Genomic DNA, 63,498 nt, shown 5'->3' with positions numbered 1-63,498 from the left:
GAGGGATTGGGTTGTTGACTCCTCCAGGAAAAGAGGGAAAGCTCTGGGAAGCACCAGGAGCCCTGGCCCGGGCAGGGGCAGCCAGGAAAGCTCCCTGTTCTGTCCAGGCCATGTCGGTACCAAGGCCCTGGGGGCAGTTTGGGGTCACAGCCCCAGCTTGGGAAAGGCCCACCCATAAATCCGTGGAATCTGCTGGTGATTTTCCCCAGAAAAACAAGAAAATAAAGTGTTTAGTGCTGGGCAGCACTGGGAAAATAAAGAGCCCGGGAAGGGAGAGCTGGGAGTGAGCTCCCACAGGGTGGCTGTTCCTGTTCCCAGGCCTGGCCTCTGCAAGCCCTCTGACCTTCAAATACCCTCCCCAGCACAGTCAAATCCATATAAATATATGGAAATATGGGAACAAAAACCTTTTTCTTTCCAGTGCTGCCAGTGCCAAGTGCTGGGGGAGCCAATAAAGAGCTGCTGCTCCAGGGAGCCGTGGCAGGTAAAAACACAAACAGCCCCAATCCTTCCCCAAAACTGCAGCCAACCCCCAAATTAAAAACAAAATAATAAAAATAAAATGAAAAGCGAGCCTCAAAGCTGAGGTTTGTGAAAGAGGAGGGAGATGTGGTTCCGTGGTTTTAGCTCCTGCCTGGTGCTGGATCCCAGCCTGGCCCACGGGGAAGGAGCACTGGGAATCCTCCCCGGGGGAGAGGAGCAGGGATGGGGACCCTTGGGGACACTGCTGTCCCCTCCACAGCCCGCTGTGCTCAGGGAACAGAGGGACACTGCAGCTTTTGTCTCCTTTCTCTGCCAGGGTCGGGATGAAATGCTCCAGACCCTGTTTCTTATTCGGGCTCAGATATTTATTAATTCTTATCAGTGTTACAGTCTCACACACTGTGAGTGCTACAGCCCTTCGAGCTAAAAAACTGAAAATGGAGCCCCCTCTGTCTCTCCAAGGTGTTTTAATGACAAACTATCCAATTAAGAAATTACACCTAAATTATTTTTACTTTTAACCCAATAACCAAACACTCGTGGCCAGCAATGAGGACTTTTCTACCCAATTACAAAAAAACACCCAGACCCGTGGAAAAGAAGGTGATAAAGAAGGACTCTGCCCTAAATCTTCCATCTTGCTTTATGTATATTATTATATTCTAAACCCTTAAACTCTGAGTTTTCCCCCTGTGATCTCACACACTTCTATCCAAACTCCACCCCCACAATCCCAGCACTGTCACTCAATTTTGGGAGCCTCTTCCACAGCCCCAGGTCAGTGCAGTGTTCGTTTGGGGTCAGTGCCTGTGAGCACAGAAATTCTGGAATTCTCAGCTTTGAGGGTTCCAGCAGGACACGGAGCAGTCCCGGCCTGGGACAGCCCCAGGACCACGGGAAGGATCCACTGCCAGTCCTGAGCCCCCCAAATCCCCAGCACAGAGGGGAGGGTGGGATCAGCTCCCAGCAAAAAGGGCCAGGGACAGCCCCAGGTTGTGCCAGGGAGGGTCAGGGTGGATGTTAAGGAAAATTCCTTCCCTGCAGGAGTGCTCAGGCACTGGGAGAGGCTGCCCAGGGCAGGGGGGAGCTCCCACCCCTCAGAAAGGAGCAGAGGTGGCTCCTCTCCATCAGCTCTGCTTGACAGGGGGTGTTTGGCCAGGCTGGGCTTGAAGGTCCTGGAGTTCTCTCCCAACCTTTTTACGGAGCCACAGAGAGAGGGAGAGGCATCCCCAGCAGGGCCTGGAGCTCCCTGCTGCTCCCAGGATCCCAGGCAGGCTCCAGGAGGCTCCCAGGAGGACAAAGGCAGGGCTGGGCACTGGCACGGCGTCACCTGTTTGCTCAGGGCCGCGGGCACGGCGGGCACGGCAGGGCACAGAGGGTTAAATGCCATGGCCAAGGTCACACGGGACACCTGGCACACAGCTCGGAGCTTCCAGACCCTGCCCCATCAGCCAGGGGAGGGAAACAGCCTCAAACCCCACGGCAAATACCGGAGCAGCCCCCCAAAATCACCACCAAACCAGAGCAGGGGAGGGGGTCAGGGAAAATGCTGAACCCCAAAAGCCAAACCTGCTCCTCAGCAGGACAGGGACACAGAAAATCCCAATTCCCGCCACGCCAGTGCCTGGATGTGCTGAGCGTTTGCACCTTAAGCCACTTAAAATGAACCTTAAAGTTAAAAAGTGCATTGTGTGCTCTGCCGGGGAGAGAAATCCATTCCCAAGGTGACTCAGCCCCTCCTCCGAGGGAAAGGCCCCGGCACCCCGAGGGGCCCGGCGCTCCCGGGAGGAGCAGGGCAGTGATTTAGCGTCCCTGCCTTTCTCTCCCCGCGCTCCTGCCTCCCGCACAAGGCTCCATTGAGAGGCTGCAGAACAAACGCTCCCTTATGCGGCTCCCGGAGCTCGCTGTGGTTACTCATTAACCGCGGGCACGGCCGGGAGGAACCGACTTCACAGACCCTTTAAAAAAAAAAAATCAAAAAAATAAATAAAACAAACCGGCAATGAAAATAAACACATCAGGTGTCCTGGAAAAGGACGTGGAAAAAACAGGTGGAGCGGCTGCGGGGCTGGGATGGGCGGAGGGAGCAAGGGCACGGAGGGAAAGGGACAAAAGGGGACGATTGTTAAAGGGAGGGGACAGAGAGGGGCTGTGCCCCGCACAGAGGGGTTCCTGTGGGGCTGAGGGGAGGGAGCCGCTCCCGGAGCGTTTTCCATGAGAATGAGGCCGGGGGCGTTTCCAGGTGAGCAGGGGATGGAGCTGCTCCCTGCATTCCCGCCCCGCATCCCGGGGATCGGGAGCTCCTCCAGCCCCGGCGGGATTCAGGCGCTGCCCTGGCCATGGATCAGAGCATCCATCGCCTGCTGCTCCCATGGAAAACACATTCCCTGTGTGCCTCACCTCCCCGGACTGGGATCTGGGGGAGGAACCTCCAGAGGAGGAATTACAGAACAGGCTGGAAAACCCCCTCAGATCATCCAAGCACTGCCAGGGCCACCACTGACCCTGTCCCCAAGTGCCACATCCGCGTGGTTTCAAATCCCTGCAGGGATGGGCTCCCTCCGCCTGTGCCAGGGCTGCACAGCCCATCCTGGGAAGTTTCTCCCAATATCCAGCCTCAGCCTTCCCCGGTGCAACCTGAGGGTGTTTCCTGCTCTCCCATCGTTTGTTACCTGGGACAGGAGCCCCCCCCCGGCTGGATTTGGGCAGCTCCTGGGCTCACCTGTGGGGAAAGGTGGGGCCCAGCCTGGCCCCAAAGACCCCCAAGGTGGGGACACGTCCCTGCCCAGCCCTGGGCCCGCAGGAGAGGGAATTCCTGACACCTCCCTGAGATCCTGAGGGAGAAAAACAATCAGAGCCGGAATAAAACCTCAATATTTCCAGGACCAAGGGAAGCTGGAGGCAGCTCCCTCCCTCCCAAGCCAGTCTGATCCCTTGGGAAGGCTGAGCTGGAACAGAGACCGGGCAGGGCTGGAGAATAAAGCAGAGATTTATTGAAAGGCCTTGAGGATCCACCTTGGGCAGGACAAGAGCCTGGCCAGGGCTGCACCCAAGGGGGACCCAAAATGGTCCCAAATGGACAAACGCTGCCCAGGGCTCACCCTTGGATCAGTTTTGCTCCGTTTGCACTTTGGGGTTGAATTGTCCAATTGCAGCTGCAGGCTGGGAGGTCCCATCCTTCTTGTTGCTCCCTGCAGCCCCCCTTGTTTGTGCTCTTGGGGCTGAAAGTTGTCCTGGGTGTGCAGCAGGAGAAGGATTTGTTTTGTGTCCGTGCTGTGTGCAGAGAGCTGAGTGAGCCTGAGTGTGAGCTCAGAGCTGCACCCTGGGCACCACAGGGGTTGGAATAAATGAAAATAAAACCGAAGGCACCAGGCCGGTGCTGCAGGGAACAGGTACCCGGTGCCGCAGTTTCTGTGGGATGTGGAACATCTGGAGCTCGGCGGGCACAAGGCCGCCTTTGTGCAGCCGGGGGAGGCGGCGCCAGAAAGCGGCGCTGGTTCGGGAGAGCTTCGGGGAGAGGGGGAGGGAGAGGGGAAAGAGCGCAGGGAGGGCAGCCCCAGCCGAGGAGGAATCTCCTGGGACAGCTCCAGCCCGGCTGTGCTCGCCCTGCGTTCCCTCCCGCATCCCCTTCCCGGCGGGAATCGCTCCCGCAGCCCGGCCGTGCCCGCGCTGGGTGCAGCAGCGCTCTGCAGCTGCTCCTGCCTCGATTAAATAATAAAATCAAACCATTCGGATATTCAGTGTGACTCTGGAAGGGGCACCAGGGCTGGCAGCATTCCAGGGCGGTTCCCTCTGGGGTTATCCCGATCTGAGGGATAATTAAAAGGCTCCAGGGGTTGGTATCCCTAAGGAATGCCCCAGGCAGATCTGCCGGGCACAGGAAGCTCGGGAAAAGCGGAGCTGAGGATTCCCGTGCCCGGGAGGCTCCCGCAGATCCAAAGGGAGCCCGGTGCTCCTCCCGCCTGAGCACAGATCCCGCTGCGAGCGGAGCCGGGCGAATTCCCATCCCTCCCTGGAGGAAAGGCGGGCAGGTCCTGCTTCCGTCCCTGCGGAGCTGCGGATGGCCCTGGCAGCTGTTCGGGCTCCGGCCACCTGCTCCGAGGGAAAAACATGGAAACATTCCCGGTGAAAATTCCTCTGGAGCCCGGCGGAGCAGCCGGAGCGGCGGCAGAGGGCACGGGCTGGAATCCACTGGGGAGGACTGGGAGCTCTCCCCACACCAGCCCCGGGGACAGGGACCTCATCCCAGTTCATCCCAGTTCATCCCAGCTCATCCCAGCTCATCCCAGTTCACCCCAGCTCATCCCAGTTCATCCCAGCTCATCCCAGGCTCTGCTCCGTGAATCCAAAAAGGGCTGGGGCTGCTGCCGACTGCGCCAGGGGAGGAAAATTCCCCCAAATTCCCCCAAATTCCCCCAAATTCCCCCAGATCCCTTTGTCTCTTCCACCCACCGGAGCTGCAGAGCAATTACCGAGCCCCGGGGGTTTCACACCCAATCACCGGGGCCTCCTCCTGCTCAGGTTTAATTTGTTTAATGACTCGGGAGGCCCCGGGGGTTCCTCGGTGTCAGCGTTCGTCTCCCGCTCTCCGGAGGATTTTCTCTCCACCCAAAACTGGAGGGATTTGGTGGAATCCTCACCAAGACAAGATTTAGGAAATCTCCCCCAAATTCCCGGGGCTCTCTGATATCCAGGGCCACCCCAGCAATGCTGGATCCGGGGAAAGGACCTGCAGATCCTCCTGGATTTTTGTCCATCCACCAGCAGAGGTGAGCTGTGATAAATTACAGCCTGGAAGAGGAAAGGAAAGAGCCAAACACGCTGTGAGATGTGATTTGTGTTTGAAATCCAACCTCGCTCCTGCCCCTGCTGCCAGCCTGGCCTGAAACACCCGGGTGGGAGAAACTGGGATGCTCCAGCTGGAGTTCAAACCTTGGGAGAGAAAGGGGAACAAAGAAGGTTGGGAATGCTGATGGACTGTCCTGCACAGAGCTGGGGGAGCAGCGCTGGGGATTGGGAATGGCAGGAGATGGAGGGGGGCTCCAATGGGATTGGGAATGGCAGGAGATGGGGGGGGGCTCCAATGGGATTGGGAATGGCAGGAGATGGGGGGCTTCCAACAGGATTTGGGTCCTGGAGGAGATGGGGAGGTTCCAATGGGATTGGGGTCCTGGGGGAGATGGGGGGGCCCAGTGGAAGCTGATATCCCAGAGGAGTTGGGATCCTGGAGGAGCTGGGAGTTCCAGTGGAACTGGGATCCTGGAAGAAAAAGGGGGTCCCTGTGGGAACTGGGGGGTCCCCGTGGGGGCTGGGGGTCCCCGTGGGGGCTGGGGGTCCCTGTGGGGGTGGGGGGTCCCTGTGGGTCCCCGTGGGAGCTGGGGGGGTCCCCGTGGGGGCTGGGGGTCCCCGGGACGCCGCGGGCTGTGGGACATCCCCCCCCCAGCCGTTGGCAGCACCTCCCTCCATTGTTTCCCAACCTGCGTTTTCCCCATGACCTCACTTTCCCTTGGCTCCCGCTGGCGATTTTATGGCAGGGAAATGATCCCGCAGCCAAAGGAAAGCACAGCCAGGGCTCTCCTCCCCAATAAAGGGTTTACTGAAAAGTTACTAGGGAAGAGGAGAAATCCCCAGCTAAAATTTGGTATTTTTGCTTGCGAGCAGCTCCCGGGACATTTCAAACCCCTCCTAAGGCTGAGCCTTCCCATGAAAGGATGGAAAGAGAGGGACAAACCTTCCCTGTGCTCACCTGGAGCCAGGGCTGATCCAGGGTTTGTCCCCGTTCTCCAGAGGCAGGGACACAGGATGGGCTCCATGGCCTTGCCCTGGGATGGGGAGGGGGCACAGCAATCCCCCGGCTGCACCCTGACCCCCAGGACCCCAAACCCCTGGGATAACTCCCCCTTTTTCCTCCCCAGCCCTTTCCAGCGGGGTTTGTTGCTGCTGCAGGCACAGCAGAGGGATGGAGGGAGAGTTCCCCTGTTCCTGTAGGGACACCAGAGGCACCAGCCAGAGGAGGGAACAATTCCCCCTCAGGAACCAGCCCTGGACACAAAATCTTTCCAGTATCACCAGCATTTTGTGAGATTATATTAAAATAAACCAGCCCCGTGCCCGGTACTGCCCCCGGTGCCACCGGCCCCGTACCCGGGCACTGCCCCCGGTGCCCCCAGCCCCATACCCGGGCACTGCCCCCGGTGCCCCCAGCCCCGTGCTGGGCACTGCCCCCGGTGCCCCCAGCCCCGTGCCCGGCACTGCCCCCGGTGCCCCCGGCCCCGTGCCCGGCACTGTCCCCGGTGTCCCCAGCCCCGTGCCCGGCACTGCCCCCGGTGCCACCGGCCCCGTGCCCGGCACTGTCCCCGGTGCGCCCCGGGGCATCGCGCCCCGCACGCCCCACAATGGGATCCCCACAATGGGATCATTGTTCGGGGCTGCGCTCCCCGCCCTGCCCCAAACCGCAGCCGCCCGCGCCTCCCCGGGCCCGGCACGGCACGGGAGAGGGGAGAGAGGGAGGGAAAGGGAGAGCCCGGCGGTTCTGGCATCCCCAGAGCCATTCCTGCGCCCTGAGTCACCGCCCTGCTGCGGGGAGCGCCGGGGAGGCGGCTGGGGGAGCCACGGGGTCATCCGGACCCACAGGATCATCACAGGGATCATCCAGCCCCACAGGGATCATCCAGACCCACAGGGATCATCCAGAGCAATTCCCTGCAATTCCCCAACAATCCCACCCTGTTCATCCCTGTCCAAACCCTCCTGGAGCTCTGGGAGCCTCGGCAATGTCTGAATTACTGAAAAATGAGTAGAGAGGGAGAAATCCCCAGCTAAAATTTGGTATTTTTGCTCGCGAGCAGCTCACGGGACATTTCAAACCCCTCCTAAGGCTGAGCCTTCCCATGAAAGGATGGAAAGAGAGGGACAAACCTTCCCTGTGCTCACCTGGAGCCAGGGCTGATCCAGGGTTTGTCCCTGTTCTCCAGAGGCAGGGACACAGGATGGGCTCCATGGCCCTGCCCTGGGATGGGGAGGGGGCACAGCAATCCCCGGCTGCACCCTGACCCCCAGGACCCCAAACCCCTGGGATAACTCCCCCCTTTTCCTCCCCAGTTTGCTCCCTGAGGATTCCCAGCCCCCCCCAGCCAAGGAGCAGAGCCCATCTCCGTGTTCCCGGCCTTGGCTGGGTGTTTATATTCCCTCTGTCCCAAATTCCACATTTCCATGGACATTTCTTGTCCACAGGGGTAATTTCAGGCCTGGCCCCGTGCCAGCTTTCCCCTCACACCCAGGAATGGGGAGATAATTTCATTCCCCTGCAGGGGACAAACAGAAAAGAGGGATTTTCCTCTGGGATTTCCGCATCCCTCCCTCCCTGCTCCTTCCCTGGGGCTCCATCCTCCTCTGGCCTGGCTGCATCCAAGCGGGATTAAATGCTTCATGTGGCATTATCTCCCAGAAATCTGATTACAAGGCTGCCTTTAACTCTCTAATGGATTTATTTTTGTACCAGCTGGCACCACACGCCGGGAATGACACCAGGAACCCTCCCTGACAGGCTGGAGGATCCGGCTGTGTTTGTGGCTCTCCAGGTGGGACATGAATTCATCCTGAGGGATCCTTTCATTCCTTCATCCCGGAATGCTCCGGTGCTGCCCCGGCTCCTCCTGCAGGGGAGGGTGAGCAGGGTGACCCTGCCTCGGCTCTTCAGGGAGCTCAGGGTCACTGGAAGCTGCAATCCAGCAGTCCCTTGGGAAGGCCGGACAGCTCCATGGGAATTGCATCCAGGCAGGGACAGCGTGGAGCCCACGAGGGGCTGGAAAACTCAAATCCTCCTTTCCTGGGGGTTTTCCCATACAGAACCCCAGGATTCTGGACACAGCACATGGGAGCAGCGCCTCTCTGAGAGAGGAACAAACGACACTTCCCTCTTGCAGAGATCCCAAGAAAATTGATCTTTATTTGCCTGGATTATCTCCATCCACCCAAAGCAGCTCCCTCAGCATTTCCGAGGAGCTGCAGGATGTGGAGGACCTGCGATCCCACAGCTCAGCACAGTCCCAGTGCCTTCCGCCCGCCCTCCCGAAACAGGGTGGGATTCCAGACTCCCTGAGGAGTTACTGCACCTCAGTGCCCCAGGGCCGGACCCCAGAGCAGCCCCCACACGGGGCAGGGAATTCCCAACCTCCGGCAGAGCCGAGGGGAGCAGAATCCCGGTGCCTTTCCTTGGAGAAAGCAGCCCAGCACCATTCCAGCTTCCCAGAGGAAACCCCAACCGGGATCTGGGAGGACCCGCCCGTGTTTGTGCTTGGAAACCCTCGCCAGGGACCCGGAGGGGAGGGGGAGATACAAAATCAGAGGAAATCAACACCAAACCAGATCCCGAAATTCTATGTACAGCTGCAGTCCCGGGCCGGCGCTCCCGACCCCGTCACTCACGGGGCTCTGAGGTCTTGTCCTGGGCGTGCAGCCCTGCCCTAGCCCAGCCCCACGTCCAGGGACATCATCACCACGAAGCCCAGGATGGAGGTGCAGGACGCCAGCTTCCCATTGCCGCTGGGGAGAGAGGGGAGAGCGGAGCGTTGGCACAGGGAGCGCTGCCCGTGTCCCACCCCGAGGGGACGGGACGGTCCCCAGCCCCCTGTCCCTGCCCCGGGATGGGGAGGGGGCACAGCGATCCCCTGGCTGCACCCTGATCCCCCAGGATCCCAAACCCCATGGGGTAATTCTCCCTTTTCCTCTCCAGTTTGCTCCCTGGAGCATTCCCAGCCCATCTCTGTGCTCCAGGCTTTGGCTGGGTGTTTATATTCCCTCTTTTCCATGGACATTTCCTGTTCCCAGGTACTGTCATAAGTTGGCTGAGACTCCATTATCTTCATGCAGGAAAAGCCAATTATTTATTAGCACAACTCATTTTGTCGTTTTTACAGACCTCGTGGGCAACCTTAATTGGTTGATAGCTTTCCTGCAAATTGGTTAATCAAAAGTATTCTATTGTCCATCAAATCTCTCTATTCTTGGATTGGTTTTGGTTTTTTTTTCCAAATTCTCATGGGACAGATCCCTCACTATTGCAGGTGCATTTGTTTTCAACCAAGAGTTAAAACCTTGGTTTTTAACCAGCAGTTTTCACACCAAGATTGGAGATGAAGGAAACCAAGATTGGAAATAAAGGAAACCAAGATTGGAGATGAAGGAAACCAAGACTGGAGATGAAGGAAACCAAGATTCCGCACGGGAATTTGCCAATTACCCAGAATTAGCAGCGCCAGGCTGACTTTCGCAGTTCAGCAGAGCCTGCTTTGATGGGGCCTTTATTTCGTGATTCTCTCCCCTGTCAGGACCCCAGGGGTGCTCGGGGGGCACCCTTGGGTGCGGGTCTCACCTGGTGTGTGCCTCGGGGACGATGTCGTCCATCACCACGTAGACCATGGCGCCGGCGGCGAAGGCCAGCGCGTACGGCAGCAGCGGCTCTGCCAGCGCCACGGCCACGGCGCCCGCCACGCCCGCCAGCGGCTCCACCATCCCGCTCAGCTGCCCGTACCTGGGGACGGCCACAAAACCCCTGTGGCACGGCTGGCACGGCTGGCACGGCCATCCCACAGGGACAGCGGGGCTCACGGCGCCGGCCGGGCTCCCCAAAACTGGGAACAGCCCCGGGAGAATCTGTCTGGGCACCCCAAAAAAAACCAGGAACAGCCCCAGGAAAATCCATCCAGTGTCCCAAAACCAGGAACAACCCCAGGACAGTCCATCCGGGCACCCCCAAAAAAACCAGGAACAGCCCCAGGAAAATCCATCCAGTGTCCCCAAAACTGGGAACAAACCCAGGACAATCTGTCTGGCCACCCCAAAACCAGGAACAGCCCCAGGAGAATCCATCTGGGAACCCCAAAAACCAGGAACAGCCCCAGGACAATCCATCTAGGATGTGGTGACCTGTGGGGCTCAGGGATGCATCCCTGGGATCTGGTGGGTTTTTGGGATCAGGGGTTCAGTCCCTGGGATGTGGTGATTTTTGGGATCAGGGGTTCATCCCTGGGATATGGTGATTTTTGGGATCAGGGGTGCATCCCTGGGATTGAGGGCTCAGGTCTGAGCATGGAGGGTGTGGGAGGAGCAGGGCAGTGCTGGAAGCTGCAGCGCTCCCAGCACCAGCTCCCTGCACTCCCAGATCCACAGCAAGCCCATCCCAGCTCCACCATGGAGCAAGGCACGGACACGGCAGGGAATGAGGGGGCAGGGGGTGTCCCTGGGGCAGGGGGTGCTGTTGGGGGTCCTGTCCCTCGGGGCAGGGGGTGTGCTGGGGGTCCTGTCCCTGGGGCAGGGGGTGTGCTGGGGGTCCTGTCCCGGGGGCAGGGGGTGTGCTGGGGGTCCTGTCCCGGGGGCAGGGGGTGCTGGGGGTCCTGTCCCTGGGGCAGCTCACCAGAAGGCTTTTCCACGGGGAGAAGCCCGCGCCGCGCAGGGGCAGGCTGACAGCCAGGCCCTCCGGGAAGTTCTGGATCACAATCCCAATGGCTAAGTTCCTAAAAGAGTAAATTTATAAATAAAACAAATCCATTTATTTATGTCGAGGGGCAAAGCTCAGCCCAAGGTCCTTTCCCAAGGATCCCAGAGCCTCTCCCAAGCTCAGCTCCTCCTCTGCCCACAGCTCCCTTCTCTCACCCCCTCGTTTCCTATGAGTAAAATAAGCCCGGTGAGAAAAACCTCTGCGGGTTGTTTAAACTTCTCCCAGGGTTTACAGAGCAGGGGAGGGGAAGGGGGAGAGGCTCCGGGTTTCCCTGAGCAGGACAGGCCATTACAATCACAAACATTATTCCAGGCAAAGAGAGGGAGGACGGAGGGGGAAAACCATCCCTGCTGAAAACACTGCAGCCGCTGTCTGGGCTGGGCTGTTTTCCCTCCTTCCCTCGCTGGGCACAAAGCAGCTATTGCTGCCCCTGGCCACACAAATCAGCGGGAGGGAGCTGTGAATGGAGGGGTCTGTGCAGGAAGGGTGGGACCCCCCCCATCCCGATCCCACCGGGAATAGCGACCCCCAGGGTGAGCCCCGAGGAGCAGGAGGAAGGGATGGAACTGGGGGGAGAGCCAGGAGAAACCAGCAGGGGTTTGTGCCTGCTGTCCTCCTTCTCTCCTTCCCACAGAGCCCCCAGGACAATCCATCCGGGCTTCCCAAAAACAGGAACAGTCCCAGGACAATCCATCCAGGCTTCCTAAAACCAGAAACAAACCCAAAAAAATCCATCCAGGCTTTCCAAAACCAGAACCAACCCCAGGACAATCCATCCGGGCTTCCCAAAAACAGGGACAACCACAGAAAAATCCATCCATCCTTCCCAAAACCAGGAACCAGCCCCAGCCCAGGCAGGGTTTTATCCCTTTTCCCAGGAAATGAGGCTGTTCCCATGGTGTGGAGCCAGGAGAGCCCTTCCCAGGGCACCAATCCCGGCGGGATGAGGATCCCCGTGCCAGCCTGGGGCCAGGGACACCTGAGCCTTCCCGTCTGCCTGGCCGGGGTCACCACGGCAGGGACAGCTCGGGGACACCCTGTTCTGTGCAGCATCCCGGGAGAAAGGAAGGGATCACCTCCAGGGAAAAGGAACGGGGAAAGAAAGAAAAAGGGAAAAGGGGAAAAAAGGGGGGAAAGAAAGAAAGAAAGGGGATTCACCTCCAGGGAAAAAAAAGGGAGAAAAGAAGGAAAGGGAGAAAAGAAAGAGGGAAAAGAAGGAAAGAGGGGAGGAAGGGAGGAAGGGAGGAAGGGAGGGAGGGAGGGAGGGAGGGAGGGAGGGAGGAAGGAAGGAAGGAAGGAAGGAAGGAAGGAAGGAAGGAAGGAAGGAAGGAAGGAAGGAAGGAAGGAAGGAAGGAAGGAAGGAAGGAAGGAAGGAAGGAAGGAAGGAAGGAAGGAAGGAAGGAAGGAAGGAAGGAAGGAAGGAAGGAAGGAAGGAAGGAAGGAAGGAAGGAAGGAAGGAAGGAAGGAAGGAAGGAAGGAAGGAAGGAAGGAAGGAAGGAAGGAAGGAAGGAAGGAAGGAAGGAAGGAAGGAAGGAAGGAAGGAAGGAAGGAAGGAAGGAAGGAAGGAAGGAAGGAAGGAAGGAAGGAAGGAAGGAAGGAAGGAAGGAAGGAAGGAAGGAAGGAAGGAAGGAAGGAAGGAAGGAAGGAAGGAAGGAAGGGATTCACCTCCAGTGCCCCGAATAACCCATCCTAGGGGATTCTCCCATCCCAAGGGCCATTCCCCGCTCACACCTCCCCGCGGCTCGGCAATCAAAGGCGCATTGTGTCCCCGGGGAACAAAGGCGCCTTTTGACGGAAATAGGTGGGGATTCTTGGAAGGCTTCCCCCGACTGCAAGGGAATACATTGTAAAACACGGGCAGGAGACACGGGAAACATCAGGAACCACAGACACGGATGTGTTAGCTGTGCCTCAACTTCCCCGTCCGTGAAACAGGGGTGATGACAGCCACGGGACAGACATGGGACAAGAACGGGACAGACATGGGACAGCCACGTCCTCCGGAACCATCCCAATCCAGGCACAGAACCCCTGATGCCTCCAGTTTTATTTTCATTTATTGCAGCCCCTGTGGTGCCCAGGGTGCAGCTCTGAGCTCACACTCAGGCTCACTCAGCTCTCTGCACACAGCACGGACACAAAACAAATCCTTCTCCTGCTGCACACCCAGGACAACTTTCAGCCCCAAGAGCACAAACAAGGGGGGCTGCAGGGAGCAACAAGAAGGATGGGACCTCCCAGCCTGCAGCTGCAATTGGACAATTCAACCCCAAAGTGCAAACGGAGCAAAACTGATCCAAGGGTGAGCCCTGGGGAGCGTTTGTCCATTTGGGGACCATTTTGGGTCCCCCTTGGGTGCAGCCCTGGCCAGGCTCTTGTCCTGCCCAAGGTGGATCCTCAAGGCCTTTCAATAAATCTCTGCTTTATTCTGCAGCTCTGCCCAGTCTCTGTTCCAGCTCAGCCCTCCCAAGCCATCACCCCTAGGACAATTGTCACCCCTAGGACAATTGTCACCCCCAGCCGAGCCCTGCCCTGGCTCATCCCCCCGTGCAGCACAGCCCGGTTTTCAGGAGGAGAAGGTAAATCCATGAGCTCCCCCAGGAACACCCCAGGCCAGACCTCCCACCCCCCTCTCCTGCCAGCGCTCCGGCACCACGCTGGGAGACTCCAAGTTCACTTGCGAAGCAAAAAAAAAAAAAATTGGCATCTCCGCATATTTGCAAGGTCAAGGCACAGAAAGCCTTCTATAAGCCCAAAGCCTTGTTTTCAAGGGCCCATTCTTTGAGGCAGCGATTATGAAAGCAGGCTACATATTCTTAACAAGCCCCTTTTCACTCGGGCTTTCAGTTCCCCCGCGGAGGAGAATGTGCATGTGTATTCTTGCATGGCAGCCCGGCCATACTGTCGGGATCGTTATCGGCGCCGCCGTGAAAGGCGCGATTGTTCGGGGCTGCCGCGATTACATCACGGCCGCCCCCGGGGCCGCCCGCCGAGGTGTTTGATCAGGGCTGCAGGTGGGAAGGAGCTCACGGGGCCCTTTCCCCGGACCTGCCCTACCTGTCAAACCCTGCCCCGCGCTGCTGCTGCTCCCCTCCGCTCCTCCCGCGCCGCAGGGACCGGCCCCGGTCACCCAGGGTCCCCCAGGTGTCCTCCAGGTATCCCCCAGGGTCCCCCAGGGTACACCAGGTATCCCCCAGGTGTCTCCCGGGGTCACCCAGGTGTCCCCCAGGGTCCTCCAGAGTCCCCCGGCGTCCCCCAGGTGTCCCCCAGGTGTCACTCAGGTGCCCCCAGGTGTCCCCCGGGGTCCTCCAGGGTCCCCCGGGGTCCCCCAGGTGTCACTCAGGTGCCCCCAGGTGTCACTCAGGTGCCCCCAGGTGTCCCCCAGGCCACCCCTGATGCCCCAAGTTTCACCTTTCCTATTTTCCACATTCTGCACTGCATTGGTGTATAACTCCGAACTTCATCTAGAGTGTTAGCAATTTCTCCTCACCATTTAGACAAAACAAGAACTTATAAAAGTGTCAAAACTCGTGGCCCATGTTGGGCCCCCTTGGGTGCAGCCCTGGCCAGGCTCTTGTCCTGCCCAAGGTGGATCCTCAAGGCCTTTCAATAAATCTCTGCTTTATTCTGCAGCTCTGCCCCATCTCTGTTCCAGCCCTGCCCTCCCAAGGGATCAGGTTAAAGGGACGGGCAGGCAGAGGAGCAGCTCCTTTGAGCTGCCTGCAAACCTGGAACTGAACAATTTCCTGAGGGCTGGAGCTCTAAAATGGCCCATTTTGGCCCCGGGTCCTGTCCCAGTGTCTCCATTCCTGATGCTTCCCTTCTCCAAGGGGTTGTTTTTAAACCAAAGGGAGAAGAGCAGGGCCCTGGAGCTGCCCAGACAACCCCGGCTCCAAAGCGGTTTTTGTTTGGCACCACCTGGGTGAGGAAATCGCTGCTCAGGGCTTTGCCTTGCCCTGCTTCTCTCCCTTTTATCTGAAGGTGCTCGGGAAGCAAAGGGAGCATTTTGGAGAGAAAAGCAGGGCAGGAGAAGCCTTCATGATGAGGTCCTGGAGATCTCCATCCCTCCATCCCTCCATCCTCCATCCCTCCATCCCTCCATCCCTCCCATCCCTCTATCCCTCCATCCTCCATCCTCCATCCCTCCATCCCTCCATCCTCCATCCTCCATCCCTCCATCCTCCATCCTCCATCCTCCATCCCTCCATCCTCCATCCTCCATCCTCCATCCTCCATCCTCCATCCCTCCACCCCTCCATCCTCCATCCTCCATCCCTCCTGCTGGGGGTCATTCCTGGGGGAAATGCAGCAGCTCAGGAGCCTCAGCCCTGCTTTGGGGCTCTCCAAACCCCCCAGACCCTTTCCTGCTCCAGAGCTGAGCTGACAGCACCCTCGGGGCCACCCCCGGGGCCACCCCCACCCTCCATCCCCACCCTTCCCAAGGAAAACCTCCCCAGCTCCCTAATAAACACCTCCCTCCAGGGCAGGCTAATTAAGCGCTGTTTAACGAGCACCTTCCCCCTGTTTGGTACCCGGGGGCAGTGCCGGGCTTTGCTCTGGGATCCCGGGAAAGGTGGAATTCCCCCTGCCTCAGCTCGGGGTGTTCCCGAGGTCTGACAGGGCTTGGGATCCAGCCCCGCCTCTGGATCCTTCCCCTCTCTGAGCTCCCCCGGATCCTTTCCCCAGCCAGAGGGAAATTCCCACCGTGTCTTCTGCAGCCTCCCAGCCCACAATGATTCCCATTCATCCCCACAAAACGCAGGATAAAATGTTTTGCCTGGTTTCAATCTCCCTACATTAATCAAACTTTCTTTTTATTCCTTTTTTTTTCTTTTTTTTCTTTTCCCCCCCCTCCACCAGCCTGAGAGACACGGCGTGGGAGGCACAGGCTGTCCCATGGAATAATATTTTCCAAGCCCTCCTCAAAGCCTGCCTGTCGGCCTCTGTGCTGTGTTTCCCCCGAGCTGGACAGGAAACAATCCGTGGGCACAGCAGCTCCAAACAAGGCCGGCATTCCCAGCAGGGAAGGATGAATGGGAACCATTGTGCCCTGCTGGAGGAAACATCCCCAGCATCACCCGGGGACGGAGGATATTTCTGTTTCCATCACCTCCCACCGCTCCTGCTCCTGCCCCAAGAGGAGAATTCCCGGAGGGAATCGAGGATGGGGATGGGATGGGCCATGGGGGGACCAGGCAGGCTGAGCTGGGCACCCCCAGGTCAAACCCTGCTCCAGGGAAGTGCAATTCCCCTTCCCTGCATCCTCAGGATCACACCTGGAGCAAGCCCTGCCTGCAGCAAAGCCCTGCAGTGAGGCTGAGGGAGAAGGGTTGGGAATTTTTGTAATTTTGGGGATTTTTTCAGTGAGTAAGGGAAGCCAAGGCTGGGTTCATTCTGCTGCTCCCTGCACAGGTTTTTGCACATTGGTAAAGCAGAAGGGGCTGGGATGATCTCTTGAACCGAGCAGAAGGAATTGCATTTCGCCCACTTCCCTGCTCCAAGTCTAACAGCCTGGGCCTGAACTGGCTCAGAGTTCTCAGAGTGTGGGTTCAGTCTTGATTTGGAACACTTCAGGAGGCAGAAAAATCTAGAAATCAATTTATGGCAAATTTGTCCTTGACAGGAAAAAAAATTCCTCAGGAAGCAGCAGAGCCCCGTAAGAAAACGGATTTGGCTTTTGTGTGCTCGCCTGCAGCTCGGGGATGAGCTCCTGCAGACAGCAAACAGCCCTGGGGGATTTGGGAGGTGCAGATTTGGGATTTGGGAGGTGCAGGTTCGGGATTTGGGAGGCTCCTGCGTCCCAGTTATCCCTCAGGATCCCACTCTGCTCCCACACCGGGGATGGGATGGGAAGGGGACAATCAGCTCCTTGTGCTGATCAAAGGAAGAGGTTCTGGTGGGAAAGGGGCAGGAAAAGAGAGACCAGGAATCCCAATCCCCTTCCACTCCTGGGATTCCAGCCACGAGCTCCTGCCAGGATCCCCTCCCTGCCAGCCCTGGACAGCACCTTGGAGCTCCAGAGCATCCCAGCCCGTGGGATGAGGGCTCAGGATCACCCCAGGGATCCCTGGAGGTGCCTCCATCCTCAAACAGGCACGGGAGGGACGTGGAGAAAGGGAGACCCGGGAGTGGGGCAGCAGCAGGGACCTGGCCTGGTCCCTCTGCTGCTCCATCCAGCCTTGGGAAAGGCAAAGGGGAGCGGGGTGAGACAGCCCTGCCTGTCCCCTGGCTGTCCCCTGCCATCCTCTGCCATCCCCTGCCTGTCCCCTGCCTGTCCCCTGCCTATCCCCTGCCTGTCCCCTCCTGTCCCCGCACACATCCCGCCCGTGCTGCTCCCAGCCCCATCTGGTTCCTGTTAAAGCAGCCACCCAAGGAGGGGAGGGAGAGGAGGGAGGGGAGGGAGGGGCAGGGGGAGGCAGAGCAGCTTTTAAAGCCGTGGCTGCCCTTCCCTTTACCTTCCTGCCTGGAAGGAGGCCAGGAGCAGCTCCTGCCTTCCCCATTCCCAGCGGGAGGGAACCTTCCCCTGCCCTGGCACAGCCCTGGCACAGCCCTGGCACAGCCCTGGCACAGCCCTGGCACTGTCCTGGCACTGTCCTGGCCCAGCCCTGGCACAGCCCTGGCACAGCCCTGGCACAGCCCTGGCACTGTCCTGGCCCTGCCCTGGCACAGCCCTGGCACTGTCCTGGCACAGCCCTGGCACAGCCCTGGCACAGCCCTGGCACAGCCCTGGCACAGCCCCTCCGCGGGTTCTCCCCTCGGAGGGAGATCCCGGCCGTGCCAGGGGCGCTGCTCCAGCCCCGGCTCCCGCAGGATCCCGGAGGAGCCGCAGGAACAGATCCTGCACACCCGGGGGCAGCAAAGAAACGCAGGAGAACGGGAAGGGCCGGGAGGAGCCGGGATCCTGGGCAGGAGGGAGAATCCCGGGATCCTGGATGAGCCGGGATCCCTGGGTAAAATGGGGAATCCCGGGATCGGGGATGAGCTGGGATGATGGGCAGGAGGGAGAATCCCAGGATCTGGGATGAGCTGGGATCCTGGGTAGGATGGAGAATCCCTGGATTCTGGGTAGGACGGATAATCCCAGGATCCTGCAGCACACAGCAAAGGCAGGATCCTCCCGGAGCCCCGGGATTCTGGGATGGCTGAGCTGATCCAGCCCATCCCAGGTGTGTTAAAAGCTGAATTTCCTCCTTCCTCATAATCCAGGATTTCAGCACATCCCGGGATGGGCCCTCACTGGGAGCAGAGGCTCAGCCTGGTGTGGGGGGTTCAGTCACACCCAGGAGGAAGGGAAGGGGGAACGGAGGAGGGAAACTGAGTCACGGGGCTGCTCCATGAAAACGCTGTTCCAAAGGAATGGATGTGAGGGGGATCCTGACTCCAGGGACCAATTTTCCCTTTGGATGTGTCCAAATCCAGCACTACCTCTCACATTAAATGTAATTCCAGCTCTTTTTCAAAGCTGCAGAGCACCAGGGAACCACCTCAAACCCTCCTGGAGTTTCCCACACGAATTCCCAGCCCGAGCTGCCGGAGACAGACGCAGCAGTGGCTCCGTCCCCTCTGCAGTGCCTGGATTTGCATCGGGATTCTCCTGCTCCAGATGCCGCCTTTCATCTCCCGTGATTAACGCCCTTGGAAATCCAGAGAAAGCACCAGCTGCCTCTGCCTCCTCAGCTCCCCCGGAGCAGCTGAGGGGGGAAAAATCTCCTTTTGTTCCAGCATCTCCAGAGCCTGCGCTGGCTTCACGAGGAGCCTTTTCTTTCCAAAGGTTAGGGAAACACCGTGGGTAAAGCTGGAGTATCCTGCTTTTCTCCCTGGGATCTGCTGTGATCCAAGGGGCTGGGCCAGCCAGGGAATTGGGAATGGGAGGTTTGGGATGTGGGCACAGCTTGTGCCTGGCCAGAGAAGGGGCTGGACAGCCTGGAGGGGTCCAAAATCAGCCTGGAGGGGTCCAAAATCAGCCTGGATGGATGCAAAACCAGCCCTGGGAGCCCACAGATCCTTCAGCAGGAATTGTGGAATGGTTTGGGGTGGAAGGGACCCCAAAGATCAGCCCTGCCACGGGCAGGGGCACCTTGCACTGCCCCGTGCTGCTCCTGGGACACTCCAGGGATGCCTCCCCACCCTGCAGGGAGGAATTCCTCCCCAAACCCAGCCTGATCCCGTTCTCCTGTGGAGCAAGAGGAGCAAATCCAAGGAAAAGCAAAGCCCAGGCAGGAGGTGCCCGCAGCTCCTCCAGAGCCTGGGCAGCTCCTCCAGCCCCGCTCCAGCCCCAGCAATTCCTCCCACTGCTCCTGCCCAGCTCCGGCTCTGCTGGGCTGGGAGGAAGGAGGGGAACAAACACCCCAAATCCCTGTGGCACCTCCTGAGAGCCAGCAGGGACACTCAGCTCCCTCCTCTCGAGCTCCAGTGATCCCAGAGAGGAAAAACCACGGAGCCACCAACACCAGAAACCTTTTCTCACATCTGGCGAGCGCGGAGCGAGGGAAACGCAGCAGCACCGGGAATTCCTTCCGCTCCCTTTGCCACCCTCGAGATCCCAACCCACAGATCTCCAGCCCCTGGCACAGGGCAAGGTGGGGCAGCTGAGCCCCCAAGGCAAGGAAAGACACAAAAAGCAGGGCTGGGTCTTACCTGGCACTTTGGAACGTGGCAGACGCCGATTTTCCGATGGCCCCGAATCCAACTCCCACTGCCAGGCCCTCTGGAAGAGCAGGGAAAAGCCGTGAGGAGCAGCCCTGAGCCCAGCCCAGCAGGATCCTGCTCCTTTCCATCCCGGAGAACCGAAGCCAGCACTGCCCGGGGTATTCCCGTTATCCCCCAGAGCAGCTGGGCAAGGAGAGAAGGTTCTGGATTGAGGAGTGCAGAGAAGGAGAAGCTCCCAGTCCCCCCCAGCTGGGATGGGAGTGCACCAAGGAGCCAAGGAGAGCACCAGAGCGGCTCCCAAATCCCTGCTCAGGAATCCCTCAGGGGATTCCACAGGGACCAAACCCCACGGAGCCCCCAAAGCTGGGCCAAACCTGGATCAGGCCCCAGCAGTGCCCCCTGCCCTCCTCTGCACCTCAAACCCAGCACAACGCCCGCATGGACGGGCCCCAAAGCCCGAGGAAACACAAGAAATCTCCTGCCTTGCAGGTGATTGTACATCACAGCTAATCCCGTAATTTTAAATCCAGTTAATCCCATAAACCCCAAGGAAAACAGCTGAAAAATTTTACCAGGAAGAAAACCCCACCCTGAGTTTCAGAAAGCACCAAAGCCTCGCTATTTTTTCCCCTTGGTTTAAAATCCCCATTTTTGGGGTGTTTTTGCAGCCTGGGGGCCCCAGCAAGAACCAAAACTGGAGGGATTTCAGTCCTCCAAGGAGGGACCAGGTGAGCGTCCCAACAGGTGGGAAATGCTCCGGGGAAGGGCCCCATGTGTGCGCCTGTGGCCCCGTGAGTTCCCAGTTGCCTTGGAAACAGCAGGAAAAGCAGGGAAAAATCCCAACATTCCCATCCCCGAGCCCAGAACAGGAACACTTGGCAGCTCCTCAGAGCCTGGAGCCAAGGACAGGGGGAGAGCAGAGCAGAACCAGCCCTAAAACAGGGCTGGGGGCAAGGAGAGCCCAAATCCACCCCAAAACCCCCAGTGGGTTCTGACCCAGGGGCTGTGGCACCCCTGGCACGTGCCAGACCTGGGGGTGTCACACGTCCCTGCCAAGTGTCCCCAAATCCCCGAGGCAGGACACGGAGCAGCAGCCAGGGCAGGGCTGGGCCCTGCAGGTGCCCCAGGGATGCTCTGGGGGCTCAGAGAAACTGAGGCACGAGTCTGGAAAAAGGAATTTCCTGCCTGGGCTGCACAGACTCGCTGCTCTTCCCAAAGATCCCTGTGGGAGCCTGGCTCGCCCAGGGAGCACTGTGCAAAGGGGGAAAAATACTTTAAAAATTATTATTCTTTTTAATAATTCCTGTTCAGAATCATTTCTGTGAGGCACAAAGAAAGCCGTGGCAGAGGGGCAGGGCCATGGCGAGTCCCTGCAGGGAGAGGGGAATCCCAAACCCCGGAGCAGATCCCAAATCCCGGGGATGTGGGGAGGGAGAGGAGCAGATGGTGCGTGGGGAAGGGCTGAGCTGGAGGGAGAAGCTGCAGCGAGGGGAGGAAGGCTCAGGGGAGGAGGAGGAGGAGGAGGAGGAGGAGGAGGAGGAGGGACACGGGGGCTTGGGCAGGTCCTGGACAGGACACAGATCCCAAATCAGGGAAGGATGAGCCCGGAGCAGGCACGGGAAACCAGGCAGGGACGTGTGGGGTCAGGGTGGCACAGCAGGAACAGCCCAGCACCTCGGGGTGCCTGGAAAACCTCGGCTCCTGTGGGGCAGGGATGGCGTGGGGCAGGGAATGTGGGATGGGGCAGGGAATGTGGGATGGGGCAGGGAATGTGGGGTGGGGCAGGGAATGTGGGATGGGGCAGGGAATGTGGGATGAGGCAGGAATGTGGGATGGAGCAGGGAATGTGGGATGGAGCAAGTATGGGATGGAGCAGGGAATGAGGGATGGAGCAGGGAATATGGGATGGGACAGGGGATGTGGGATGGGGCAGGGAATGTGGGATGAGGCAGGAATGTGGGATAGAGCAGGGAATGTGGGATGGAGCAAGTATGGGATGGAGCAGGGAATGAGGGATGGAGCAGGGAATATGGGGTGGGGCAGGGGATGTGGGGTTGGGCAGGGATTGTAGGATAAAGCAGGCATGGGGTGGGGCAGGGACTGTGGGATGGAGCAGGGAATGTGGGATAGAGCAAGTATGGGATGGAGCAGGTATGGGATGGATCAGGGAATGTGGAGTGGGGCAGGGATTGTAGGATAAAGCAGGCATGGGATGGAGCAGGGGCTGTGGGATGGAGCAGGGAATGTGGGATGGAGCAGGGGCTGTGGGATGGAGCAGGGGCTGTGGGATGGAGCAGGGGCTGTGGGATGGAGCAGGGAATGTGGGATGGAGCAGGGGCTGTGGGGTGGGGCAGGGGCTGTGGGGTAGGCAGGGGTTATGGGCTGCTCTCAACCCACTGCTGTGATTCCTTCTCCATTATTTAATTTCAAAGCTGCCCCTGCTGCAGGCTCAGACGGCAGCTGGAAAACCAAACAGCCCATGGGAATTTCTGGGTCTTGGCGCTGTCCTGAGCAGAGGAGTGGTAAAATCCTGGAATGGTTTGGGTTGGAAGGAGCCCAAAGCCCCTCCAGTGCCACCCCTGCCATGGCAGGGACACCTCCCACTGCCCCAGGGTGGCCTTGGGCACTGCCAGAGATCCAGGGACAGCCACAGCTCCTCTGGGAATTCCATTCCAGGGCCTGCCCACCCTCCCAGGCAGGAATTCCCTCCCCATATCCCAGTCCGGAGCCAGTGAAGAGCTCCCCACAGGCCCTGCAGGACAGCAGCCCCTCAGGCTGGGAGGGACAGGGAGGAATCCACACCCCACTCTCCATCAGACAGGGCATTCCCAGGGATTGCAGCCCAAATCCCAGGGATTGCAGCCTCCGGAGCTGCAGAGGCTCCACTCATCCCCTTTATCTGGAAAAGGCACCCAGCAGAACAAAGAGAAAGAAATGAGCAATCCCTGCCAGGGAAACGTTTCCATTTAACCCAGACAAAGGGATTTGTTCCTCCTGGGCTTCCTTGGCTTTACAATCCAGGGCACTTCATCCCGAGGAGGCATTACCAGGGATCAGCCTAATCCTGGCTCCCCCTGGGATCAGCTCATTTCCCAAGGAAAGGAAAAAAGGCTTCAGCCCCTGAGTGTGGAAGGGATGACGGAGCCAGAGGTGAACGTGGGATCACCCTGGCACACCTGGATGCTCCCCTGTGCTGCCAGCTCCAAACCAGCCCCGACAACACAGACCTGGACCACAATAACCCATAAAATAATGATCCATAAAATACACCTTCTCTTTTTGCCTTTAATCCATAAAATACACCTTCTCTGTTTGCCTTTAATCCATAAAATACACCTTCTCTGTCTGCCTAAGAAACATCCTTACAGGAATTTTTCCTCTAAAATGCCCTCGCAGGAATCTTGCCTAAAAAATATCCTTGCAGGAAATTTTTTTGCAGGAAACTCCTCTGGGGATGCAGCAGGGCAGGGAAGGAGGAGGAGGAAGAGGAGGATCCGTGGAAATGGGAAAATGAGAAGCAACTCATAAATCCAACAAAAACCTCAGGGAGGGAGGGAAGGCAGGAATGAAAGGAAAAGCAGGAATTGTAAAAAAAAAACTGAATAACTAAATAACTAAATAACTAAATAACTAACTAACTAACTAACTAACTAACTAACTAACTAACTAAATAAATAAATAAATAAATAATTAAATAAATAAATAAATAAATAAATAAATAAATAAATAAATAAATAAGAAATCCCAGCTGTGCCTGAGGGGTGTTCAGGGCAGGTGAGGGGAGCAGGGCTCAGCAGAGGTCAGTGCCTGCAGAACTTGGGGACAAATAGCAGGAATTGTGGATTTAACAGCACAAAATGCCCTTTTTTTTGTGAGGAAAGGGGAGTTTAGGATGCTGAGAACCCCTCTGCACGAGCAGGAGCAGCACGGACACACGGAGCCCATCCCAAAACATTCATCCCTGAACAAAGCACCAGCACTTCCCAAACCCCGCGGGTCCTGCACAGCCCCAGACCCGCAGGGCAGAGCTGGGAGTGTCACTGTCCCCTCCCGGGGACATCCTGGGCTGATCCCCTGGCTCAGCACACGCAGAGCCTTCCTCCAGGAAGCTTTTCCAGCTGCCAAGGTCTCATCCATTATTCATCCCGCTCTTGGAAGAGCTGTTAAGTTCCTAGTGGGAAATTAATCTCGCCGTAATGAGGTTTGGATTTCTCCAAGAGTTCAAGCAGAGCTCTGCTGCTGCCACTCTCTCCCTGCAGGGCCAGGCCCCTCCAGGAAACGTCGTTTTGTCATTATTGCTCAAGGATGAGCTGATTCCAGGGGTTTTCCAGTTTGTAGCACCTCAGGGTTTGTGGGAATTCGGGTGGAATTTGGGAGGCAGCAGGAAATGCTGCTGGTTCCTAATGCTGGTGTAACCCCCCAGGAGCCAGCCCACCCTCAGCCCACCCTCTCCTCTTTCCTCCTCCTCCTCCCTCAAAAGCAGAGCCTCATCTCAATCCTCAGTCCAATTCCATGGAGCTGCAGCAGCTGGGCAGGAGCTGACAACTCAACCTCCCCCTGGTGTTAGAGAATTCCCCCTGATTTCAGAGAATTCCCCCTGATTTGAGAGAATTCCCCCTGATTTCAGAGAATTCCCCCTGATTTGAGAGAATTCCCCCTGATTTCAGAGAATTCCCTCTGATTTCAGAGAATTCCCCCTGATTTGAAAGCATTTCACCTGATTTGAAAGAATTCCCCCTGGTGTTAAAGAATTCCCCCTGATTTGAAAGAATTCCCCCCGATTTGAGAGAATTCCCCCTGATTTGAAAGAATTCCCCCTGGTGTTAAAGAATTCCCCCTGATTTAAGAGAATTAAAGACACTCTCCAACCTCCCAGGACTCCCCCGTGCTGGAAATGCTTCTCTGGAAGCAGAAATCTCTTTCCCCAATTACCAAAGCAGAGCTGAGCTAAAAGCAGGACTGACCCTGCTGGAGCTGGGCTCTCCTGACCCCACAGCACCTGAATCCATCAGAGATATTTAAAGTTTCATCCCCAGCACGTAAAAGCTTCCTCAGGCCACTGCTCAGGCAGGTTTGATGTGCCAGAGCTGAGATCTGATGGGCACAAGGCAGGAGAGCAGCTCCCACAGGCACATTTCAGTGGAATATTTCACTCCAGCTGGTGAAAATCCTGGATTTAATTGGCTTTTGTCACCTCTGTGGCTGCTGCTGCTGACAAAACACCGATGTGTTATCAGTGCCTGTCACTGGCAGCCTCCAAATGAGTTTGTGACAGATGAGGTGGTGGCAGGGGGACATCAGGGACCCCTCCTGTCACCCCCAGTGTGAGGCTGGCAGGAAAACTTCCCACCCTGGAAAACGTGGAATTGAGGGGAGCAGGGGGAGTCCTGAGGGAGCTGAGCTGGCCACGGAGCCAAAACCAGCCTGAGAGCAGCAGCGTGGCTGGGGATGGCACCTGAGCCCTGGGGATGTCACCTGAGCCCTGGGGATGGCACCTGAGCCCTGGGAATGGCACCTGGGTCCTTCACTGAGAGCAGACACGCTGTGAAAAACTCCTGCCTGCTCCCACGTGCATCTCTCCATCCCTCTGGAGATCTGGAATCCCATTCCGAGCGAGCCCCAGGGCCAGCACTCGGCTCCACTGCCCTGAAATTCCACGGAATTGCTGCCCCACGTGCTCCCTGCACCCACCAACGCCTTCCCTGAGCTGCACCCTGGCATGCAGCGCTGCAGGGAAACCTTTTCCTCCTCCTTTTCCTCCTTCTCCTCCTTTTCCTCCTTCTCCTCCTTTTCCTCCTTCTCCTCCTTTTCCTCCTTCTTCTCCTTTTCCTCCTTCTCCTCCTTCTCCTCCTAAAAACAGCCCCTCCAGTAGGAATGGAGGGTGCTCCAAGTGCCCAGGAGCAGCCAGGGGCAGGGGGAACGTTGGAATTCCAGGAAGAGGCATCTCCCAGACGAGGCACAGATTGATGGGTGCAGCCAAACTCACGCTCTGCTGAGCCCCAGTGGGTTCCCAAATCCTCATTAAAGTCAACAATTGGAAAACAGCCTCAATTTCAAGAGCCCCACGAAGAAAACCCCATCATCCCAAACGAATGTTCCCGGCCTTTTAATGGATCTGGGAGAATATTCATACAAATAATCAGCGCTGCTGGTAATTGAGATGCAATCTGGCACTCATTGCCCTTCCCTCGGGAGCCCAGAGCAGGGAGCGCCTGTCCCGGGGGGACAAATCCAATCAATTCGTGCTAATGACAAAGCAGCCAGCCTGGAAATCACCTCCCTTCCCAGGAACTGCAATCTGCCAGCACAGCACGGGAGCCGTGCACAGCCCCCTCCCCTCGCCCTGAACCCACACCAGGAGCAGCCCTGGGCACGGGGCTCAGCCCTGCCCGACCCTCGTGGGGCTGGCTTGAGGTTTAAAAAGCTGCAGAGTGCAGAATTCCACCTGGGAAGAGCATGGAGTCAGCCACAAGGGCTTGAGAGAGCTCACCTGGGGGTGTCAGACCCCATGGAACAAGTACAAACACCCCTGGGTGCTGGGGGAGCTCACCTGGGAGGTGTCAGACCCCATGGAACAGGTACAAACCCACCTGGGGAGCTCAGCTGGTGATGTCAGACCACATGGGTGAGGTACAAACCCACCTGGGGGTGTCAGACCCATGGATCAGGTACAAACCCTCTTAGGGAGCTCACCTGGGGGTGTCAGACCCCATGGATCAGGTACAAACCCATCTGGGGGTGTCAGACCCCATGGATCAGGTACAAACCCCCCTGGGGGTGTCAGACCCCATGGATCAGGTACAAATCCCCTTAGGGAGCTCACCGGGGGGTGTCAGACCACATGGGTGAGGTACAAACCCACCTGGGGGTGTCAGACCCCGTGGAACAGGTACAAACCCACCTGGGGGTGTCAGACCCCATGGAACAGGTACAAACCCCCCTGGGGGTGTCAGACCCCACAGATCAGGTACAAACCCCCCTGGGGGTGTCAGACCGCATGGAACAGGTACAAACCCACCTGGGGGTGTCAGACCCCGTGGAACAGGTACAAACCCACCTGGGGGTGTCAGACCCCATGGATCAGGTACAAATCCCCTTAGGGAGCTCACCAGGGGGTGTCAGACCCCGTGGAACAGGTACAAACACCCCTGGGTGCTGGGGGAACTCACCTGGGAGGTTCAAACCCCATGGAACAGGTACAAACCCCCCTGGGGGTGTCAGACCCCATGGATCAGGTACAAACCCTCTTAGGGAGCTCACCTGGGGGTGTCAGACCCCGTGGAACAGGTACAAACCCCCCTGGGTGCTGGGGGAGCTCACCTGGGAGGTTCAGCAGCCGTGGGGGAGCCCCTGGAATGAGGCAGCAGCGCCTCCCCTGAGCTGGGAGCAGGGCAGAGCCCTCCAGAGCATCCCTGGAGCTTCCCGGGATCCCTGGCCAGGGCCCCACCCTGGCAGCCTCCCCTCCCCTCCCCTCCCCTCCCCTCCCTCCCCTCCCCTCCCCTCTCCTCCCCTCCCTGGCAGCACAAAGGGAAAGGCTGCTCAGCTCACACCTCGCTAATTGTTATTTGTGGTACACCAGTAACATTTTAATTAATCCGAACTCTTCAGCATAACAGCCACCCAAGGTACAAAGCTAAACCAGAATAAACAGGGCCTGATTAAATGCATAATTAATGTTCTGCTAAACCCGGCACGTATGAATATTAATTAGCAGGAAGAGCCTGCAGTTTGGCATCTCCTGTCATTATCAATTTCTCCTTTCCATTGGCATTCCCGGCGTTGGAACAATCACCCAGCCCTTCCTCCAGGAGCACGGGGTGGCTGTGGGAGGCCGGCCTGGGGCTCCCATCCTCTCCCTGCAGCACCTGGAGCTGAACTACGGCACCCAAATCGTCCCCCTCGGATTAATTAATCCCCTCGAATTAACTGAGAGAAGAGGGACGAGGAGCGAGCAATGTTTTGCTGCTGCTGACAAACCAGAGCAGGTCAGTGCCCAGAACAGCTCTGCTGGTGATGCAAGAGGAGCAGCAAATCATTAACGGCCAGCTTCTTATCAGGATAACCCAGCCAGGGGGGCACCAGGAGCACCCAAAGGTGCCCACAGCCAGCTGGGAGGGGGCAGTTCCCACCCCAGGAGCACCCAAAGGTGCCCACGGCCAGCTGGGAGGGGGCTGTTCCCAGCCCAGGAGCACCCAAGGGTGCTCACAGCCAGCTGGGAGGGGGCAGTTCCTGCTCCAGGAGCACCCAAAGGTGCCCACGGCCAGCTGGGAGGAGGCAGTTCCCGCTCCAGGAGCACCCAAGGGTGCCCACAGCCAGCTGGGAGGAGGCAGTTCTCGCCCCTGGAGCACCCAAGGGTGCTCACAGCCAGCTGGGAGGAGGCAGTTCTCGCCCCTGGAGCACCCAAAGGTGCCCACGGCCAGCTGGGAGGAGGCAGTTCTCGCCCCTGGAGCACCCAAGGGTGCTGGCAGCCAGCTGGGAGGAGGCAGTTCCCAGCCCAGGAGCGGGGCTGGCAGGGGCCGGGCTGCAGCTGCCGCGGGCCCCCCGAGCCCCCTCCCCACGGCGGGGCTGGGCCAGGGCCTGACGCGGGAGGGGATCGTGCCCAGAGGCACCACGGGACAGAGACAGGGACGGGGACAGGGACAGCGACAGGACAGGGACAGGGACAGGGACAGGGACAGGGACAGGGACAGGGACAGGGACGGGGACAGGGACAGCGACAGGACAGGGACAGGGACAGGGACAGGGACAGGGACAGGGACGGGGACGGGGACAGGGACAGCGACAGGACAGGGACAGGGACAGGGACAGGGACAGGGACGGGGACAGGGACGGCGACAGGGACAGGGCCAGCGACAGGGACAGGGACAGGGACAGCGACAGCGACAGGGACAGGGACGGAGACGGGGATGGGGACGGGGACACGGGGACACGGACGGGGACGGGGAGGGGGACAGGGACGGGGACAGGGACAGGAGCAGGGACAGGGGCGGGGACGGAGACAGGGGCAGGGACAGGGACAGGGACAGGGACAGGGACAGGGACAGGGACAGGGACAGGGACAGGGACAGGAGCAGGGACAGCGACAGCGACAGCGACAGCGACAGGAGCGGGACCCGAGCGATGCGCCCGGGGGCTCACCTGGGATGTTGTGGATGGTGATGGCCAGGATCAGCAGCGCGATCCTCCTCCAGCTGCTGCTCCCGGCGCCGCCGGGCCCGGCCCGGGGCGCGGGCGGGCTCTCGGGCACCGGCGGCCCCGCTCCCCGCCGCCGCTGGTAGGGCTGGAAGGGCTCCCCGTTCTCAGCCTTGTCTGGGGACACAGAGCACCGGGGTCAGCCAAGGAGGGGACAGGGAACAACACCCAGGTCAGCTTCATTCCTCTCCAAGCCCCAAACACCCTCCCTATTCCCTGCAGCTGGAATTCTGCGCTCTGGCTGTCCCAGGAAAAGCAGGAGAGTTGAAACGCTCGGGCTGAGCCTTGTCTGGGCACGGGGAAGGGGAGAAGGAACAATTTCCCAAAGAGAACAGCCCAGCCCAGCTCTGTCACTGCACTGCCACCTCCTCGGGTGCTCACTTCTGTCAGATACCTCCTTAATGGTTATTTTATATTTCATATTTCGGTTTTAATTAGTCTGCTTGGTTCAACTGGGGGGGGAATGATGAAAATTTGCCTTTTCTGGGGAGATCTGAAGCCCCTCCAAGGGCTGCGGTGACAAAGGATGGGGGGGACGCCACAGGGGTGAGGAAAACAGGGAAAAACGCGTGGAAATGGAAGAGAATTGGCACAGCTTTTCCAGGGAAAGTGCTGAGGAGGGGCAGCTCGAACACAGAATCACCTCTCCTATAAACGATCCCTGGATTAGCCAGGGATAAAGGCAGCAGCACCAAAGGCAGGGAGACAATCCCAGCATCGTTTTCAGAGCGGTGTCACACACAGAGCCCGCTCAAGGGGCCGGCTCTGCTGCCAATCCCCGCTGGAAAAGAGGATAAAAAGGAGAGGATAATTACAGAGCAGCGATGGCACCGCTGCCAGCTCGGGCCAGCCTCACACCCGGAGCATTCCCAGCTGGAAACGCGGGGCTGGGGGAACAAAACAGCCCTGAGGGATAAGCACGGGCTTGGCTGGCGATCAGGAAAGCCTCAATGGCAAATTGGAGTGGAGATAAGAGCAGAACAAGGGCCGGGCTGTGAAGAAGAGCTGACACCACAGCCAGGCTGCTCCCACAGCCGTGCCAAGACAATTAGGTGGCAAACAACTCTCCGTGCCACGGACATTATTTTAAATCTTGTTCACAAAAAGTCCTTTAGATATTCCACTCGATTTATCATTATTGAATTTCTTAGTAAAGCTGCGGGGCAAGGATTCTGCCAAAAGTTTAATTACATATGTGCAGCCTGCTGCATTTTTCATATCCTCTGCAGCCAGCGCTGGAGAAAAGATAAATGGCTTTGAGCGTGGCTTAAACTGCTGCTGGAGTGAAAAAACCAACTGGCTCCTTATCAGCATGTGAAATGGCTTTTTATTTTTGATTATTTCTTAATGAAAACTGTTTGCATTAGCCGTGAGCTCAGCTTTGGTGCACAAACAGCGCCAGGCTCTGTTGACTCTGGGCTCCAAAGCCCCGCTCCGCTCCCAAATCCAACCCCGTGCAGCTCTCTGGTTTTGCAGAGCCCTTCTGCTCCTCCCCACTTAGGCCTGGCTTTAAGCCCTGCAGTTCAGAGTGCTCCGGGCTGCCCAAACTCCCCCTGGCACAGCTCTGGAGCCCTGCAGCCCCTCTGAGGGGTTTAGGACCCGGGTTAGTCCCGGCTTAGCTGTAAAAGCCCTGCAGACAGCCCGGGGGCAGGAGGGGCTGGCACCCTCTGGCACAGGCTCCTTCTCCAGGCACCATCCCAACACCTCCGCTCTCCCTGCTGGAAGAAACTCACCCAGGACAATCTGGAGCTTCCCTGGGAGCTGGAAGGAAAAGCATTCCCAGCTCCAACCCCTCCTCTGCAGCCTTCCCCCGTCCATTTCCCCATCCCACCCTCACCAGGAAGGGCTCTGGAGAGATCTCCAGGCTCGGGGGCTCTGGGAATTCCTCCCTCAGCTGCACTTCCAAGGCTGAGCCTCCTCCCCTGCTCCCATCTCCGAGGTGTGGGAGAAGGGGAGGCAGTGCCAAGCACGGATGCATCACAGGCTTATTAAAATCCGTAATTAACTGCTGCTCCCTGGCTGTTTGGGGGAATTATTTGGTGTTGAGGATACAGGAAAGGCAGAAGAGGCTCACACGTTCTCCTGTTGTGCAATTCCAATTCCAGCAGAGCGGCTGCTCCGAGCTCAGGGAACACCGGGAGGGAGCAGCAGAGCAGCACAAACCTGCCCCAAATTCCCTCCCGAGCCCCAAAAACCCTCCTGATTCCCTGCAGCTGGAATTCGGGGTTCCTGCTGCCCCAGGAAAAGCAGGAGAGCTGAACAGCTCGGACTGCCTGGGCAGGGGGAAGGGGAGAAGGAACAATTTCCCAAAGAGAACGCCAACGCCTCGGCTTCCCCTGGTTTGAAACCTTTTCCCAAGGATTACTGGCAGCCTTGTCTCCCCTCAGCTTTCCCTGGATTCAGAGGCTTTCCCAAGGAATTCTGGCAGCTCTGGGGGCTGAAGCCATCGGTGCCACTGCCCTCCAAGTGCCCCTCCATGGCCAAAGCCGTTCCCTGCTGCCATCCCCTCCTCCAGCCTTCCCCACATCCTTGTTTTCCTCATCCTCTTCCCACTGCAGGAGGAATTCCAGGAGCGCAGCAGGGCCTGGATGCCGAGGAGCAGATGGGTGTTAGGGAGCATCTGCTGCCACCCGGGAAACGCTGCTCTTATCTCCCACCTCCAGAAGAGGGTTTAATTACTGCCAGTAATTAAGCACGGCACGTCCTGGGGGATGGCTGCATCCCAGGGGCTCCCAGGCAGGTGAAATCCTGGGATCCTGACCTGTGGCAGGTCTGACAGCACAGAAGGAAACTGCCAGGGAAAAGCTGGGAATGAGCCCCCAAAGCTGGGCAGACCCAGCTCTTGGGAAGTTTATACTCCAGCAACAAAAAATGCTGGAAAAGAGGCTCCCTGGAGCTGCCCAACTATGGTCAAAATCAGGATTTCTTTTTAAAAATAGCTTTTATTTACTGCTAGGAAGGCTCAGGGTGCTTGAGCAGAGAGCACAGGCTTCCCATGCTCCAGAGCCCCGGGATGCAGTGGGAATGGGATGCTCTGTGCAGGGAGTGTGAGTGCAGCCCCACCCTGCAGCCCCCACACAGAATAAACTCCTTTTCCAACATTCCTGCAGGTCCAGGAGGCTTCCAGAGGAGGAGAAACAGAGACCCAGGGTCTGTCAGGGGCCTTCACCCAGCACAGGAGCTCCCAGAACAGGCTGCACTCACTCCCTCTGGCTCCCATGGGTTATTCCCGGGGTCTGGCCGGAGCCTCAGCCCCATCCTGCACCCAGCTGGGGTCCCAAACACAGGGAGAACAACACCCAAAGCCCTCCTGAGAGGCACTCGGGGCACAACACCCAAATCCACCTCAAAAAATCACCCAGAGCTCAACACCCAAATCTACCTCAAAAAATCACCCAGAGCCAACACCCAAATCCACCTCAAAAAATCAACCAGGGCTCAACACCCAAATCCACCTCAAAAAATCACCCAGAGCTCAACACCCAAATCCCACCTCAAAAAATCACCCAGAGCTCAACACCCAAATTCCTCCTCAAAAAAAAATCACCCAGAGCTCAACACCCAAATCCACCTCAAAAAATCACCCAGGGCTCAACACCCAAATCCCACCTCAAAAAATCAACCAGAGCTTGATCCCAAAGCCCCTCCACAAACATCAACCAGAGCACGACACCCAAATCCCAGCTCAAAAAAATCACTCAGAGCTCAACAAATCCTATCCCAAACCAGCTCAACACTCAAATCTCACCTCAGCAATTACTCAGAGCATGACACCCAAATCCCACCTCAAACATCACTGAGAGTTTGACCCCAAATTCCTCCTCACACCTGAGCCAGAGCCAAATCCCTCCTGAATGGCACTTGGAGCACAGCACCCAAATCCCACCTCAGAAAAATCACTCAGAGCCAACACCCAAACCCCAACACCCAAATCCCACCCCAAACACCACTCCAGGAACAATCCAGCCCCAAAAGAACCCCAGAATCTTCCAACACCCCCCCAGCCCTGGGTGGGGGGAATGTCCCTGGCAAGGCACAGGAGCTCAGGGTGCCACCAGGGCAGCTCCCAGTGAGGGACCCAAGCCCCGGGGTGACCCAGCACGAGGTGACAGCACGAGGTGACAGCACGAGGTGCTGCTGCTCCCTGGGGTGCTGGCAGCACTCAGCTCTGATCCCCAAACCCTCCCTGCCCTCCCAGCCCCGTGCTCAGGGATCAATTCCAGGCACCACCCTCGGTGTCACTGCGTGCACCAGGTCCTTTCAAGCAATGAATTCCTGCTCCCTTCCAGGAGCTCCTGACAGAGCTCCCAGCAGATGCAGCTGAGTCATTCCATGCTGGAATTTTACACATCCCGGTTAATTTGATCGCTTCGTTCCCGAGGGCTGAGCCAGGCTGGCAGCCCTGGCAGGGAGCAGGGACAGGGAGAGCCTCAGCCCCACGGGGAAGGAAAAGTGGGATTTTATGGGAGCTGGGAAGGAAGCAGGCAGCACCAGGCGGGGCAGGGGGTTGGTGCTGCTCCCCCTGAGCAGCCCCAAAGGGTGGCAGAACCCTCTCCTGCCATTCCCAAATCATTCTGCCAGACCCAAATGGACCCTGCCATTCCCAAATGGATCCTGATATTCCCAAATTATTCTGCCAGTCCCTCAGGACCCTGCCATTCCCAAAGGACCCTGCCATTCCCTCAGGATCTGCCATTCCCAAATGACCCTGCCATTCCCTCAGGATCTGCTATTCCCAAATGGACCCTGCCATTCCCTCAGGATCTGCCATTCCCTCAGGACCCTGCCATTCCCAAATCATCCTGCCATTCCCTCAGGACCCTGCCATTCCCAAATGACCCTGCCATTCCCTCAGGATCTGCCATTCCCAAATAGACCCTGCCATTCCCAAATCATCCTGCCAGTCCCAAATGGATCCTGATATTCCCAAATGAACCCTGCCATTCCCAAATGAACCCTGCCATTCCCTCAGGATCTGCCATTCCCACAGGATCTGCCATTCCCTCAGGATCTGCCATTCCCACAGGATCTGCCATTCCCTCAGGATCTCCCACCACACCAGCCCCCCAGGGACCCCCGCACACACCCCCGCTGTGCCCCTGCCCAGGGGCTCTGGCACTGCCCCCCAGCCCTGATTTAATCCATTTATTGCCCCGCTGCTCCCTGTGCCCTCCCCTCCCTCCTGCCCGTGTCCTCTCGAGCTGAACTTTGGAAATGCAGGGAGCAGGAGCTGGGGCTGGCACAGGAGCAGGCAGCAGGACAAGCACAGCCCCGGGTGCTGGAGCCCAGAGCAGGACCGTGCTTATTCCCACTGGGATTTCACCATTTCCTTACAGCAGCTCCATCCCTGCTCTCCACAATTCCTCTCATCCTTTCCTCCTGGCATTCCCCCTAGCCAAAGTCACCCGCTGCCCCTTTCATTTCAAAAAGGCACAGGGGATTCAGCTGGAAAAACTCTCTTTGCACGTTAATTAAATTCATTTTAAAATGAAAAGAAATTAATAAAAACATTAGGTCCCAGAGGCTGAAATAGAGATGGGAGTGACCAATGGAGTGGTGCCCACAATTATGGAATGGTTTGGATGGGAAGAGACCTCAAAGCTCATCCAGTTCCACAGGGACACATTCCAATACCCCAGGCTGCTCCAAGCCCCGTCCAGCCCAGCCCTGGAAACTCCCAGGGATCCAGGGGCAGCCACAGAAATCTGGGAATTCCATCCCAGGGTCTCCCAGCCAGGAATTCCTTGCCAAGATCCCATCCAGCCCTGCCCTAACTCCTCCCTGCACAGCAGCTTTGTGCAAGCCAGTTCCTAGAAGGAATTCCTGCAGTCCCAGCCTGCGTTTGCTGCTCGGCAGCTCCCAGTGCTCGGGGAAAATCCACATCTGGGGAGACACATCTGGGGAGACACATCTGGAGAGACACATCTGGAGCTGCCATCCTCATCCCCCACCCAGCCCAGGGAAACAGCAGCAGCTCCCCCAGCAGGGCCCAGCACACGCCCGGGGAAAGGGGCCCCTCCCAGAGCTGGGAAAATAAAATAAGGAATCGATTCCTGGGGAAAATAAATAAAGTGCTCCTTTGTCCTCAGCCCTTGGACTCACAAAATCAATCCCAGCTCCCTCTGGAGGGACAAACAGATTGGATTTTTGCCTGTTCTCCAGGAATGACCGAGGCTGCTTCCAGGAGCACGATCCATCATCCAGGCAGGATTGGGAATGGGAATGGGACACCCTGGGGGTACCACAGCCCCTGAAGGAATCCCACACACCCCCTTGAGCCACACGGGATCGCATCCCAGCAGAAAATCGGATTTTTGCACACAAATTGGGTTTCCAAGGGATTGTGGGATGGGAAGAGACCAGGACAGCCTGGAGAGGAGCCGGTGTGGGATCCCAACAAATCCCACTGTGGGATATTAAACATCACATCCCTGAATCCCCCACAGAGGGACTGGATCCCAACAAATCCTTCCCATGGGATATTAAACATCACATCCCTGAATCCCTCACAGAGGGACTGGATCCCAACAAATCCCACTGTGGGATATTAAACATCACATCCCTGAATCCCCCACAGAGGGGCTGCATCCCAACAAATCCTTCCCATGGGATATTAAACATCACATCCCTGAATCCCCCAGAGAGGGACTGGATCCCAACAAATCCCACTGTGGGATATTAAACATCACATCCCTGAATCCCCCACAGAGGGACTGCATCCCAACAAATCCCAGGGGGGAGAGCAGGAGATTCCCCATCTCCCACTCCAGGGGAGCAGGAGGAACCTGCAGCAGGAAAACACCGACAGGGGGAGAAATGTGTTTGAAGAGAGAACAGAGCCTCCCCCATTCCTGCCAGGATCCCGCATTTATTCCGAGAGCAGCTCCCTCCAGCCCTGTTCAATGTTTCATGTTCCTATTTTAGGGATGAAAAGCAGCGAAGCAGAGCCAGGGCTGGCAGTGACGTGGCCAAAGGGAGGATTTGGGAAGGCTCAGGGCCTGGGGTTTTTCCTTCCAGCAGCTCTGATTCCTGGGATGAACAGCTCTGGAATGGGAACTCCTGTCTGTGGCAGGAGGGGCAGGCTGTGGCTCCAGCCCAGCAATCCAGGGTGGCTCCAGCAGCGTTCCCTGCATCCCTGCAGGAAGGACACGGCACCTTCCAGGGCTGGGACAGCTCCTGTCCCCACAGAGGAGACACAAACCATGCCCAGCATCATCCTCATCCCAATCCCAGATCCCAAAATGTGCTCCAGGCACGGCCCTGGAGCTGGGGGAGGGAAGCAAACACCACCCCAAAATCCATCCCCAAAAAATGGGATCTGAACCATCCCTGGAGGTTATGGAGCTGGGGGAGGGCAGCCAACATCACCCCAAAATCCATCCCATAAAAAACCAGGATCTGAACCATCCCTGGGGTTTAGGGCAGAAGGAGCTGGGTTCTTTTTTCTCCTCAGAATCCAAATGGAAGTCCCTGAGGCCGAGGTGGGAATGCAGGGATGACTCAGCTGGGAAGAACACACGGAAAAAAAAATCCTCCTCTTTCCCTTTGCCTCGTGTGCTTCCATAAAGGATCCCTGCAGCCTTCAGCTGCCCTTGCATGGAAATCCCCTTTCCATGGGGCACTCAGTGCAAACCCCCCAGCCCCACTGAATTAAAGAGGAATTTCAGTGCAAACCCCCCAGCACCATTGAATTAAAGAGGAATTTCAGTGCAAACCCCCAGCCCCACTGAATTTAAGAGGAATTTCAGTGCAAACCCCCCAGCCCCACTGAATTAAAGAGGAATTTCAGTGCAAACCCCCAGCCCCACTGAATTAAAGAGGAATTTGAGCACAAATCCACGAGCCCCACTGAATTAAAGAACAATTAGACACTAAACCCACCCCAGTCCCACTGATTTAAAGGGCAATTATGACCTAAACCTGGCTTTTAGCTCAACAATCAATAATTGTATCTGGGAGAGCATCCTGGTGGGAGGGGGGAGGAGCTAAGCCATCGATTTTTAGGGAAAAGCCATATTCCATCATCCTGTGCCATATACCACGTGCAAGGCCATAAAAGAGACACGAACAACGTGCTCAGGACACCGGGAGCTGCCAGGAGAAAAACCTGTGGAAGTGGAAATCAGGTGGGAAGGAAATCACAGCACAGATCACAGCAGGGAGAGGGAACCTGCTCCTGCAAAAAAATAAAAATATTCCAGGTTCAGGGAGGAAAAGGGATCCCAGCTCCTGCAGGAGGAAAAAGGATCCCAGACCCTGGAGGAGGAAAAAGGATCCCAGATCCTGCAGGAGGCGGAAAAGATCCCAGATCCTGCGGGAGGAAAAAGGATCCCAGATCCTGGAGGAGGAGGAAAAGATCCCAGTTCCTGCAGGAGGAAAAGGGATCCCAGCTCCTGCAGGAGGAAAAAGGATCCCAGATCCTGCAGGAGGAAAAAGGATTCCAGATCCTGGAGGAGAAGAAAAAGGATCCCAGCTCCCAAAGAGGGAAAAAAGATCCCAGCTGCAGGGAGGGTGAGCCCTGCCCCAGCAGCTGCCAGCCCCTGGCCCCAGCTCTGGCTCAAGCTGGAGTTAAACTGGTGTGTGAGGCAAAACCAGCTGGGAGACCTCACCCCAAATCCCAGCCAAGACTGGAATTTATCCATTTTCCCAGGGCAGAGGGAAATTCATCCATTTCTGAGCTCCACAAAGAGCCCAGGGCTGCTCAGGAGCCCCTTGTGCAGCCTTGCCAAGACCCCAGGAGCTTTTAGGGAATAAAAGCCCCTGAACCCCTCTGTGCACCCCAAGGCTGAGGAGGTTTGGGGGGCTCAGAGCTGAGGAAGCAGAGCCAGGGTGGTCCCAGCACCCAAACCAGCACCAGGAGGAGTCAAAATCCCAAAGCAGCTCCAGCTTTTTTGGACCTAAACGTGTCCCTGGGGTGACACTGCAGGGAAGGGAACAGGACACCTGGCAGAGCACTCCTGTGCTCTTAAATATTGAAATATTGCTGTTCCTGTCTGCAGGGCGTGGCCAAACCTCTCCACACACCCCCAGCACCTCCGGAGCACCTCAGGGCCCCCCACAGCCGCATTTTGGGGTCACTGCCAGCCCATTTCCCACCCCACAGCTCCTCTGCCTGCTCACAGCTGGGCAGGGCCTTTCCACAGCCTGCACTGCCCTTCACCAGGCTGTGGAGTTGGAATCTGGGGAATAACCCCTTTTTCCTGGCTGCATTTGCTCCCTCGCCCCCAGAGCAGGCTCCCCACACCTCACAGCTCCCCCAAACCCTCCTCAGGGTGACTCCAAATCATCCCCATCCCCACCCAGCTCCAGCAAATAAATGAATTCCTGTGCTGGCTGAACAGAGCCAAAACCAAGCTCCACTCCAGGGGCTGCAGCAAAACCAATTGTTGCTTTGGTTTAATAAACCTTGAAATTCCAGCGTTTCCCCAGAGCAGCTGCACTGGAGTTTCTCCCGAGATCTGCTCGTGCTAATCCCTCTCCCAGCCCCTGCAGAGGGGCTGGGGCAGGATTCCAGCCCTGGTGCTGATTTCAGTCCTCAGCTGCTCCCACGCCAGCCTGGGAAGGCGGAGGGGATGCAGACACATCCCTGGAGAGGTTTTTCCTGAAATCAGGGGGGTCTGTGGAGGGCTGGTGGCACAGCAGCGGTGCCACACCTGCCTGTGCCACTGTCACCCCCTGCAGCACACACTGATGTGTTCACTGACCTCGGCAGCAGCTGGGAAAACATCAATTTTTAATGCGTGTTCCTTCCTACAGAAGTGCTTCACCCTCTGCAGCAGGCTGGAACTTTCCCCCTCGCAGGCAAGCAAGACAAGAAGCTGCACTTCAGCTGTTCTCCAGACACCACAGGTCACATTTCCCTTCAGAACAGATTTTTAAAATGCAAAATATCTCCCATTCACGTCAGCCTGAAATCCTCTGCTCTTCAGGAGCTCTGACATTTTGATCTAGGTAATAAACCGGTTATCCTATGAGGAAAAAGTAAACTAGAAAAGTTACTACTGAATAAGTTCACCTTTGAATTTTGTGTCTGTTTGGAGCATTTTATAGTCTGCTTAAATCAATTAACATCTAGGAGCCACCAGGGCATGGAGAGGAGTCTCTGGGGAATTTATCTCATCCAGCATTAAACTGACTGGAAGTGCAGCCAGGAAATTAAACCTTGATAAAAGCACAGGGAATTTAGGTTCCACTTGGGAAAAGGCTGCTCTGAGTGGCCACAAGCCCCCCAAAAAATCTCCCTGCAGCTCCCAGAGCCTCCCCAGCTCATCAGCCCGAGTTTACCCAGGCTCCTGGGGGAACAAATCCCCCTGGAGGAACAAATCCCCCTGGAGGAACAAATCCCCCTGGAATTAAAGATTGGCTGCAGAGCATTTCCCACCCCCAGAGCCCCTGGGCACAGCACAGCTCACCCAGAGCCAGGTTTTCACTGGAAGGCCACAGGCTGGCATTTCCTGAGGGATCAGGCTGCAAATCCTGAAGGTTTCCACCCAGAATAAACTGCTGGGCCCCCAAGAAGCAGAGGGACAGCAAACACCAGGTGGCTTCTGGCCCTGCAGAGCCAAAATTGCTGATCCCAGGAGCGAGGCAGGGACTGGAACGCTGGGGATACTTCATCAGGCACTTCATCACTCCAGCAGGAATGATGTGCCCCCTTTCCATTTATTTCCTTGGAGCCCTGGGTCCATAAATCCACATTCAGCCCGGACTATAAAAGCCAAGCACAGAGCCCAGGCTGGCAGGGACAGTCAATAACCATTTGAAACGCTCCAGAAAGGGGCAGCAGGATGGTTTTTAATCAATACAGACACTGCCACGGGCATTCATCACCCGGGTGCCTCTGGGGCCTCCCAGGATTGATGTTCAGGGGAAGGAGCACGGTGTGAACGTGGCAGAGCCAGCACAGGCACAGCTGGGGTGGTGCAAAGCTGTGGACAGCCCCTCTTTGGGCAGCAGTTTTGTGTTGTGGAGGTCACAAGGGCTGAGTGAAGCTTCTGGATGCACTCAGGAGGCTTTGGATGAATAACCCTGATCAATCCCCAGGGTTTGGATCCATCATTTCCCCCTCACAGCTCAGGGAAAGGGGAATGAGGAGAAAATGCCCAGCAAGCTGCCCATGCTCCTGGGCAGGTTCTCCCCTCAGCACAGAGCAGGGCAAAGAAAGCTGGGACAGGGCTGCACTTCCTCAAACCAGGTGGTCCATCCAGAAAAAACAGGGAAAAAGGGGAATTTTTTGGCTCTAAGGGCAAGCCCCACTGCTGTGCTGCCTCCAGCATCAGGGCCAAGCTGAAATTCAGCTCCTGCTCTCTTTGTGTTGGCTCCCAGGGGGTTTTGGTCTCCTCTGCCCAGCTCACTTCAGTGCACTGATAAAAAGAGATGCTCCACGAGCAGCTCCTGCTTCCTCTCCTGTGCAGCCCCCTCGGGCAGCCCTGGGGCACGGAAACTTCCTTTGGAGGGGAAAAATACAGGAAAAAAATGGGAAGAATGAGCTTAGGAAGGGGGTGATGCTGCTGAAAGGGGCCCAGCAGGGCTGGCCCTGGGGTGTCCCCAGCCAAATCCACACCTGGGCCTCGGATTTGATGCAGCAGCTGCAATTTCAGGGGAAAAAACCCAATTCCTGCGTGATGAGGTTTCTGTGTGGGGCCCCCAGAGCTGCCAGCTCATTGAAGTAACGAGTTTAACAAAATTTAATTCCTCACAGCGGCTGCTGTGAACACGGGGTCGTTTTTCTGGCTAATAAATCCACGTGTGTCTGCTCCCTGAGCAGCCAGGAGGGGATGCCAGGGCAGCATTCCCTAAATCCCAGCCCAGCAAAAGGAACTGAGGCACTCCAGTCAACGCTGACCCCCCTCAGTAACACCGGGGACCCCCCTCCTGCAGCCACCAGGGCAGCAGGGAAGGGAAATTGGAAATGATCCACTCGATCCATGGGCAGGAACACCATGGACACTCCCAGGGATCCAGGGGCAGCCACAGCTCCTCTGGGAATTCCATCCCAGCCCCTCCCCACCCTCCCAGGGAAGGATTTTGTCCTCCCAGGGATGGATTTTGTCCTCCCAGGGATGGATTTTGTCCTCCCAGGGATGGATTTTGTCCTCCCAGGGATGGATTTCTCCTGAACATCAATCCCAACCCACTCCCTGTCAGCCTGAAGCTGCTCCTCCTCGTCCTGTCACTCCCCACTCCTGTAAATTCTCTCTCCAGGGGACAGACACAGCCCTGGCTCTGGGGTGGGCGATGCCCCTGGTGCTTCCTCAGACACGGATTTGGAGTTCAGCAGCCAGCACAGGAATTCCCACTGCCCTCCTGATGCCTTTTGAGTTTTCCCTGTATTCCAGACCCTGTGCTGCCCCTGCAGCTGCAATTGGACAATTCAACCCCAAAGTGCAAACGGAGCAAAACTGATCCAAGGGTGAGCCCTGGGCAGCGTTTGTCCATTTGGGACCATTTTGGGTCCCCCTTGGGTGCAGCCCTGGCCAGGCTCTTGTCCTGCCCAAGGTGGATCCTCAAGGCCTTTCAATAAATCTCTGCTTTATTCTGCAGCTCTGCCCAGGCTCTGCTCCAGCCCTGCCCTCCCAAGGGATCACCTGGAGCCGTGCCGGGCACTGAGCTGCTCCTGCCTGGGCACCAAAGGGCTCTTTGGGCTCTTTGGGGTTTATCCAGCTTTTCACCCCCCCTGCCATGCCCTGCTCTGCCCCAGCAGCTCCCAGAGCTCTCCCGGCAGCAGGGGATGCTCCAGGGGGAGGAGGAGGCTGCAGGCTCGGGCTGTGGATCACGGCAGGGGCCGGGCTGAGCCCTGGGCTGTTCCACATCCACCTGCCCCGGTCCCAGCTCGGGTTCCCGGGGCTCTGCCGCCTGCAAATCCTTTCTGGGAACTTCCCCAGAGCACTGCGGGGTCAGGGCTGGCCTCAGCCCCGCCGTGACCCTGCCCCTGCCATCCCCTCTGTGCCCAGCCCCGCGCTGCCCACGGGGAGCAGGGCAGGGGGCACAGCCCACCCAGGGCACTCCTGGGACCCCCGAGGGGCTCCTGCAGCCCCGATCAAACCCCCCCGAGCTCCATCCCCACCTGCTGCAAGCACAGAAATAGAAATTGCAGCCCTTGCCTACCCGGAGCCAGCAGAGACAAGGCTGGAGTCTCTCTCCCTCGGAGTAATTAACGCCTGGTGATTATCCCACTCATCAAGCAGAGTCTAGACAGACTTTTCAGAGCAACTCAGGGTGAATCCACCCCTTCTGCACTTCCCAGGGATACACACACCTTACTCCAGGCACCCACGAGGCACAGGCAGCTTCCAGCAACTCCCAAAAATTCCCATTTCTCTTTCTGGAGAGGGGCTGGAGCAGCCCAGCAAACACAAATAATGGGAACCCAAAGGGATTGGGATGGGATGGGATGGGATGGGATGGGATGGGATGGGATGGGATGGGATGGGATGGGATGGGATGGGATGGGATGGGATGGGATGGGATGGGATGGGATGGGATGGGATGGGATGGGATGGGATGGGATGGGATGGGATGGGAGGGAGCCTAAAGCTCACCCCCCTCCACCCCTGCCAAGGGACACCTTCCACCAGCCCAGGCTGCTCCCAAACGCTGCTGATTGAGGGGAAAAAAGGCAAAATGAAGCTTTTTTCTCCCCCAGGGACAGGTGTAACTCCCACCTTCCCAGGTCTGAAGGATCCTCGTGGCTGGTGACAGCCAGCAGGATGGCAGCTCTGACTGTGAGCACACCCCACAGCCTCCCCCAGCCGGGCTGAAAATGCAAAAAAGGCATAAAAAAGCATTTCCAGCCCCACACAGAGCTCAGACACACGGCAGGGCCCTGGGGGGCTGCAGCTTTCCACAATTCCCATCCCAGCTCCTGCTCCTCACCCCCATCCATCCCCAGGCGCTGAGGCAGAACAAGGCAGCTGCTGCTTTGGGATTTTCCTTTGTTTTCACAGCTTTAGCGATTTAAAAAGATGTAAATATGAAGGAAGGGTCAATGATTCAGCAGTGATTAAGCCTGAAATATTCCACTTAGTACCCATTAGACTTTGAAAACACCCATTATGTTCCCAGAGCTTCCCCGGAGCCCCGGCAGGCTCTGCCCAGCTCTGGGAAGGCCCAGGGAATGTTGTGAAAACACCCGGGTTATTTCAGTAGAGAGAAAGGGGAAAAAAAGGAAAAGACAATAAAAGGATGAATGTGTTGTAGGTTCTTAATACCATTTCCCCAGAGAGAGGAGGAAAAAAAAATAACCAACAAAGCCTAATGGAAATTTTCTATTCCCAAAACCATTTGCACTGTTATTGTCTGCAACTAAAAGGAGATGAGAACATAAAAACCTCGGCAGTTCGAGCTGCTGGGAGCTGTGGGGCTGAGCCCTTCTGCTTTCCCCTGAAAAATCAAATTAAACTGCACCTGAGATGGGGATTTCCCCCTGCAGCTGCCCCCGAGGATGCAAAGCTCCCGCGTGGAGCAGGAAAAGATCCCTCCCATCCCTCTGGAAAAGCCCAGGCTGCAGTCTCAGATCCTGAGGATTTGCAGCACTTCGGGAAAGGTGCAATTAAGCCGTGTGGTTAAATAGGAGCTGATTTAAGAGGGGAGCAGTGCTGCAAAAGGAAGGGCCGTTCCTTCAAATCACTCCGCTCCCAGTCGTGCTGGTGGTGCCTTAAACCACAACTCCAACCAAATAACCAGAGGAATAAAATTAATTTAGAAAATTACATTTGCTTTGTCTCCTGCTGGGAGGAGGAAAAGCCAACAGTGCTCAGGGGACGTGTGCCCACCACACACCCCAAACTCACCCCGGGGGCTGGGGAAGCCCAAAGGAGCCCCAAATTCCTCCTTTAAAATCTGTTTAAGGAGGAAAGAGCTGCCAGCAGGACCTTGTGTTCCTCCCTCTGGCAGCTGGGGCTGGATTGAGCCCCGGGATGAGCAGGGCTGGGGAGGGCAGGAGGGGCAGAGGCAGAGCTGGGAATAACCCGAGGGTTTCACTCCTGCAGCACAGCAGAGAGCTCTGATCAATAATTCATGGCCCAGACAGTGCAAGTGGCTTTGAGAGCTGCAGGAGAAACGGGAGGAAGGGGGAGAGGGAAAAAGGGGAAAAAAAGAGGGAAAAAAAGGAGGGGAAAAAAGGGGGGAAAAAAGGGGGGGGAAAAAGGGGGGAAAAAAAGGGGGGAAAAAAGGGGAAAAAAAGGGGGGAAAATGGGGGAAAAAAGGGGGGAAAAAAGGGGAAAAAAGGGGAAAAAGGGGGGGGAAAAGGGGGGGGAAAAGGGGGGGAAAAAGGGGGGGAAAATGGGGGGAAAAAAGGGGGGAAAAAAAGGGAAAAAAAGGGAAAAAGGAAAAAAAAAAGAAAAAGGGAAAAAGGAAAAAAAAAGAAAAAGGGAAAAAGGGAAAGGGAGGGGCCCTGAGCACGGGCAAACCCCTGGAATTCCGGTGGCAGCCCCGGTGCCAGGCAGGGGCTCTGGGGGTGGTCTATGACAGGATGCTTGCCTGGCTGCAGCCCAGCTCTACCTATCCTGATGGCCAGCTCGCTGTGGGTGCTCCCGAGGTCCCAATCCTGCTTCTCCTTCACTCGCTGCTCGCAGCCCGGGGCCAGGACAGGGCCAGGGAACCCCTGCAAGGCAACACAGACACGTCAGCACATCCCAGAGCTGCCCCCAGCCCCGTCCTCAGGCACCTGGGGTTTGGGATTGACGGGGATGTGACATTCGGGCTCCAAAGGGACCTCCCAGCCCAGCCAGTGCCACCCCTGCCATGGCAGGGACACCTCCCACTGCCCCAGGCTGCTCCAGCCCTGTCCAGGGACACTGCCAGGGGTCCAGGGGCAGCCACAGCTGCTCTGGGAATTCTTTTCCAGGGCCTCCCCAGGCAGGAATTCCTTCCCAGTATCCCACCTCAGTCCTGAGGTTTTTGTCCTGTCCCCACAGGACAAAAGCCTGGGGTGGACAGGAAAGAATCCATATCCCACTCCCATCAGAGAGGGCTTTCCCATCCAATCCCATCCTCTGGCAGGATTGGCCATTCCCTATTTCCTGACAAAAAGGAATCCAGGTCGGTGCTTCTGGACGTCCTCAGGTTCCCCAAACCCCCTGGAGCTGCAAAAGCAGGAGGGGCAGTGGGACTGGAGGCACCAGAGCAGGCTGGGAGGAGGGAACACACCCCGTGGCAGTGTTTGTCACCTGGTGTCACCAGCTCTGCACGAGGAGCAGCACCCCGAGCCCCCTCCTCCTGCAGGGCCGGGAATCCACCCCAGGAGCACCCACAGGGAGGGAATGTCCAGGTGGGATCACCTGGAATCACCCCAGGAACGGGGGGAGCTGGTGGGGTGAGGGCAGCAGAAGGAAGCAGCAGCCCCGAGCCAGAGCAGCAACAGGAGCCGCACCAGGGGAGCCACAGGACCCAAAATAAAGGTTAAAGATGAATAACTCAATTGGCTCCTCTGCCCTCATTTGCATAATGAGTCTGAGCAGGGCTATTAATACTAATGACATATCTGCAGTTCAGCCCGGAGCTCTCACCTCTGCTAACCCAGCCTGGGGAGGTGAGGAAAAAAATCCCTGTGGGATGTGGGAGAGGCCAGGACAGCTGCACATCCCACAGGGAGCACCTGCAGCAGCCGGGACAGAGCCAGGCTGGGGGTGCCTTCAGGTTTATTTTCATTTATTCCTGCCCAGGGTGCAGCTCTGAGCTCACACTCAGGCTCACTCAGCTCTCTGCACACAGCACGGACACAAAACAAATCCTTCTCCTGCTGCACACCCAGGACAACTTTCAGCCCCAAGAGCACAAACAAGGGGGGCTGCAGGGAGCAACAAGAAGGATGGGACCTCCCAGCCTGCAGCTGCAATTGGACAATTCAACCCCAAAGTGCAAACGGAGCAAAACTGATCCAAGGGGGAGCCCTGGGCAGCGTTTGTCCATTTGGGACCATTTTGGGTCCCCCTTGGGTGCGGCCCTGGCCAGGCTCTTGTCCTGCCCAAGGTGGATCCTCAAGGCCTTTCAATAAATCTCTGCTTTATTCTCCAGCTCTGCCCAGGCTCTGCTCCAGCCCAGCCCTCCCAAGGGATCAAGGGACAGAGGGGTTTTCCAGCAAAACCTGGGTAATGAGAGATGGGAAAGGAAGAGGGAATTCTGCTTGGATAAGGAATGAAGGGAGTGGGAGCTCAGGGTTGAGCTCACTGCTGCAGGGCGCTCTCCCTAAACAAGGAGGGAGTCGTGGAATCCTATCCCAGAATCCTGGAATGGGTTGGGTGATCCCATTCCATTAAAGCTGATCCCATTCCACCCCTGCCACGGCAGGGACACCCCCACTGTCCCAGGCTGCTCCAAGCCCATCCAGCCTGGCTTTGGGCACTGCCAGGGATGGAACAGCCACAGCTGCTCTGGGAATCCCATCCCACCCTCCCAGGGTGGGATTTCTGCCCAGTCTCCCACCCCTCTGGCAGTGGAAGCCTCTCCCTGTGTCCTGTCCCTCCATCCCTTGCCCAAAGCCTCTTCCCATCCTTCTCATCCTGCTCCTGCTCAAACCAAAGGGATTTTCACCCCAAACACCGTCCCTGCTCCGAGATGGGGACACCCCCAGCTGGGCTGGGCAGGCCAGGGGCCCTCCCTGGCAGCAGGGACAATTTGTGACAGTGCTGGTGACCTTCAGGAAAGCACAGGGCTGATCCCAGCCCGGGCTGCTCTGAGTCATCCCCGGCAGGAGCCCCTTAATTGGAACGTGTCAGCGGGCTAGGAAACATCGCAGGCAGGAGAGGAGAGGCAAGCGGCATTAATTAGTTCATGGCAGTAATTAGCGTCGGCTGAAATAACCACGGGGGCTGATTACTGCGAAGAGCGACAGGCAGGGAGAGATTTGGACAGGAGGAACTTGGAGGAAAATTGTTCTGGGGTGTGGGAGCTGCCCCTGCCTGCTCTGCCCACGGAGGGGAGGCCTGACCCTGCGTGGAAAAGCAAACGAGGAAATAAAAATGTCCTTTATGTAGGAAAAAAGGTGTCCTATACATGGGGAAAAAAGGAATATTCATTTTAATACAAAAAATACCCATTTTAATCCAAAATTAGATTGTAATCCAATACATTTATATGAATTTTTTCCCTGTTTTTGGCCAAAAAACCAAACAACTCCTTCAGCAAACAAACCCCATCCCTACAACATCAGGAGCTTCCTTTTGCCAACCTCCTTCCCACCAGGAATCCTGGAAAAACCTCAACAGACACAACCAGCAAGGTCATTTTCCAGTGGAATAATTGCTCCAGGCAGAGAATTCGAGCCCAGCAAAACCAGTTCGGGATGGAGATCCACTCCCAGTTGTTCACTGGGAGGAGATCTGCCTGTCCCAGCCGCAGCCAGAGCCTGAGGGGTGTTCATTTTCCTGGGGGTATTTTCCTGACACCCTCAGCAGGACGCGGCAGAGCCCCACAATGCGAGATTTTAATTGTTTGCAATAACATCACCCTCGGAGCCGCAGCTGGGATCAACAGGAGCCGTTCTGCACTCGCTCATTAAAGCCCGGGATCACTTCCACCTCCTTCCCCACTCCCTGCCCCTTCCCACGTGGATTTTCACAGGCTTTGTGCCAGGGCCACAGGAAAAGCAAACAAACCCTCAATTAACAGCTCGTTCCTCGCTATCCCCGGCTGAGGCGTTCGCGGAGGGGATGGAAGGGGCAGGGGGCGGGCAGGATGCAGCGGGGCTCACCCACCCATCCATCAGCCCTAAGGCAGAGCCAGGAGCGGGCACAGCAGCTTTAATTCCATTATTTTAACCCGCGGCTTCCTGCGGCTCCCCGGGCATCCCTGCGGACTGCAGGGAGCAGCCCCAGCTCCTTCTCCCGCATCCCGGAGGAGCTGGGTGGGATTTTATTCCCTCTCCACGCCCTGCACATCCCAAAATCCCAAAACCGGCTCCTCTGGCGGGCTGGCAGAGCTGGGGCAGCCTCCTGGAGAGAGAGGATGTGCAGAAGAGGGATTTTGAGGGAATCCAAAGAGATCCAAACTTGCAGAGTTGAAGGCAAAGAAAATAATTTGGTGCCTCGTATTTGGTTGGGCCCGGAACAAATTTGGGGAAAAAAAAAAAAAAAAAAGATGTGCTAAGAGATCTCCTTGGAAATCAAGAGTGCAAAAAGAAAGTGCCTCAAATCAAAAAATAACCCAAGAAAAAGCGTGAAGTTAAATCAGATATCATGTTCATATCTGATTTTGTGTGCCTGCAGCAAGGCAACCTTAGCTGTCCATCGGGCAAAGAGCAACGTTTGGTGGTTTTTGTTGGCACCTTCCCCAATAAATCTGCAGGAGAGGCCCTTCCTCCTTCTCCTGAGTGCAGCTCCTGCCTGTGCTCACCACAGAGAGGGGAAACAAGGACCAGGCAACTCAGCCAGGAGAAGGCAAAGAGCTCCTCATGGAACCACGGAATGCCCTGGGGAAGAGGGACCCTAAAGCTCATCCCAGGGACAGCTCCACGGGACCGGCACCCCCAGCCCTGCCCAGCCTGGCCCTGGACACGTCCAGGATGAATCCCTGTCCTTGGGAGCCTTTCCGAGCCTGCAGATCCCATCAGAGGCCAGGAGGAGACTCAGCCAGCGGGGTTTGAGTGTTATAGACCCACAGCAGACTCACCCAGCCCTGTTCCAGAGCTCCAGCCCCACAACACTCACTCAGTGATATTCCAGAGCTCCAGCCCCCTTGGCTCCCCAGCCTGGGGCCAGCACATCACACTGCCACCACTGCCACCACCCTAGTGACAATCAGAGCGGGATGGAGGGGACAGGAAAACACAGCACGGGGGTTTTCCCACCCTGAGAGTGCCCCAGAGGACACAGCCAGGCCACCCCCAGCCAGTGTCCCCTGTGGGACAGAGGCAGTGACACCCCAGGGTCCCAATGCCAGCAGAGGAGCCTCAACCAGGCTGAGCAGAGAGGAAATTTCCCCCCAAATCTCCCAGCAGCGTTTTCCTGCCCAGCAGCTCCTCAGGCCATTAAAAATAAAAATTAAGACCACTGGATTAAGAGCAAATCTGGTTCACAGCCCTCAGCAGCAGCCACGAGCTGAGGGACCCCTGAGCATCCCACTGAGCACCCCAGGGCAGCTGCTCAGCACCCCTGGGAGCATCCTGCCCCGGGAATGTCCTGCCCCGGGAAATTCCTGCCCCGGGAATGTCCTGCCCTGGGAATGTCCTGCCCCGGGAATTCCCCCCTGGGGACACAGGGGACACCCTCCCTGCCTCAGACACTCTGGCAGGGGCTGAGTCACAGTTTACCCTGCAGCTGCAGAGCTGGGGATGTTTTCCCCTCCATCCCCTCTCCCAGCTGCTCTCCCTGACACTTTAATGGCAGGTTTGCTTTTCACCGTGGGGGAATTAATTGGGGGTTGTGCTTTGAGCGAATTCAAAGGCACATTTGGAGATCAAAGAACAGCTGGGGGAGCACCTGGAGCATCCGGATAAAGCCGAGGCATAGGGAGGGCATGGAGGGGATCCCTTTGTGCTCTTCCTTTGGGGAAACCTCTCCTCTTTTACCATTCTGAGCCAGGCCCGAACAGAAATGAGAATTCAGTCAGCAAAGGCTGAGCAGGAGGAGGGGAAAGCCCAGGGAATATCAGAGCCTTCCCTTCCCAGCAATTCCTGCTCCAGGGGGAAGGAGGCTCAGGATGGGGAAGGGAGGGATGGAGAGAGGAGAGAGCTTGTGGAAAGAGGAATTCAGCCAGGTTTTCTCACTCCCTGCTTTTTTTCCAGGGGAATTTTTCACCCCATCCCATCAAACTGCTCCAGATCCCAAAAAACCTGAGCAGGGGGGGAGGGAATTTAAGCCCGACTCAGAGTCTGGAGCTCTGCAGCTCCAGCTTTGGGGCTTCCCAAATAACGCTTTTATGAAATGCTTGATGCATAATGAGAGAGAATTCTAATTAAGAGCAGCTGACAAATTGCACTGCGGCAGTAAATAAGCCTTTGCTTCCATTAATAAAATGAAATGCTTTGGTAGAAATTAGGATAATTAAGATTTTGTGGGGGTTTTTGGCAAATAATTCCAACCTATAAAGCCACCACTGGATTTCAAGCACTAAACCAGGGCACAGGGGCAGGCAGGGGTGGGATGAGCCAGGTTTTCCATGGAAATAAATAAATTCCACGGATAAACAGAAACCTTTGGGGTTTCTGAGTCCTTCAGAGCATCCCAAGGATGGGCTTGGTGGTCACCAGGGATTTTCATGGCTGAAATCCCACCTGGGACAGGAGACAGGGATCAATCCCTCATGGATCTATAACCTCTGCCTTGGGGTTAATTGATAAATTAATAAAAGCCATGCCCAGCTAACTCTGCTTTACTCAGAGACGGAAGGGAAGGATATTTCCCAATGGAAGGGAAGGATGATTTCCCCAATGGAAGGGAAGGATATTTCCCCACGGAAGGGAAGGATATTTCCCCACGGAAGGGAAGGATATTTCCCCACGGAAGGGAAGGATATTTCCCCACGGAAGGGAAGGATGTTTCCCCACGGAAGGGAAGGATGTTTCCCCACGGAAGGGAAGGATGTTTCCCCACGGAAGGGAAGGATGTTTCCCCACGGAAGGGAAGGATGTTTCCCCACGGAAGGGAAGGATGATTTCCCCAATGGAAGGGAAGGATGTTTCCCCACGGAAGGGAAGGATGTTTCCCCATGGAAGGGAAGGATGATTTCCCCAATGGAAGGGAAGGATGTTTCTCCAATGGAAGGGAAGGATGTTTCTCCAATGGAAGGGAAGGATGTTTCTCCAATGGAAGGGAAGGATGTTTCCCCAATGGAAGGGAAGGATGTTTCCCCACGGAAGGGAAGGATGTTTCCCAATGGAAGGAAGGATGTTTCCCAATGGAAGGAAGGATGTTTCCCTATGGAAGGGAAGGATGTTTCCCCATGGAAGGGAAGGATGTTTCCCAATGGAAGGGAAGGATGTTTCCCTATGGAAGGGAAGGATGTTTCCCCACGGAAGGGAAGGATGTTTCCCCACGGAAGGGAAGGATGTTTCCCAATGGAAGGCTTTGCTACATTCCCCAAAAAACCAAATTTTCTCCTCCTTCACCCTCAGACCCTGATCCCTCCTTCCTCCCAGAGCCTGTGGAAGAGGGCCAGGGCTCCACGAAACCAAACAAACACCAGGGCCGCTGTTTATTTTGCCCTGGGCAAAGGAAATCCAAGCAGAGCAGGAATGCAGGAGCCGGGCTGGCAGCCCCCAGCTCCGTCCTCCCCCTGCAGCAGGGAAAGGCTCCAGCCCCACACTCTAAAACTTAACAAGGCAGAAAATCCACAACCCCTGAGGACGTGGAGGGCTGAAAAGCCTCCACCCAGCCCGGCAATGAGGATGTGCAGCTAATTAACTTCCTAGGAGCCTCGGCTGAACAGGAAAAAGCACATTAAAGTGGGAATGTGAGCCGGGCACATCCCGCAGGAGCCGGCAAATTGCATCAGAGGAATCCTGGATGCAGGATAAATCAGCAGCAGCCAGCACTGCTCCCCACGTTCCCCTGGAATGATGAACCCATCGAATCCAGGCCCCTGCAAGGCAGGAGGGGAGAGGCAGGAGCAGCTCCCCGGCCTTGGAGGTGGGAGCAGGGACAGGAGGATCCCGGGGACTGCCCTGCCTTGTCCCCCCAGGCAGAGAATCCCAAAATTCCAGAACTGAGGTTGGAAAAGCCCTCCGAGATCACCGAGTGCCAGCAGTGCCCAATCCCCACCTCATCCCCAGCCCAGAGCTCCGAGTGGCACCTCCAGCCTTCCCTGGACACCCCCAGGGATGGGGACTGCAACTCCTTCCAATGCCTGATGCCCTTTCCTGGAAGGAATTCCTCCTAAAACGCAGGTATTTACCAGGAACCACCTCCTAGAGCCCCCTCTCCCAAGAAAAGATGCTCCCCATGTTCTAATCCAGCTGTGGTTTAGCCCTGAGAAAAAAAATTTGCAATTTTAAACAATGTGCAGCGACACCTTGATGGTGCTAACTCCCCCTCCTCCTCCTCCTGCAGCCTTATCCATGCACAACTCCCAGGTTTCCCTCCCAAAAAGGGACTTGTGTGGATTTAGAAGGCAGAATTTTCCTCCTGAAGGCAGTTCCTGGGCCAGACACCCTGGCTGGGCAGGAGAGGATCCTCGGGGCTGTTTATGCAGCTCTCAGAGCCTTCCCAAGAGTTCTTGCCCAAAATAGCCCAAAATTCACAGTGCAAAACATCCAGTCCCAAACCCTGTTCCCAAAGAGCCTCCAAGCCACGGTTTGCACATCCAGAAAAGGGCAGGAGCCCTTCCCTTCACACAGAATTCCCCAAGGAATTCTTTTTGGAGGGGGTCAAGGGGATGCAGCTCCCACCAGGAGCATCCTCACCCTGCTCAGGGAAACCTCGGAGCAGAGCCCAAATCCAAACCCTGGAGGGCAGAGAGGGGATGAGGGGTCAGCACTGACACCCATGGAATAAAGACCAACCCCAGGAAAGGCTTTTAAAAGGCACTTTAAGCACTGTTTGTTTAAATCCAAGGAATGCTCTGCCCATCACACCAGGCTTTATTGATTTCCCGTGTACTCAGGAGCAAAGAAAAAACCACCAAACCTGTACTCAGCAGACAAGAACAAAAAAAATCCAATGGAGATGGTATTTCCAGGCTGGAATTACAGCCCTGGCTCCCCATCCTCCCTCCCCAATCACCTTTTACACCCCAGGTATTGGCAGGGCCCTGGTTCGAGCTGAGTAATGGCCCAGCAGCTCCTGCCAGGGATTATTCATTAACTCCTGCAGCTCCTGCAGCCTCTGCCCTGCTCTCCCTGCGCCCAGGGGACACCCCAGCACCCCTTCCCAGTGTCCCTGTCCCTTCCCAGTGTCCCTGTCTCTTCCCAGCGCCCATTCCCAGTGTTCCTGTCCCTTCCCAGTGCCCATTCCCAGCATTCCTGTCCTTTCCCAGTGCCCATTCCCAGTACCAGCATCCATTTCCAGTGTCCCAACCCATTCCCAGTGCACATTCCCAGTGTCCCTGTCCCTTCCCAGTGCCCATTCCCAGTGTCCCTGTCCTTTCCCAGTGCCCATTCCCAGTGTCCCTGTCCCTTCCCAGTGCCCATTCCCAGTGTCCCTGTCCTTTCCCAGTGCCCATTCCCAGTACCAGCAGCCATTCCCAGTGTCCCAGCCCATTCCCAGTCCCCAGCAGGGCAGGGATGGAGCTCTTCCCTGTGCAGACAGATGTTCCTGAGGAAAATGAAGCCTGGAGGGAGAGGAGATGAGGCTGATTAAGCCTCATTATCCCATTTAGTAATGATGGCAGCAGGGTCAGGCAGAGGAATGGGAAGAGCAGGAGCTGAGGTGGGGCTGGGGCAGCCCCTGGGGGTTTGCAGCTCCCACCAGGAGCTGCTGGATCCCCCCAACCAGGAGCTGCTGGATCCCTCCAGGAGCTGCTGGATCCCCCCAACCAGGAGCCGCTGGATCCCCCCGCCAGGAGCTGCTGGATCTCCCCGCCAGGAGCTGCTGGATCTCCCCGCCAGGAGCTGCTGGATCTCTCCAGGAGCTGCTGGATCCCTCCAGGAGCTGCTGGATCCCTCCAGGAGCCGCTGGATCCCTCCAGGAGCCGCTGGATCCCACCACCACCAGGAGTGCTGGATCCCCCCCTCTCCCTGCTCCTGTCCCAGCCCGGCAGGGAATTCCTGCCTGCTCACAGGTCGGAGGCTGTGATGCAGAAGGAGCAGGAGCCAGGGAGCTCCTGGAAGCCACAGGTGCCCAAATCCCCCCATGTGGGCTTGGGAATGATCCAATATCCACCTCAAACTGCACAGGGACAGCTCCTGGGGATTCAGCAGCTCCAGAACAAAGGCAGATAATGAATAAAAATTTTAATGGATTTCCCGCAGAGAATGATAAAATCATTCAGGGTGGAAAAGCCCTCTGAGAGCACCGAGCCCCCCCAGCCCAGGACACTGTCCCCATGTCCCCAAGTGCCACATGCACACAGCTTTAACCCCTGCAGGGGTGGGGACTCCACCCTGGCCAGTTCCTGGTGCTGCTTCTCCCAGTTTTCACCTGCATGTGAAATTCCAGCAGCAAAAGCAGCCAGGGACTGCCTGGAAAGCAGAGCCAGGGCTGGAGGAACCCTCTGGACTCCTGTGGGGCTGCCCCAGGAAGGGCAAGAAGAGCATCACAAACCCATAAAAACACCAAACTCTGAACAAAACCCAGCCAAGTCAGCAGAGCTGCACGACAGGTTTGAAGGATGGGAATAATAACACTTAATTCCAGCATTCTTACGCTTTTCAGCAGCCCCAAAATAGCTCCTGAGCCATCAGGGACCTGCTGCACTGAATTTTTAAGTAAACTTTCCCTCGGAGGCTGTGGGTCTTGGCAGTGAAGACACCGAGCCCCAACCCTTTCCAGGAAAGGCTCACACAGCCCCATCTGCACACCCAAAACCTCCTCAAACACCAGCTGAAAGCCTCGTTCAGAGAAAAAAAAAATCAGGATAAACTGGAGAGAAAAAAAATCAGGTGAAACTGGAGAGAAAAAAAATCAGGTGAAACTGGGGGCTCCATGCCAGATCTGCCCATTTTTCCAGCCCCTGGGATCTGTTTTTGCCAGATCTGCCCATTTTTCCAGCCCCTGGGATCTGTTTTTGCCAGATCTGCCCATTTTTCCAGCCCCTGGGATCTGTTTTTGCCGTGGTCTCACCCCCAGATTTCCTGGCGTGGTTTGGAACCTGCACCAGCATCTCCTCCTGGGCTGGAGGATGAACAAACATTAGAGAGAAAGATGTGAGAGATCAGATCTGCCTTGGTGAGGAATGCACTGCTCTGGATCATTACCCGGGCTGGGAGCTTTAACCCTCCCTGTGCCACAGCAGACACAGGGATGCCCCAGCGGGGCTGAGGCAGGAGAAAAACCCTCCTGGCTGCCGCAGGAGCAGGGCTGGGCTGCTGAGGAGTCGATAAAAGCTTTTAGAGGTTGTTGTTATCCAGCCTGGAGCTGTGCCAGGCTCCAAGGCTCCCTCCTGCTGCATCCTCCGGGCACCCACAGCCCAGAGGAGCCGGGTCCCAGCAGGGTTAACCCTTGCCTGGACAGCAGCAGCTCCCCAGGGACACCTCCCCAGCAAGGGAAATACTCTGGAGCACATTCCCAGCCCAGCCCAGGGATGGCTCAAGCCTCACCAAATTCCATTTTCATTTGCACACACTCAGCTCTGCCCTCTCGGTGCTCCTCACATAACAGAATCTCCGTGCTCTTCCCAAAAATCCCCTCCTGGGCAGCTGCAGGAGCCATTCCTGCTGCTGCAGGCAGGGCACGCAGAGCCCCCCACCCTCTGCCAGCTCCCCTGACCCTTCCCGAGGGATCCAGGGCGAGGAAAAGCAAGTTTGGATCACACAGACCCTGCCCCTGCACACCCCAGCACAGGGACAGCCCCTTCTCCAGGAGGAAAACACACCCGCACTGCTTTGGGATAAAGCCCTTCCCCATCTCCACGGGGTGTAAATGCTCCTTGTCCATGTCCCAGGCAGCAGAACTGCCCAGAATTCCCATGGGATGAGGCAGGAGCTGTCCCCCAGCTCTGCCCCAGCAGCGTTTAAGCTGGGTCTGAGCACAGGTTGGGTATTTTTGTACCTGTACCTGCAAGGCCACCGCCCTCCCTGCCTGTCACTCCATCCCAGCACAGGAATTTCATTTCCCCCAAACTCTTCCCTCTCCACAGGCTCCTGTTTCAACGCTCCCCCCAAATAAACCTCTCCAAGCACCAGGAACAAGCAGGGTTTGTGCCCCAAGGGAAGGATCAGCCCAAGGCAGCGCTGCGGGGACCCCTTGGGATGGGGAGAGCAGCAGGAAAAGGCAGAGCTGAGAGCAAAGAGATTCCAGGAGATCCCAGAGCAGCTCCTGGCCACCCACAAACCCTGCAGAGCCCCCAGGAGCCCCCCAAGGGCAGGAGAGGAGGCAGATCCTCACCCCTGGCACTGGCAGTGACCCCACAGCAGCCAGCAGCTCTCCTCCCAGCTGAGCTGTGATCCCAGCAGAGGCTCCAACAGCCAGGGAGAGGGGAAGGCTGCAGCTCCAGAATCCTCCAGACCTCCCACTCCTTCCTCATAACCACAGACCAACAAAATCCCGCTGAACTAAACATGAAAATTGGACAATCTCCTTGGAAATCTCTTCTCTGACTGCACCACTCTTGTGTTTTCAAGCTGCAGAAATCCACCAGCTCATTATGTAAAAATATAATTTGTATTATTACATAAATGATATTTATTTGTGTTTTTAACGGCTGTCTCAGGCTGCTTGCTTGGATTGTGCAGCACTCCCAGGGCTGGCAGCTCTGCAAATGAAGCCCCAGGGCTGGGACACGAGGTCACACCTGAGCTGTTGGAGGAGCTTTGCCAGCAAAAAGAACAGAAGCAGAAGTGAGAACGGGGGGAGAAAACAGGAAGATTTAAAAAAACCCTGAGCTCAGTGAGTCTAAGGCTGCATCCAGCACTGCCAGAGCCAGCCAGGGCTCGGGGAATCAGAGATTCCTGAAATCTGGGAGAGAAATCCATCCCTGTCCAGCAAGCAGCTGCTCCTCCTTACAGCTGGAGGAAGGACAGGAGCCCCCAGCCCAGGAATTCCCAGTGAGCAGCACTGGGATGATCTCCCAGCCCAGGAATTCCCAGTGAGCAGCACTGGGATGAGCACCCAGCCCAGGAATTCCAAATCAGCAGCACTGGGATGAGCCCCCAGCCCAGGAATTCCCAGTGAGCAGCACTGGGATGAGCCCCCAGCCCAGGAATTCCCAGTGAGCAGCACTGGGATGAGTCCCCAGCCCAGGAATTCCCAGTGAGCAGCACTGGGATGAGCCCCCAGCCCAGGAATTCCCAGTGAGCAGCACTGGGATGATCTCCCAGCCCAGGAATTCCCACTCACCAGCTCGGGGAGGAGCAGGTCAGCCCCGTAGACAAAGGCTGCTCCCAGGGCAAAGCCCGCGGCCACCGGGAAGAAGGAGAAGGCTCCGAAGGCTCCGGACTCCTCGGCCATCTCGATGGCTGGGGCCAGCAGGGACCAGTAGGACGCTGCCAGCATGACCTGGGGACAGAAGGGCAGTGCTGAGATCCCAGGGGGCGGAAGGGAAGCAGAAATTCCAGTGGGGAATTGGAGACAGGAGCAGGATCCTGTGGGAAGGAGCCAAGTGATCCCAGAGGCTGCAGCAGGAGGAGGCTGTGGGAAAGGTGACCCCCCCTCTCTGCCCAGCAGCATCCCAGGGATTTCCCTCTGCAGGATGCTCAGAATCCCAGAATGGTTTGGAAAAGCCCTTAAAGCTCATCCAGAGCCACCAGGGGCAGGGACACCATCCCCTGCTCCAGGCTGCTCCAAGCCCTGTCCAACCTGGGGCACTGCCAGGGGTGCAGGGGCAGCCACGGCTGCTCTGGGCACGCTGTGCCAGTGTCCCAACACCCTCCCAGGGAAGAATTCCCTCCCAATTTCCAACCAAGCCTCCTCCAGCTCAAAGGCTGTAGAGAGGAGCTGCTGCCCAGCTGTGCCAGGGCTGGGAGCAAACTCTGCCACCCTCAGCCCCTGCTGAGGGAGGAGGAAGGAGCTGCCTGTGCTGCAGACACCAGTCCCCGGGGGCTGTGTAAATCTGAGCTCCCTGTGAGTAAGAACAACGAGGGTTGTCATGTCAGGCTTAAGCACAGCTGTCAAACCTCGTATTTCAAATGCCACCTCCTTTAAAAAACAACCACACACCCCAACGTGGAAGCACAGGCAGCAGGGGAAGGCTCTGGAGAATCATGTTGTCAGCTCACAGTGAGATATCATTTCCCCACGGCAAACAGAGCCCTGACAGAGCTCAGCCTGCAGAGCCTGGCAGCTCCTGGGATCCCCCCAGGAGGATCCCCCCCAGCCCAGGGCTCCTGGGGAGGAGATGCCACCGCTCTGAGCAGCCTGAGGTGAAGGAAAAGTGATTTATTCCTGTGTTATGCAGGTCAGCCCCAGTGCTGAGGTCATTGTCAGGGATTTACAGAGTTCCAAGCTGCTCGGGACACACCAGGAGCCCCTCAGCAGCTTCCCCTCGGCCCAGCCCTGAGCTCAGGGTGGGGTTTGGGGACACTGGGTGGGGTTTGGGGACACGGGACTGCCTGGAGCAGAGAGCTCCTGCCCACCCAGGGCAGAGGCAGAGCTCTGCTTCAGCTGCAGCTCCCATCAGCTGATCCCAGGAGTGACAGAAGGGGAGGATTTCTGCCAACAATCTCATTTAAGTGACAAATTCACACTGATCCCACAGCCCTGCAATGGCCCAGCCACGGGCAGGACCCAAGCCCCAGTGTCACCGAGGCAGCTGGACAAGAATAAAAGAGGGAAATAAACCTGGAGCACACCTTCCCCCCAAGGCAGGGACCCCCTGCTCCTGCCAGGCTGGGTTTGGGGCACTGTCACAGCCATAAATCCACAGTTCTTGGGAAAGCACAGGACAGGCAGGAGTTAAAGCATCACTGGGGGAGCCCAAATCCTTCCCCAGGCTCCAGCAGTGGGACAGGAGACAGAAAACCAAGCACAGGGAATGAATCCAGAGCCGTGCCCTCACTCTGGAGGGAATCCCTCCAAGCACAGCAGGGTTTAAACCCAAACACCTCTCCCAGGGCTGGGCATCTCCTCCCACAGGGATTCAGTGCAGGAATCCCCAAAATTCTGGGCTTCAAACCCTCCTCAGCCTCCGTGGCTGTGGAGCCACACAGGAGCCTTCATCTGCAGATGCAGAATGAACAGAGCCATGCCCTCCCCAGCAGGGCTGGGCACAATTAAATCCCTCGTTAAACCTGGGAAGCCTGGGCAGCCCCTGTGGGATCCCCGGGATGAGAAGGGGAACACCCAGGGAAAGGTGGGGAGCAGGAAATCCGGGAAAAGGAGATTTCCTGGGTGGGTGGGAAGGGCAGGTGGAGAGGAGACACTGGCAGGGAATTGTCCATGCCAAACTTTTCCACTTGGCTTCATTAAAGAGGAGCAGCCTCAGCACGGCCGTGGGAGCTCCTGATGCTGTTTGAAGGGAATATTTGATCCCAGTGTGCCCCTGGGGAGGGCTTGGGTGATTTCCTGCTCCACCTGGGATGGGAAAAACCACCCCAGCCAGAGGAAAAGCTGGGCCAGGCTGCAGGGAAAGGGGGCTGCAGGTGTTTGCTCCTGGTGGCTGAGCCCAGCCCTGCAGCACCACAGAGAACAGCTGGGGGAAAAATAAATAAAAATAAATAATAAAAAAATCTCATTTCAGGATATTGAGATTTCAGAGAAAAAGCAGAATTTCACATCAGATGCCCCAGCAAGCAAAGCTTTGTCTCTATGGAAACACAACCACCTCGGAGGCTCCTGCATGCAAAACCCTGCATTAGCTGGGAGTTCCAGACTGGGAAGTGAGGCAGGGAAAAGGCAAAGGCAGCATGGGCAGGGCTGGAGGGGGCTGAGCTCGCCCACACCCCCACCAGGAGCGAGCTGGAGAGGTGCAGGTGACACCTGGACCACCAGCAGGGGCAGCCTGTGCCCCCAGGGAGCTCCCAGTGCCCCCAGGGCACTCCCAGTGCACCCCAGGGAGCTCCCAGTGAGCCCCAGGGCGCCTGTCCCCAGTGCCACCAGGGCTCCTGGCTGCCTGTCCCCAGTGCCACCAGGGCTGCCTGTCCCCAGTGCCACCAGGGCTCCCTCACTGCCTGTCCCCAGTGCCACCAAGGGCTCCCTGTCCCCTCCAGGCACCCCAGGAACAATTCCCCCTTCCAGCCCTGAGCTCTGCCAGCTGGAAGAGCTGAGGGAAAAGCAAATGTTTGCAGGAGTTCTGCTTCCTGAGCCACACCTGGGCCAGGCAGGGGTGACTCAGAGCCGCTGGCAGCTCTGGTGACGTGGTGGCCACAGCAGGGACAGCAGGTCCTGATGGCATTCCTGGGGAGATGACAGCCCCAGGAGCCCCTACAACCCCCGAGGTGAACAATCCTCACCCTGCAGGGAGCAAACCCAGCTGCTGGCACCCAGCACGGCCACCAGGTGCCACCTGGCCGGGCAGGACACAGCCAGGGGACCTGGCAGCACCCAGGGGTCCCCTCAGGGCACCCGGCAGCGCCCAGGGGACCCCCCCAGGCAGGGGGAAAGGGGCAGCTCCCTCCAGAGCACATCCCAGGTGTGCCCCAGCACCTGCAGCCCGGGGTTTGGCAGCCAGACTCGACCCTCAATGAGGGACACAAAGGTGATTTAATGAGGCTGGACGAGGCCCCACCTGCCCCCAGCAGCCCCCCATTCCCCAGCCCACCCATTCCCCAGCCCCCCATTCCCACGTTTTCCTTCAGGAAAAGCTGCCAGAGCCCCACGTGTCCCGTGCAGCCTTCCTGGAGAGCTGCAGCTCTCTCTCCTCCCCTCTCCTCCCGAGGGCTCGGAGCATCCATGGGGCAGCACAAAGCCAGGCAGGCACAGCAGCCCCTCACAGCCCTCCTGCCCCCCTCCAGCGCTCCAGGAGCCCCCAGAGCCCCAGGGAGAGGAGCAGAGGTTAAGGCAGGGAGGCAAAGCCAGCGTGGGCAGCTCGGTGTCCTCGTGACCCTCCTGGTGCCACCTCCAGCCCAGGGGAACAGGACAGGATGGGACTGAGCCAGAGCCCCTCCCTGCCCTCGGGGAGTGATCCAGGGATTTGAACTCGACTGGGCAACCAAACCAAGCGTGGAGGGGCAGAGAACACGGGGGAGGAGGAGGAGGAGGAGGATGCACTCACCCCTGCGGCAAAGCCCAGGCTCCCATCGAGGATCCGCCTCTGGAAAAAAGAGACAAACACAAACCACCCTGAACTCCTGGTGAGGGCACTGCCCACGGCGCTGGGGAGGTGGGAAAGGGCTCACCAGGCTGGAGAGGGAATGCCAGAGCACAGGCTTAGGTGGGATTTTGGGATAATCCTTCCCTGGGAGGGTGGGGAGGGCCTGGGATGGAATTCCCAGAGCAGCTCTGGCCGTCCCTGGAAGTGTCCCAGGCCAGGCTGGACAGGGCCTGGAGCAGCCTGGGACAGTGGAGGTGTCCTGGCACTCCCAGGGCAGGTTTTTTACCCCTCCCCAAGGAAGAAAACCCAAAGTGCTCCTCCAAAGGGAGCCTCACTTTGCAGCCACCTCCTGAATAAATCATCACAAGACCGAGGCATAAATAATAAACCCATGCGGGCAATTTGGAACACCCTGGTGAGGGGGCCTCTAATTTTGGCTCCAGGATGACTTAAAGCTCAGTTCTGAGCACAGGCTGACCCAAATCCCGCCCTGGGAACAGCAGCAAAACCAGGTTAGAGGCAGGGGGGCTGTCCCAGGAGCACATTCCACGGCCCAGCCTCGCCAATCTGACTTCCCCCCATCCCGTGTGTTGGGAAAGGAGCAGGATTTCCCCTCCTCGTGCTCCTGGAAGCTGTGGGGATGGCAGCACTGACCTGCCCGCTGGAGAACACGAACACCAGCGCCGAGCCCGCCGCCGTCAGCGCCCAGGTGAGCGCCGTGCCCAGCCCCGCCTGCAGCACCGGGCGCAGCCCCGCGATCATGCTGCCCTGGGGGACAGCAGAGCGTGGGGAGCAGAGCCAGAGACCCCCAAAACCCCCCCGAACCCCTCTGCACTGCCAGGGTCACCCCCAGCCCAGCCAGCCCCCCTGAGCTCCTCTCTCCGCCTTAGGCGGGGCTTTGCGGTTTAAGCCGAGCTCATGGGAGCCAGCACATCCCACCTGGACCAAGCCCTGGACCCAGCCCGGCTTTCCTGGGGTGGGAGGTGAAGCCACCCACTGCATTTGCACTTCCATGGAAATACAGCCAGGGTGGAAACAGAGATGAATAAAATATTTAAACATGCCTGCGTGGATACATTGATGTGTCAATGATCAAACACACAGGGATTGATCGATTTCTATGGAAATACGCGAGAAATCTACACGTACACACAGCCTCAAGGGCTGTCCCGGGCCCCAGCCGTGTCCCGAGGCTTTCCCCGTCCCTGCAGGTGCGAGCCCCGCTCGGACCCCGCTGCTGTCCCGGCTCGGACCCCGCTGCTGTCCCGGCTCGGACCCCGCCCAGCCCCCGGAGGAGCCCCCCTTCCTCCAGGGGGTCCCGCAGCCCGGCCAGGAGCGCCCAAACACCCCCCAGAACCCCCCTGAACCCCGCACCGGGAGCTCCACGCTGTCCCCCGGGCCCTTCAGCCGCGGGGCCGGGCCCAGCACCACCGAACCCCCCAAACCCGGAGCCCCCGGCCGCTCCCGGGACCCCCAAACCCGAGACTGCCGGATCCCCGAGCCCCCCAAACCCGGACCTCCCGGGGCAGCCCCAGCACCCCCGGACCCCGCAATCCTGAACACCCCCGAGCCCCTGGCCTGTCCCAGCACCCCCGAACCCCCCGAACGCGGAGCCCCGGAGCCCCTGACCCACCCCGGGACCCCCGAACGCGGAGCCCCCGGATGCCCTGGCCGGTACCGGGACCCCCGCAACCCCCAAACCTGGAACCCTGCGGCGGTGCCGGGGCTCCCTCGTACCTGGAGGCCCTGCCCGGTCCCAGAGCCGCCCCAGCCGCGCACCGGGAGCGGCGCCGGGGCCCAACCCCGCGGTCCCGCCGAGCCCGGGCCGGCCCCGCCGCCGCTTCCGGGTGCGCACACGTGTCTGCGGGCTGGCCCCGCCCCCCGCGGCTCTCAGCCAATGGCAGCGCGGCGGGGGCGGGCCGCCCGCGGCTCTGCGGTTCGCGCGGGCGCGCCCGTCACAAAGCGAGGCGGGCGGGCGGCGCGGGCGGGCGCGATAAGACAGCGCTGTCGCTGTCGTGTCGCTGTCACCTCCCCCCCTCTGCCAAGAGACCCCCGGACACGGCACTGAATTGTCCTGAGAGCCCTCCTCCTTACTGCCACCCCCGCGCTGCCCGCGCCCCCAATCAGCCGTGCTAATTAGCAATGTTAATGAGCCGCACGTGGCAGGCTGCGGGAGCTGACCGGGGCAATCAGACCCCGCGAATGGCTGGCGGCTGTCCCTGTCACCCGGAGGGCGTAGTCAGAGTCACTGTCCCACTCATGGGTGTCATAGAATCCCAGAATTATTGAGGCTGGGAAAGGTGTCTGGAGTCACCGAGTGCCAGCTGTGCCCGATGCCCACCCTGTCCCCAGCCCAGGGGCTGAGTGCCACCTCCAGCCCTTCCTTGGACACCTCCAGGGACAGGGACTCCAACCCCACCCTGGGCAACCCCTTGCAGTGTGGCACAACCTTTCCATGAAGGAATTCCTCCTGATGTCCAGCCTGGACATCCCCAAAACCGTAATTACAGGGTGACAGAGGCAGCCCTGTCACCGATTGCCCCCGTGCTGGCAGGAGGGACAGGGGCTCACAGTGACAGCCACGGAGCCAGGCCAGCCCCGATGTCCCCTCCTGTGCCGCTCCAGGAGCAGGGGGTGGCAGAAGGACACATCTCCGTGAGTCTGTGTGCCACAGCCTTTGATCAGCCCCCGCTGGGAAAGGTCAGGGCCGCAGGGAACCTCCCTGATTTAGGATTTAATCAACCCGGCCCTGTAATTGCTGCATCCCTCATTAGCTCCCAGGGCCAGGCAGCTGCAGGGCGAGGTGCCAGCTGGGAGGGACACGGGGACAGACACACGGAGCTCCCCCCGCCACCCCCGGGATGCCCGGCCGGCTGTGCCGGCGGTGCTGGCAGGGCTGGGGACAGCTGGTGACCCGGCAGGGCTGGCCCTGGGGACACAGCTGACACGGGCTGGGG

At 57.7% G+C, this 63,498-nt stretch overlaps 1 protein-coding gene across 1 annotated transcript; it reads right to left on the bottom strand.

The window, feature by feature from the left end:
* Window positions 1-8,402: 8,402 nt before the first annotated feature.
* On the bottom strand, window positions 8,403-62,411 carry SLC39A11 (solute carrier family 39 member 11). Its single transcript, XM_063409492.1, is given in 11 exon segments — window positions 8,403-9,027; window positions 9,857-10,015; window positions 10,898-10,908; window positions 10,910-10,997; window positions 19,619-19,688; window positions 28,769-28,939; window positions 44,303-44,426; window positions 56,692-56,850; window positions 60,503-60,541; window positions 61,196-61,309; window positions 62,279-62,411. Coding segments are annotated over 10 exon segments (1,008 nt in total). The 5' UTR covers window positions 61,304-61,309; window positions 62,279-62,411; the 3' UTR covers window positions 8,403-8,948.
* Between the last annotated feature and the right edge of the window lie 1,087 nt (window positions 62,412-63,498).

This window comes from Prinia subflava, chromosome 12 (genome assembly GCF_021018805.1).
Source record: "Prinia subflava isolate CZ2003 ecotype Zambia chromosome 12, Cam_Psub_1.2, whole genome shotgun sequence".
NCBI lineage: Eukaryota > Metazoa > Chordata > Aves > Passeriformes > Cisticolidae > Prinia > Prinia subflava.
The sequence above is the reverse complement of the archived record's forward strand: the minus strand, read 5'-3'. Positions and strand labels throughout refer to the sequence as shown.